This window comes from Mytilus edulis, chromosome 6 (assembly GCF_963676685.1).
Source record: "Mytilus edulis chromosome 6, xbMytEdul2.2, whole genome shotgun sequence".
Taxonomy (NCBI): domain Eukaryota; kingdom Metazoa; phylum Mollusca; class Bivalvia; order Mytilida; family Mytilidae; genus Mytilus; species Mytilus edulis.
The window spans coordinates 464,077-536,165 of record NC_092349.1 but is presented as its reverse complement, the minus strand read 5'-3'; the positions used below and the strand labels follow the sequence as shown (position 1 = coordinate 536,165).

The window sequence follows — 72,089 nt, the reverse complement described above, 5'->3', positions numbered from 1 at the left end:
ACAAAAAAACAGCCATACTCACTCCAAGATACATGTTTTACCAACGTTTGATCGTGCGAAACAGTCCCATTTCAACAGAAAAGCTAAAGAATTCAATGAGGAAATACAGAAATATTGTGAAAATCAATCAGATGTTGAATTCATTTTAAACAATGACATAATTGGTACTAATACATCTATTTTTCAAGATGATGGAATTCACTTTAACCAATTAGGCAAAAAATACCTCGTCAGGATATTGAAAACACATTTAAACCCAGTATTTGGACTCAAACCTTATAATGAATATAAGACTTCTAATTCAACAAATAAAACACCAAACAGAAACTACAGACAGAACCACTCCTATGGTCGACAAGACAACGACAATCAGTCTTACCGGCAAAACTACATGTATAATGAGAACCAAAACCCCTATGACTATTATAGTCAACAATATCATAACGCTAACAATGGGAGATCCAACCAAAGTGAGATGAACCAACTTCTCAGTAGACTTATTGAACTTGCACGATAATTCAGTTATAAATCATTAAAGAGAAACAAGCATATAGTACAGTACATTTAGTTCTAAGTTATACTTTGATTATGACCAATTGGAATTATAAGCATTTATTCTAGTTGTTATTATTTTTATTTTTGTACAAAAATCACAATAGTATGTTTTATATTATTTAAGTTGCTTGAAAATGTCATTAATAACATATACATGTATATTGCATTATACACTTTTTAAAAGTCTATGGTTACTATATAGTATAAGCAGTATTACACACATATTGCTAACAATGTTTATGATACATGAAATTAGCATACATTTCAAGAAACAAAAATTTAGAATTTCTACCCTTGTTCGATGTTTGAGTCTCATTTTGGTGTTTCAAGTTAAAGTAAAAGAAACTTAGGAATTTATATATAATTTTGATAACTGAAAGAAAAAGACAAATATACATTACACAGATCAATGATTTTACAAATATATATGTCCCTGCACTGCATATATATGTTTTATTAACCAAAAGATCTTTAAAGTAATAATAATTGAGTTATTTCCCTTTCCCCATGTCCTTTGTAAATAAATAAAATTAACGGTACTAATTTTCTTGCACCAGATGCGCATTTCGACAATACATGTCTCTTCAGTGAAATAGATAGATTTTTGACTTGCTATATGAAAATTGCCTTCTGGAATATTCATGGTTTAAATGAAGATAAATTCCAGGATGATTTGTTTATTGAAAATGTTTGTAAATATGATATAGTTTGTTTTGCAGAAACAATGTTGAGAGAGTCTCCAGGAAATCTTCCAGGTTTTACATCTCCCTATATAGTTAAGCCTATTAAGGCAAAAAAGGGGGAGACCATCAGGTGGCATGCTTATATTTATAAAAGCCAAATTTAAAAATGTTATTTCTGAAATAAAAACAGAACAACTTCTCAATATGGTTGAAAAATGGATGGAACTTTTCTCAATTTGGAGAAAAACATTTTTCTTTGTTTTACTTACATCAAACCTTATATTAATAAGGATATTTCTGAACTGACATTCACAAAAATGGAAAATGATATTTCTTTTTTCCTATCGAAAGGTGAGGTGATTTTAACGCACGCACAGGAGGGTTAAATGATTTTATTCAAAATGATGGTGTTAATGACAATTTTACAGACTGTCCAGTACCGGAAGATTATACAACTGATTTACCCTTAGAAAGAAATCAATTAGATCAAAAAAACAATCTACATGGGAATTTACTAGTAAATATCTGTAAGTCCTCTCAAATGAGAATTGTGAATGGAAGATTCCTTGGTGACAGAATTTATTTTATACCATCAATAACTTTATGGTAAAACCACCTACTGATCTATCAGATCATTGTTTAATAGCGTTGAATATTTTTAATTTTAAAAATTCTAAAGAAATAGATAAGGAAGAACTATGGTCCCTTCCTGGTACATTTAAATGGGCGGATCAGAGTAAGGACATTTATATTGATGCTTTATTAGAAGAAAAGAGTGTAGAACACATTCTATCTTTAAACAAACTAATTGATGATAGTAATTTTAATGATATTGACTTCTTAGTGACCAAAACTAATGAAATCTATTTAGAAGCTGCAAAAAAATCAGTTTCTTTTAAAGCAAATTAAAAAAATCCAAATAAGGCAAAACCTAAAAAAGTATGGATGTCAAATGATTGCTTACTCCTTAGAAAAGAAGTGCGTTCCCTTGGAAATAGATTAGCTAAAGCCCCTAATAATAATGCATTAAGATTGACTTATTGCAACTGTAAAAGAGAGTACAATAAATTGAAAAATAAATTAAAAAAGGATTTTTTTCTTTCCTTGATAAAACAAATAAATGAGATAAACCCAAAAAACACCAAAGAATTTTGGGGAAGCATTAATAATTACAAAAAAAAAGAATAATAATTGTGAGCCTGCTATTTCTGCCAAAGAATGGGAGATTCATTATAAAAATTTGCTTGCTTCAAGTAATAATGATAAAACTGATACAAATCAAAATATAGAGAAAAAAAATCACAACTTTTCTAATACATCCCTTAATGTCCCTATTACATGTAAAGAAATCAAAGACTGCATTAAGAAGTTAAAAAAGGGAAAATCTGGAGGTTCTGATTTGATAATTAATGAATTTCTAAAGGTGGGGTCAAACACTCTAGTTTTACTTCTGACAAAACTTTTTAATAAGATACTTAACTCAGAAAAATTCCCCAAAATTTGGAACATTTCTCTATTGACATCAATTTATAAATCTGGTGACCCATCTGATTGTGGGAACTATAGAGGTATAAGCATAACAAGCTGTCTTGGTAAAGTCTTTACATCCATTTTACAAAAACGACTTAGTGATTTTCTTGAAACACATAATTTATTATCTTCAAATCAAGGTGGTTTTAGAAAAAATTACAGAACTGTAGATCATGTCTTTATTTTAAAAACAATAATAAACAAATATTTGTTTAAATGTAAAAAGAAACTATATGTGTGTTTTGTAGATTTTAAAAAGGCTTTTGACAGTGTCTGGAGATCAGCTCTGTTCTTAAAATTACAAAATAAAGGAATACAAGGCAAATTTTATAATATACTGCATGACATGTACTCTAATACCTTATATTCATGTAAATATCAAAATATGTTTACCAAGCCTTTTCTTGCTAATCAGGGAGTCAAACAAGGTGACAGTTTAAGTCCAACTTTATTTAATATATTTGTTGATGACATAGGAAAATACTTAGATACAAACTTAACTAGTGCAGTTAATTTAAATGGTAAAAAAGTGAACCATTTATTGTATGCTGATGATTTATTGTTGATATCAGAATCTGCAGATGGTCTCCAGAACTCTCTTGATTCTTTACAAAAATATAGTACTGAATGGAAACTGGACGTGAACCATAAGAAAACAAAAATTATAATTTTCTCTAAAATTAAAGTAAATAAAGAAAACTTTTACTTTTATTACAGTTCCAATGCAATTGAAATTGTTGATTGTTATAAATACTTAGGAGTTGATTTTCATAGCTCTGGAACATTTATACAGGCAGTGTCAAGCCTCTCAGATAAAGCTAAAAAAGCATATTTTGCATTGAAGTCAAAACTACCATATAGTGAAAATTTGTCTGTTAAGACTTGGCTCCAGCTTTTTAATTCAATGATAACTCCTATTTTAACTTATGGATCAGAAGTATGGATATCAGAATTCAAACCAAATTTTGAGGCATTAGACAAAAGTAAATTAGAAAAAACACAAAACTCCATATTTAAAGACATACTTGGGGTTCATGGAAAGTCTTCCAATCTAGCAGTGCGGTGTGAATTGGGCACTTTACCCATTAGCATTAAATGTTATCAACTTATGTATAAATATTATGAGCGTCTCAGTGATATTGGTGAACGGTCTGGTGGTCCGCATGAAATTCTCAAGGCTGCTTTTGAAGTGGACAAAACTCTCACAAATAGAGAAAATTCATGGTCTTATAAACTATCTGAATTAATGAAATATATTGGAATACCCTTTAACAAGCATTGTAATAGTAATTTCAAACAGAAACTAGAAGATTTCTACAAAAATAAAATTATATTTGAACTTTCTAAGATAAAAGATGGAAACTGTGGTAAACTTTTATTTTTTAGTAAAATTTATACTAAATTTAAACAACAAGAATATTTAAATTTTAATATTCCTAAATACCTTAGAAAAAAACTCACTAAATTAAGAATTAGTGCACACTCATTAGCAATAGAAACTGGGAGGTATGCAAGACCAAAAATACCATCTAATGAGAGATTTTGTAAATTTTGCACAGGAAAAATTGAAAATGAGATTCATTTCTTGATTGAATGTCCGCAATATAACAAAATTAGATCTAACATGTCTAAATATAAAATTAATGATATTAATTCAAATAATTTGAATGAAAATTTTACCAAAATGTTAAATACTATGACTGAAAAGGAATTAAAATCTATTTGTATGTATATTGAAGAAGCTCTTGATTTGAGAGACCACCATACCGTTTCACCAGATAATAATCTTTTACATTAGTTTGTGCATATGCATATATATATATATAAATCTTATATTGTGTGTTTTAAGTAAATATATAAAAATCTAGAATAATACTGAAATATAAGTTTATGGTATCAATATCAGTTTATAATGTATTTGTATACATAGAATTGGCTCATGACTTGTTACATGAATCTTTATTTCATTTATGTGTTGTTTTAATATTATAATTGTCTGTATTTGGATCACGCCTCTATTGTGCTCTTTCCAATAAAATATTGAATTGAATTTTTAAAAAGTGGTTAATTTTCAAACCAGAAATGTTACATTCCAACATCGTTAATATATTGAAGGCTCTGTATCAAATAGTTTGTGAATAATAAACAGCGCATTATGAAAGTGAATAAAACTGACATAAGAATGGCCACTTAAAGTACAACAGTCATATTCTATCATTGAGTTAAGTCAGAATAATCGTAAAAAAACTAATCATGTTCATAACAGCGGTGTCAAATTAAATGTTGGAAAAAAAGGTCAAAATTATCTTAATGTGTACATTCTCATTAGAGCTACAACTAACAAAATCATTTGCAATCGAATATTATCGAGCAAGCCGTTGAGTTTAAGCACGTATTCTTCAAAGAACAATTATTATGGACCAAATTGTCGATCAGGTTTTCTAGGTGCCCTGTTGTTATGAACCTAAAAATACGTACTTAATTCCTTGTAAACGATACAATAAGCTCAACCAAAATGTGACATGGAACATCCCAGTACACATCAGGTTATGATGTAGTTATTATATTGATGCGACTACACTCAGAGAGGTGACCACATACACAACGTCGGTGTCCGTCCATAGAAGACGTGAATTATGAACGCTAGAAAAGATGGAGTAGCTAGTTTTAATGTATTTTCAAGATTTTCGTGAACAGTATCAGTGTCATACATCAAAGTATAGTAGCTATTAAATATAACTAATGTAATTGTCAGGGTTATAGTCTTTGCAATTTGCAAAAATTCAATTGTATATACCGACTTGGTGGAAAGGGCCACGGTTTCCATGGGTGTTGCTAAATAGCGGAAACGTAAAACGGAACGGAAACGTAAAGAAACTTGTATATTGTTAGACAGAGTTAATGGGGAAAATAAAGTACTATAAAAATCATTAGATCTTGTCTTGCTGGTAATTTTTGCTATTAAAAGTTGTATCTATTTACCATATATTCCAATATAACAGGCGAACATGCAAGTGAGAAAATTCGTCACATATGGTTGATAACTCCTGTAAGAAGTCATTGACTGTTTTTACCGTGAATAGACATTAAGTAGAACATTCTAATAAAATTTAGATTGAAAACAGGGAGTATGTCAAAAAGACAACAACCCGACCAAAGAGCAGAAAACATCCGAAGGCCACCAATGGGTCTTCGAGAAAATCCCGCAACCGGAGGTGGTATCAGCTGGCCCCTAAATAAAAGTGTGTACTAGTTCAATGAAAATGGGCGTCACACTAACTCCAAAACATATAAATGAGATTAAATTAAAAAAATATACAAGACTAACAAAGGCAAGAGGTTCCTGACTTGGGACAGGTGCAAAAATGCGGCGGGGTTAAACATGTTTTGTGAGATCCAAAGTCTCCCCCTATACCTCTAGCCTATTTAGAATAAAGAATCACATATGAAGCATACACACAGTAAAACTCATTTTAAATTAGATACACCAATGGCAATCGTTGCAAAGTTTAACCAAAACTATCAGGCGACTCCCTAAAAGACATATGTTCAATAACATTTGGCCCAGTAGTTTCAGAGACTGAGAAATTTTGTAAAAGTTAACAAAGACGAAATCGGACGACGATCGCAAAGTGTCGAGAAAAGCTCACTTAGCAGGGCCAGGTCAGATAAAAAAGAACTCTCGCAAAGTATATCACTAAAGACTAAAGCAGGTCTTAGTGCCAGTAGAAAACGACAATGACAGAGCAAAAAAAATTTAATGAACATTTCACTATAATTGTATCACTAAAAAGACATCAACTAAATGTGTACCACTAAATTAACCGTTACATCCAAAATGGAAAGACATAATAACTTATAAGTATATATGTGCTAGAACAAAATTAGAATATGGATTCAATACATAAAAAGTATGAGGGCCAGAAGAAATAGGCCATAGAATGTAAAAAAAAAAAATAGACCTAAAAATATAAAATGAATTAGCAGCTATTATATTATTATTCACCAATTTTTCAACAATCATCAATACCAGCTTGATACCTGATGAATGGACAACAGGAGACATTTGTGCATTTCCGCATTCTCTGCAAGATGCTGCAGTATATAGTATAGTCCAACATAATGTGTTACCGTCTAGATTATTATAATAGCATCAATGCTTTACGTCTTAGATGCATGATTCTTTTATTAGTTGTTAGTGGCTGAAATAGCTGTCAGTTAAATGCGAGTACTCTCAGATTTGAACCTAGTGTCTTTTTAGTGTTATTGGGATGTAAAAGTACCCAGCCACGTCCACTTGTGTCTTTGTTCATCTGAGGAGTTACGACTTTTCAAGGAATTTTATAGTAAGTTCGTTCTTATGTTGTTATGTTATACCACTGTCCCAGGTTAGGGGAGGGTTGGGATCTTGTTAACATGTTTAATCCCGCCACATTCTGTATGTATGTGCCTGTACCAAGTCAGGAGCCAGTAATTCAGTGGTTGTTTGTTTATGCGTTACATATTTGTTTTTCGTTCATTTTTTTGTACATAAATAAGGCCGTTAGTTTTCTCGTTTGAATTGTTTTACATTGTCATTTCGGGCCTTTCATAGCTGACTATGCAAAATTAAAAGGAATTGAATTTTCAGAGAAGTAAGCGGCATGATATTTGAAGCAGCGTAGACAACTTGATTTTGAAAACCTTAGGACATGACTACGACTAACTTGGTAAGGGCACTGTGCATATCGTATATATCCATGTAGGCTACTAATTGTTCGCCACTTTTTGCACACCAATTTCGTATTTATTGATTTAAATTCTAGGAGACATAATGCTTTACCTATGTAAATACCAAACAGCATACTTCAGTATTGCAAGGATTTACTATACAAATCCTTGAGTATTGTAAAAGGGTGAGAAAAGATTTGTATAGTGAGAGATTTTGTCAATTTTTTTCATAAAAATAAAGTATATACAAGTTTCTATTCTAGTAACCTGGTTTCCATATCGGATTTTGTCAATACACCATTGTCCTATTAGTTTTCTTTTAAGTTTTCTTTCAGTTATACAAGAAAAGATACAACGAAAATCACCAATGCAGAACAACGCAACAAGATACACCACAACACTAATCTTGATTCAAGGCAATTAAAATACAAGAAAAAATGATGCAAAGGATTTCCACAAAAGTTTATTACTTGACATCCTATTTATAGTATCGAGGCCGATTTGAATCTTTTTTTTTTTAGGCCTTTAGAGAATTTTTTGTTTTGTTTGGTTGCTATTTTATTGAAATTGATAAAAAATTAAAAAGTCGAACAGACTATCCTGAATTGCACGAACGACGTACGCATGACTTTATCAAATATTTCAAAAACATAGTCTCATGATCTCCTGGTAGTTATGTCATATTTTATGCTTTAAAATTTTTATTTTATTCATAAATTCATTCCTCTGGTTTTTTTTTCGTGTGAACATATGTAATACTATATAAAACATGCCATTATGTAGATAAAAAAAACCAAAAGAAAAGATGTTGATTCTTTCTGTTTCCGTTCCGTTTTTTGTTTCCGCCGTTTAGCAACACCCGGTTTCCATAGTTTTGAACAAGACATTTATTAACATTTAAACTTGAAATAAAACTTTTTCAACGTTGAAATCGAATACACAACGTCTTTTTCAAGTCTACATAATATGTTATTGTAAAAATGGTAAATCTGAGGTGTACAATAAATTTTAAACAGAGTGAATTATGGCGTTCCTTACTCTAACACAAACATACAGTATTGGTGTCATGAACAATGACACACTATGTTTGTGTCTGTTGTTATGAACGATTATTTTTGTAATTATTTTTATATTATTTTGAGCAATAAATGATAAATTAGTTATATTTTCAAGAAATCTTATCTTGTCTTTAAAAGAGCAGTTATTGAAATTGCTAGAAATTTGCGACTTTCATTTGAATTTTGGGTAAAACAAATATGTTTATACCCATAATAACGACGGAAATTAAGTCTTAAAATATTGTTATGTACGTTTTAAAATTGTCTGTAATCGTGGTTTTATTAACAGAATGTAACTTTTTTTTTTAGTCCTTAAGCTTTAATATGGTATTGTTTAATTCAATAACTTCACCTATAAAGCGATTGAAATGTTAGCTTATTCACACAGTGAACATAATGATAGATTTCAGAGCAATATTTCTATTCATAACGGTGTCCAAAAATTTTATGTCTTTTATTCATTACTGCACGCAACAATTATTACAAAGTGGATATTAGTGTGTTAAGCTTGTTTTTGTAAACACTATACACACCAATTATTCTATTAAATCTTACCTGATATCGGTATTTTGAAGTAGGAAAGGACACTGGTTGTGAAAAAAGACTCCTTGACACACTGAAAAAAGTACTGCAGTCAAATGTTTCTTGAGGAGGGAGACACCAAACTTGAGGAATATGAAATTTCAGAACTCGGCGCTGCATTGTTGAGTTTCTATGGCGGTGCTCGTAAAGCTAACGGTAGATTGTTCAAGAATTCTGCAATTCAGAATGTTAAAAATGGACTAAGAAGGAACCTAGCACATAAAAAAAGAAATATTTACATCAACAAGGCCAATGAATTCACCAAGAGCAATTAACATTCGAAGCAGTTAATATTGATTTAAAATAAAACGCAAGGGCAAAAGTTGACCGTTATCTTGATATTTCTGAGGTTGATTTGCAGAAACTTAACAGTGGTGATACTCCAGTTTTCGACGTCAATACGTGTTATGGTCTCCAGCTCAAACTTTGGTTTGAGTTGATGCGTTTTCTGTGTAGAAGAAGTCAGTAGAATTTACGAGCAATGACCAAAGACACTTTTCGAATTTTTCATCTTGTTGATTATATTTTTATATATAAGAAGATATGGTATGTCCAATGAGACAACTTTTCACTAGAAACCAAACGAAATAGTAGTTAATAACTAAAGTCACTGAACGACCTTCAACATTGATCAAAAACCATACTGCATAATAATCCTTGCTTGGTAAATATATTTTGTATTTACAAAATGTATAAATCTATGACTAAAATTAAAACAAATAAAACAAATATGCTGATATGATTTGGCATGTACTTAATTATCCATAAATATAAAGATTTTGTTTTGAAGTTTGGTTATAAGAAAACTTATTTCAAGCGAGATAGCACATCCTCATTTTACGGAAATGTTGTTTACCGTGCCTAGAAATTAAGAAACAATCATGGTAAACTTATCGATTCTTTCAATAAACTTTTTCTAGAAGGTTACCAATTCAACACTGTAGTTGGATCATTAAATATTGTTTTTACTGGTTGTGAAATGGGGGTTGGTTTTACAATTCTTTCATATTCAACTCACTTTGTATTGTATCTAGCTGCTAAATTACCGTATTAGCCATATTTGGCTATGAAGTAACCGGGGCTGCCGGTCTTCTGACGTCAGACTAAAAAGTTTGCGTTGGTTCTGCACAGAAACTGAACATCACCTTTTTATGTTGATATTTTTAATTATCGTCCTTTCTTACGCCTATATCACTTTGCTCTGTCGCTCAGTAATTCTCGTATCAAGACTTCAAAACGAGACCAGGCATTATCAGCGACGTCACAATGTGAGAGGAGAAGTTATCAGCGACGTCACAATGCGAGAGGAGACGTTATCAAGCTTGCTTTCGTTAAGCGTAAAACTGTCTGAGGGAGAAGGAAAAAGACCTTTAATAGAACGATAAACAGATACTCGGGTTTTCTACGTATAGATATCGTAAAAAATCAGCCGCTCGACACAATGTGAAACCTTTTAGCTCGTTCGCTACGCTCACTCGCCTCAAAGGTTCACATTGTGGCTCGCGGCTGATATTTTACGATATCAATGTGTAGAAAACCCGATAATCTATACTAATACTACTTTTAAAACTATTTATATGTCTCATTTCGCTATTCTTATGTATGGGAATTACTCTTCATCCGTGATGATTTGCTTTGTCGTAAATTCTGTGAAATCGAGGGTTCGGTAAATCATCAACTCGTTGCACCCAGCGAATTGCGTAAGGAAATGCTCCAGTTGCACAACAATCGGACTGTTGGTCACTTACGACGGGGAAAATAAAGTTAGGTCGTAGTTTCATTGGCCATATATGATAAGCGATATAAGTCGATGGTGTCAGAATTGTCCCTTTGCGCGAAACAGAAGGTGGACCATGGAAATAGAAGTATCCCATGCACCGTTACATTGTAACGCGTCTCGAGTGTTTTGCTATTTATATTATGGAGCCGTTGCCACAAACAGACAATGACAATGCATATATAAATAATAATGATAATCGATTGTTTTAGTTAATGAAAAGAGGCATATGCTTTGAAAAATCATACAACGCAAGCGCTGGCAAAAAAATAGTTACCGAATTCATTTGTACATTAGGGGCTTCGACAAGAACACATACTGACCAAGGAAGAGAATTTGAGTCTGGGCTGTTTTCGGAAATTTGTAATTTCCTATTGTTGGATAAGTCGCGTACTACTCCGTATATACCGCAATAGGACGGTATGGTAGAAAAATATAACCATAATGCCCATAATATGTTGGCTATGTATGTGGATGAAAATCACACGAGGTCGCTTAATACGTTTGTACATTTTTTTTACCATGGAAATTTTTCGTAGGAAATTTTGGTAATGTGCAGACGTATAGGATAATTTAGCTGCCTTTTGTAATGGTAGGAGAATAAAGTCGGGTTAGGCGTCAACCTTGATTTTAATATCTTGAAAGCTGGTGAACGCTTCTTATACCAATGGAGCTGTCACCTTAGATATTTAAATAATGATATATAGAATTAAAATTTGGTACAAATCGTAGGAATTAAGACTAGTAAAACTTTCATACATATTATACAAAATATTTTAAGTACTACTCTTATTCACAGCATGAAACATCCGGATGTCTAAGAATACAATGAGGAAGAAATTGAAACAGATTTCGGAATTCACAAAGAACATCGAATTTTCTATTAACCTGGGGGACGATTGTGGAGCTACGCCCTTTGAAAAAAGGGACAAAATATCAGAGACATTGGGAAGAAAAACACACCATGATGTGTGTGAAATATGATTGCTTAGTAGCCGGTTGTCCAACTTCCTGCCGTAGAAAACATGACATACAATTATGTTCTTTTTCACGGGTTCAACCGAACATAAAGCATTTCTTTTCTATACAAGGCTTAATAACACAAAACACAAATATACTATGGGATGTAGGTTTGCAGCATCCAGTCTTTTAATAAAACATTCGGAACATAATAACATGTGGAAAAAAAATTTAGAATGGCAGGTGTTACGCCAAAAAACGGTCCTTATCACATTCTCTTGCCTAGAAGTATGATCAACAGCCTGAACAATCTACAAAATATAATTACAAAAATTAGAAACAATTCGCAACTACATTTAAATGAATGAAAAGAGAAATTGATTAAATACTGTAACTTTGGACAGTATACATGTGCATCTATTGAATTGTACAATTCTATAAGAATAATCTTAATATACATGTGAAAGACAGTACCTATAGAACAACAAGTGGTTTTTTTTTTTTAAACAAAAACAAAATAAAAGTCAAACAGACCTTAACAGCAATTGAATTAAACGTGTAGACTGATTGAATGCAAACCGTCGAATGATTTAATTCCCGCTTAGGTATGCACGGGTGAATCTACGCATAACGGTATTCGTTAAGCCTTATAACGAAAAGAAATTTATTTATGTTCTTTTTCACGGGTTCAACCGAACATAAAGCATTTCTTTTCTATACAAGGCTTAATAACACAAAACACAAATATACTATGGGATGTAGGTTTGCAGCATCCAGTCGAGACAAAAGGCGAAAGAGTGTATATTAGATGCTAAGGTATAAGAAACAGACTGTATTTCACCTATCCGTCTTTAGAATTTCGGCTCGCCAACGGCCATTAACTTTGAAAAGCATATCTGAAACACCGTTGTTTGCGGTCTTCGTAAACTATACAAACTAAATTGTTTTTGTCTAACCCTATTGCACCTAAAGCTTCTCTGGCTATAGTATAAGATGAAGGCTTATATATTTTACTCAATACTAAGGTATCTTTTGGGGGCTGCAAAGAACAAAAATGTACTCCGAAGAATTAATCTTAAGATTGCTAATTAAGTCACAATAATATTTAAAAAAAAAAAAATTAACAGGATAAGTTGGTATATCCGTATTTGCAATCATAACTATACTACCTTGTCTATAAATATCGGTCTTGCCATTGTGAACTATGATTTCAACGTGTGTTTTATGAAAATTGATATCACTCATTATTATAAGCAAGAGTTCTTTGTATCTAAAAAATCAAGCATGCATAAGCCAATTATAACATACAAAGTAACCTACAATAGGACAGGTTAGAATTATCATGATACAGGTTAAATAGGAAGTTAAATTCTTTCTTTTGTATGGTTTTCGCCTATCCTTCAAGTACAGAAAATCACAACCAGGTCCGTGATACAAGCGGCCAGGTCCGCATATTAAACACATTTACAATGTACAATCTACTGTTACAATACCAAAAAACAAAAATCGGCAAGGTCCACATAAAGAAATTTTTACTCAAAATTAATTAATTCATTTTAGCATCAAGTTTCAATACAACATGGAAAGATATGCAATATCCTATCCTTCAAGGACAGAAAATCCCAGCCAGGTCCGCATATAAAACATATGTACACTGTACAATCTAAAGTTACAATATGAAAAAACAAAAAAGTGGCAAGGTACGCATAAAGAAAGTTTTACTCAAAATTCATTCATTCATTTTAGCATCAAGTTTCAATACAAGACATGGAAAGATATGCAATGTCCTATCCTTCAAGGACAGAAAATCACGACCAGGTCCGTGATAAAAGCGGCAAGGTCCGCATATAAAACATAATTATGTATACTGTACAATCTACAGTTACAATATAAAAAAAACAAAAAAGCAGCAAGGTCCTCACAAAGATATTTTTATTAAAAATTCATTCATTCATTTTAGCATCAAGTTTCAATACAAGACATGGAAAGATATGCAAAATCCTATCCTTCAAGGACAGAACATCACGGCCAGGTCCGTGATAAAAGCGGCCAGGTCCGCATATTAAACATATGTAAACTGTACAATCTACAGTTACAATATCAAAAATCAAAAAGCGGCAAGGTCCGCATAAAGAATTTTTTCTCGAAATTTATTCATTCACTTTAGCATCAAGTTTCAATACAAGCACATTTGAAATAAACCTATAATCGTTTAAAACCGAATTCTCAGCACATCCCCTGTTCAAAAAAAAATTTAGAAGGGGTTTTATACTCAACAAAGTCTTGCACTAAACCAACAAACTTGCCGGTGTCAACAGACTCCAGTATCGGCCAGAAAACTGTCGATTTCAGGCAAGGGATACCCAATGTACCGTTAGCTTTACATAATTGAATATGTTTTACAGTGTAAGCTATTAAAGATACATGTGACAAGAGCAAATTATTATCGATTGACCAGTCAAACGTGAATGCATCAATTATAAAAATATACCTTTTGTTAAAGGATCAAAAAGCTTTGAATTATACCTTGGGAGTTAAGCATTGTCACTATTAGCAAACCGATATAAGCTAAAAGGTCCCAATATTTTATTAAAATAATGGAAAATTCTGTCCGACAACGACCAATCGTCAAAATCAAATATTTTCCTATACTGATCCGCGGTAGTATTCAAAGTTCTTGGTATCCACTCAATTTTCAAACACATCGAATTTTTTGTACAAACATAAAAAATCTCCATAGCTAGATTGGGCAAATCCAGTTTCATACTGCCAACTACGAATATTTTATCTACGTTTTGGTAATCGGTGAGTAGTTTGAAATTTATTTTAAAATGATCAGGAAAGCTTTCCAAGTCAAAATCACTGCCTTTAATTCTCGCCAAGTTGACCTTGAGATTTTAGTGAAGAATGCCAAAATTCTAACTCTTTAATAGACACAAGATCTAACTTAACTCTAGAGTCCCATCGATCATTTACTAAATGGTGTGTCTTGTCAAAATTCTACATATATTACTTAATGCGGGTAATAATGCAATGATTTTACCAATATCCGCTGCAAATTTCCTTGCAGTCGTATAACAAGGATTTATAAGTGTCACTTTTCTATGAAAACACAAGAAACTTTTGTGATTCAACATGCATATCTATATCATGAAGGTACCCCGATGATGTCTTGAATCAAACCTCGTATTTAAATTTAAATAACATTTCGTATTGATGTACGTGTCTGGGGTCAAGAATCAACACCGATAAAGTATTAACAACAAAAGGGGGAGTGCTAACTTCCTTAGCGACTCCCGTAAATACCAAAAATACAGAAGTAGGTGCATCGGTAATTTTCCAAAAAAAAAAAAGCCAGATTCAAGTATATTCTCTTCTATTCTATTCTATAGGTAAAACTAATTTTTTGAACTCGGCCATGCAATAAAAGTTTCTCTTTCCAAAATTGTAGGCTATTATACAATCGACCTTTTACATTATAAAGTTGTATTAACTCATTGTCATACTCATATGTGTCTAAACATAAATTAAAGTCAATCAAAGATAATACCTCATTTGGAACTGCTGGTGTTGTTAGACCGCTTATTTCTGGACAATTAGACGACCAATGTCCTGTGGAAAACAACGAGAAAGCATCAGCTGTAGGGATGCTAGTAGGATTGTCATCTTCACTCCTATAATGACTTCTTGCAGGTGCACATTCAGGAGAACTTTGGACTTCCTCGTCAGACATGAAGTAGAAAAAAGTCAAACAGACCTTAACAGCAATTGAATTAAACGTGTAGACTGATTGAATGCAAACCGTCGAATGATTTAATTCCCGCTTAGGTATGCACGGGTGAATCTACGCATAACGGTATTCGTTAAGCCTTATAACGAAAAGAAATTTATATCCATTTAATTCGCCAATTCAAATGAAATTAATACAGTCCTCTATGGAGAAATGCAAAAAGACACAAGTTGACAACAAAGGGTTTATTGACCCTGTTTTTTCATAGTGTGGAGATAACTAATTCTTCTGGGTCACTAAGGAGATCTGATTCATCTAACCCAAACTCGGCCCAAGGAGTACCTTCACCTTCAGACAATGCTTCTCATGAAATGCCTTCACTTACAGTCAATCTACATGTGTGTTCATTATTTATATATGTATCGGGCATATTAGTTGAAAAAGTTGATTGACTGTATTTTGATTTTAATTTGAATTGAATATGTAACACAAAATTTCGAAACTGATTCACGAAATTTAGAAATCCAGGCTTATAATTTTGGAAGTGAGGTTTTCGTAAATATTAAGTACCAGAGTTAAACCATTATTAATGACTTGTTAAGTTTACTTGCATGCTTTTGTGTTGTATGTATTTTTTTCGTTTTTCGTTAGGCTAATGTCGTCCCGACAGTCTAAATGTGTATTTTAAATTGTATTGCATATTCAGATGCTCCTCGTGGTAAGGTGCTGGTAACACTGATTCACATTCACATATATATATATAAAGAATAAAAAAAAAACTGTAATTAAAAAAAAAGAAGATGTGGTATGACTGCCAATGAGACAACTCTCCACCACAAACCAAAATGACAAATTGACAACTATAGGTCATCGTACGGCCTGCAACAATGAGCAGAGCCCATGCCGCATAGTCAGCTATAAAAGGCCCAGAACTGACAATGTAAAACAATTTAAACGAGAAAACTAACGGCCTTATTTATATAAAAAAAAATGAACGAAACAAATATGTCAGACTTAAACAAACGACAACCACTTAATGAAAGGCTCCCGTCTTCGGATAGGCACATACATGCATAATGTGGCGGGGTTAAACATGTTAGCGGGACCCCAACCCTCCCCTAACATGGGAAAGTGGTATAACAGTACAACATGAGAACAAACTATAAAAATCAGTTGAAAAAGGCTTACTGCATCAGATGGACAAAAATACAAGTGGACGTGGCCGGGTACTTGTACATCCCAACAACAAAAAAGACACTAGGAACAGATCTGAGAGTACTCCCAACTAATAAAAAATTCATGCATCTAAGACTAAATTATCAATCCGTACACATCCAACATCAAATGAATTTAGTGTAAAAACGTCATAAACAATCCGAGAAAAAACATGACCTTGTGCAATGCCCAGATACAAAACAAGTATTGTTGACTTTACAGTGACTGTAGTTTGTTTGAGATTATTCCTGCTGCAATTTGACAAATATAATGGTTTATTTATTTTTTATTTAGTGGACCATTATTAATTTAGTTATCCAGATGCATCTTCCTCTACAAATACAGACACTGGAGGGATTAGTCTGCACAATCCTAGCAAAGTATATACACTAATGATCCAGTGAGCTGGTTTTTCATGGCATCAGATGCTTGTTATTTATTCACACCTGGCCAATCACTAGTAGACGCTTTTTTCAACACTTTGATTCTGTTTATTTTGTTCGTTTGTCATTCATCCACCTGTTTACATTGCACCTTTGTATCTCCTTTTCTAAACAGATTAGTCAATTTCAGCCAAACTTTGTAATGATTACACTTAGAAGACATTGAGTAAGAAAGTATTGATTATAAAATATCTAAATATTGTGATTTCCCATGTGAGCAATTCAGGCTTCTAGTAGTTTATAGTTATATAAGACGATTTTCATGCCCTTATCAAATCAGGGTTGTTGAGCTCAAATACGATTACGTTAATTCATTTATCTTTTTTCAGATAATGGAAGGGGTGAATACAATTAAAAGTTTTGCCACCAAAGCAAAAAGGGTGTCACTGCAAATAGTGGGCATGCTTTTTAAAGTAAAGAAAAATGGAAAAGTTTCTGAATACCATAATGCATACTGTCAGACTTTCCCAGGTTAGGGGGAGAGTTGGGATCCCGCTAACATGTTTAACCCCGCAATATTATTTGTGTATGTGCCTGTCCCAAGTCAGGAGCCTGAAATTCAGTGGTTGTCGTTTGTTTATGTGTTACATATTTGTTTTTCGTTCATTTTTTTTTACATACAATACAATACAATATAATACAATATTTTTATTGTCAATCAAGGACGCCCTTAAAGAGCAGTATAATTACAAACAATGTATTACAATGATTATTATTAAGTAAGGCCGTTAGTTTTCTCGTTTGAATTGTTTTACATTGTCTTATCGGGGCCTTTTATAGCTGACTATGCGGTATGGGTTTGGTCATTGTTGAAGGCCGTACGGTGACCTATAGTTGTTAATATCTGTGTCATGTTGGTCTTTTGTGGATAGTTGTCTTATTTGCAATCATACCACATCTTCTTTTTTATATTTGATGGATGATCTACTTCACAATTTAACTTATACTCAGGAACAGTCAAAGGAGGCGCAACAGAAAATTAAGAGTTTGAGGAAACCTAAGTTTACGGGGGGAAATTTCAGACAAGACGTGACCAATACATGTATGAGGCACAAGATGAATGTAAAAAGTTGAAAGGGGACCTTGATTCTAGCCAATAAGTTATTTACGACATTTCGTTCGATGAAGACGGACGATTTAAAAGATTCAGCTGTACAACCACCATCCAATACAGACTCACAATAATTGATTGTCCCAAACTTTTTATACTTATTCAATTGCAAAATGTAAATCTGCTGTTTTTAATGAAGCATCCTTATCTTTTTTTCTTGTATACTGTTTGGACAGAATTCTTTTGTTAACATTTAGATTCTTGAGAAAAAGAGAAAAATTCAGGTCACGATTTGTTTGCGACCACTTCTGCTACAGGTAATCCTATGGAGCTTCCTGCCAACTTATGCATGTAGACATATCAAAAATAAACCGATACTTCTATGGGTTGTTTCACAAAAGAGAAAATACAAAGGTTCTATTAATTAGACACCAACACATTTCACAACGAAACAATTTCAAGAAGGAAAATACAAAAATGTTCTAATTGTTCGCAAACAATCCCCATTGAAACCAGCTGCAGCATCAACAGCACACACATGTCAAGGAAATTCACTTTTAAATGCTGCTGTATCCTTGAAAGGAAGCATCAAAAGTCACATGGTTATTTGGCATTAAGTGGAGTTACCTCAATACAGGGTTTCCATCTTCTCTACATTAACAAGGACAAGATATCTCAATTGACAAGAATGTCAAAATTGAGATATCACGACTTAAAAAAAAAGTAAAATCACAAAAATACTGAACTCCGAGGAAAATTCAAAACGGAAAGTCCCTTATCATATTGCAAAATCAAATGATAAAACACATCAAACGAATGGACAACAACTGTCCTGAATTGGTACAGGCATAGTCCTATAACATATGACCTCGGGGGCATTATTTACTATTTCTATTTGCTGTTCTGATAAAAAAAAATTACTATCAATGTGCCACCCGAGGTCATATCGCGAAAGGCAAAATTCGCGTAGCAAAAAAAATTAAAAAAGGAAAATATCAGTATAAAAACGTTAAAAATTGAATAAGAATGCGAAGACATATGTTATAGGACTAGTACAGGCATTCTAAAATGTAGAAAATGGTGGATTGAACCTGGTTTTATAGCGCTAAGCTTCTCACTTGTATAACAGTAGCATCAAATTCCGTTATTTTTACAACGATGCGTGAAAAAGACAATCATAATCGGTAAAATAGTCAAAATATGGTTAGAGCAGTCATCACTGTGTTACATTCTCAAAACAAACAAAAATTTACCAAAATGCATCGATCAAATTAAAAACACATTCATTATTTCGTGTTTTTGGCGGCAGAAAAAGTAAACCTCACGTAGGAAGAATTTTGTCGTTCAATGTATATTCAAAACAATTATTATTTTAAATGCATATGGGGAATGGTGCAGAGTTAATAAATGAAAAAAATATATTAGAATTATTTTCAGAAACAAACCGAGAACTAAAATTATCAAGAAGTTCTTTAGATTTTTTAAGAATCCATTTAAGGTTAATATTACTACGCGAGAAAAATCATTTTGTCGTTCAAAGTTTTATCATAATAATAGAACATTAACATATAAATGACTTATAATTGAACAATAACATAATGGCGGGATCTGTAAAAGTACAGTCACGTTATCAGAACCAAAGAAACACAAAAAGTCGTATATACTAAACACATAAGCAAAAATTAAAGATAATACAAACACATTGACGGGATGTATAAGTACCGAGCCACGTCTGTGGATATCACATAACACAGACCAACAATTAATATTAATAATTGAACAAAGACAAATGCAAGAACAACATATCACCCAGTTAAGATGATAAACAACGGCAGTACACAGAATCTATACATCAAGAACATCATGTCCTATTAGTGAAGTTGATACGGAATATTTATCAACAAGGTCTTGGTACCTTCCGATGATTTTTTTTAGAAAAAAAACCCAGGTTCATCAACTTTCTGCTCAGACACTGGTGACGTTTTCAAAGTCTTAGTAGGAGGGGGAAATGTATATCCAATATGCAGGTGAAGTTGGTACATTGCTACTAAGTTGGGGGAATTTATAATTTCAAAATTAAAATCGTCGCGTTTGTCATAGAAATGAGGCACAGATTGTTTACTATCAATTGCCACTTGCAAAGCCAAAACTTACTATCATAATGCAACATTTGCAAGATCATTACACAAACACATAGATGATTATAGTAATGATAACTATTCTTTACATTAGAAATCATATAAAATATAAGGTTTTAAAAAGATCAACTATAACATACACAATTGAAGTTTGTAATATTAAATTTGTCTGGCGTCTGTTTACCAGCAATCTCTAAAAATTGTATTGCATAAGATTTAAGTTTTTAATTACACTTAAACACTGGTTACAAGATAACAACAACGCCTATCTTTACATTTAAATCTAGTAAGTCCTTCCTCAATAGTTATTGTCGGCAAACTTTCAAGTGTTCTTTACTTTTCTTCAGTCAAATGTTTTGTCGGTCACTACTTTACCTTAGGCAAACTGTCTATAGTTCTGCGGATGGATTCTTTGTAGTCGTATAAAGGTTTGTAACCAAACATCATTTTTGCCTTCTCATATGTTACATAAAAAGTTGTATTGACAAAATTAATTACATTAGGGGATAACTGAAAATTTATCTTTTTAAACGGACTTATTATAAGTAAGCAAAAATATATGAAATGGAGAACAGCACACACAAACCGATGTGACACAAACCATGACGAAGTACCAATAGTTTCGCCTATGTACGGTTTTCGATGTTCTATATGTGTCTGTTGTGGTGAATCATCAACTGCAAAATAGTACTGTCCGCCAAGCTTTTCATTGTTTAGCAATGACTGATACGCTCTGACAAACATCATAGCAACATTTCCAACATAACTGTATTGTAGTTTTGCCTCCATGGCTCCCATTACACGATAGTATATTCCATTCCGCACTGATCTGTTACGAGATATTGTATTGGTTGGATCAAGTTCGCCGTACATCCCGGGAGGTAAAATACCAATAGTTCGTAGAACTTTACCTAAAAGACAAGAAAGTAAACAGTGTTAAAAATCATACCAATACAAACAAACAAACAAATATTTTATTTGCCAATCATGGCGCCCAAAATGAGCGGAATAATTACAGTATAAATTCAAACATAATGTATAGATATAGAAAATTAAAAATCAACATCGTCCCCTGGACTAAATTTATGATGCTGCTGAATACTTCGAGGTTAGAGAGGCATGGTCTAGCACCATCCATGCATACATTTAGTTGACATACCATCCAAAGACTCTTGTGGGCGGTGAAGATGGTGAAAAAAAATAAGTGTTCCGAATACTAATCAAAATAAAAAATTGAAAAAAATCTTAATGTCGTTACAAAACTGGTTGAAGACGGGTTCATAAAAGAGAAAAAAGATGAAAAGGGTAACTCATGAGTATAAACACCCCCTATAAGTATGCTGACTTATTACTTTCCTTGGTTTATTTTTTAATCGATAACGCTATAGTTACCAATGTTTATGTTCCAGACCGTACGCGTACGGTCTGGACCGTATGCGTACTTTTTCAAAATACTCATACGGTCGTATGCGTACGGTCTGACTATTATTAAAAAGTTGGTCAAGTTTATTAGATACAAATGCATATAGCAGATCAACATAACTTAACTATCAAATTAATATAAAAAAGTTCAATTGTATTTGAAACTAAAACTTTATATTCTAACTTGTTTTTAATTCACGCTAATTAAATATGCTAATCTCTTGTATTAAGCATGTCGATCAGTAGTACATTAATTGTATTATGAACGCTGAAATTGAAGATATCGGAAGTAAACATAAAGTGGGAGTTCAATTGTTTTAAAATATTTAGCAACTTTACCAAAAAAAAAAACAAATGCAAAAGAACCTGCATGAACTGCATACATGAAATTGCTAAAAATATTACGTTACTTGAATTGTGTCACCTTGGGCGAGAGTACCAAAATAGGATTCATATATACAATTAAACAAATACCTAATTTCAATTGTTCGTTTGTTCATTTTATCTATCTAATTGTAACAAATTATCAATAACAATTTGTAAAACTGAAAATAAAGATTGTTTCAATTTAACCCATATGATCAAATAACATGTATTGTCAGATCGTACTGGACCGTACGCGTATGGTCGGACCGTATGAGTATACGTATACGGTCCGGACCGTACGCGTACGGTCCAAATACTCATATGGTCTGGAACATTTACACTATCAACTCACTGAACAACAAATTCTAATCGATAAAATAATTCATTGACCAAAAATATAATAACTATTTATAATTAATTTAAAAAAAATCATGAAGCGCCTTTACTATGGAAGTTTTTAATGTATAATAAGGCAATTCTTAATTTTTATTTATCTTTAATAAAAGTATAAAATATATTTTTGGTATTGTTTGAAAATATTTTTTTCGTATTTCTATTTTTATTATAATCAGAATTGTCTGGTTGTATGTCATTTGTGAAATGCAACGCCAGTTTCCTGATGAGGTAAAAAATCTAATGTTAGGATATTACCTTATTCCAAAAATTGTAGGCAAATAAACACCGGGATTAATTGCTCCTTTTCCAAGCATTTCCGGACGTTACTAACATGGAAGAGTTAACATGTGAACTTGAAAGGTGAGTAAGAAAGACAGTAGCAATGCAGGAACCCTCCAGACAGCAGTCTGCCAGTCACATCAGTCTGTTGTGAGATATCGTTTTCAAGTTTAAGGCGTTTGAAAACCTGGGAACGGGCTACAATGGGCGGTGACAGGCTTTGTGGGCTTGTCATGTTCCATGAGGATAGGAATGATACAGTTGAAAAAAACGTGTGTTGAAGCTTTTCGATAGTACAGGTCACAGGAGATTCGGAAAGTTTTGGTTGACCAACAGAGATTCACTGTTATAAACTTGTCTTGATACTTAATAGGCTAGCTAATATAAAAAAAACGCATTTCTATTATATTTTTTTTTGTTTTTTATTATAAATACATTGACCTCTCCCATAGTAATACTGAAATAATCTTCTCCCTCTTCAGGCACCCGAACCCCCCTTAAACAAAAACTTCGCTCGGCTCAAATCTGTGTCGCCTCGATCCGCTGGGTGATTTACCTCAGTTGATTTGGACATGTGCTACGGCTTAATTCAGCTTAATCATACATGTATACCGTATAAATAGATTCTAATTAACACCTGCCCCGTGTGTGAATAGGTAGTGACATTTACATTCGACTGGAAATAGCTATGTATTCATAGAATAAGAATGTGTTTAATGCGATGTGATGGAAGCTTTTGTGACCATGTATGCATACCCTAGTCGACCTATTGGGATTTTTTTTGTGATATGTATAGTTAAGTGGTATCTTTAATATTTAATATGCAAATGTTAATTTTTTGTAACAAAATTATGGCTTTTGATTTCCTAATTTTCTAAGCCGCGTGCTATCCTTTTGATTTTCGATTAATCTTCTGATACGGATAGTTAGTTGTCCCCCGTTTACAAGGTTAATTTTTTTGACATATGTATAATTCATTTCTATAACACATTGTATAATTTGATTCTTTGTACTAACCATATACTACTCACCATTTCTCAAGCTTGACCCATTTTCATTTATAACGATTTCTAGAGCTTTTCGTTTTGTTTCTCCGTAATGTCCATGTGCACATTTCTTTGGAAAAGTCACAGATGTTTCTGTTCCGTTCCGAACAGCGTCGTACCCATAAAATGATCCCAAAGTACCGCAGTATATCAAGTATTGTACGTCGTGTTCTTTGCACGCTTTAATTATATTTTGTGTACCTGCAGAACACAAAAAGTAATTTATATAAGACAACCACCTGATTATTACTAGACTTTGGAAATACAATTGAATATACTGTAGGATTAAACTAAGAAATACTTGTTTTTTTTTTAAATGGATCAGTTGAGAACCTGAATAACGGGAGTTCAGAGATCAACATATAAATATTGTTAACAGAACAACTATTTAAGAGCTTTAAATTGTGTATGCATAGTAAATTATGTCTTGTTTATTGTAGAAGATATAGCGAATATAGTTGTTTTGTTATATTGCTGTTTAAGACGTTTATATAATAGCCTAGTAGACGAATTTAAATCTATTGTTTTTATAACCATGTATAAGCTGAGTTCACTAGTAATACAAGAACTTATTCATTTTTAAAAAATTTCGAATCCGGGTCTTGAAGATACATTTTCTATCCAGACACCTGTGAACGTGTCCTCTTTATTTATTCCATACACATTAGAATCTTATTAAATGTATACCTTTTACATTAACATCATACATAGATTTAACGTCCGGGAGTAGGGAAACATCTATTTTTGACGCTAGGTGGAAGACAGCATCGACCCCTTTACAAGCTCGTGTGACTAATTCTACATCCTGTATGTCTCCAATGATTGACGTTATAGTATTATCACAGTTGTATTCTGAAACAAACAAACCAGACAATATAAAGAAGAAGACGTGGTATGATTTCAAAAGACAACTCTCTACAGGAGACCAATTGATACAGAAATTTTAAACTGTAGGTCACTTTACGGCCTTTAACGATTACAGTGCATAGTCAGCCATCACGGGTTGGTTGACCGTACATTATGAAATAACCGTTTCACAGAAGATATCCGCGCATATGTTGCTTACGTCGTAACTAAAATCCCCTTCCCTCTTCATGAATGTGACCTAATGAATTAGACTATTTACCGGGTGTGTAAACTGAGCAACACGACGGGTGCCACATAAGGAGCAGGATCTACTTACCTATCCGGAGCACCTGAGATCACCCCTAGTGGATTGGGTTCGTGTTACTTAGTCTTTAGTTTGTGTCATGTGTACTCCTATTTGTCTGTTTATCTTTCTCATGTTTAGCCATAGCGTTGTAAGCTTATTTTAGATCTATGAGTTTGACTGTCCCTCTTCAATAAAAGGTCAGAAATGACAAATGTAAAACTATTCAAACGTCGAGAAAACTAACTGCCTAACCCAAGTACAAAATAATGAACGAAAATCAAATATGAAACAAAACAACAAACACCAACACCTAAATACAGATATCTTGACTAGGGACAGACACATACAGAATATGGGTTAGATTTGTTTGAAGGCACCAACTGTTCACCTAAGTTAAGACAGTGGTGCAACAGTGTATCATAAGAACTCTAAAAGTCATCAAAAAGTCTCAACTCATCAGACCTACATCTAACAAAAACAAAGTGAAGATGGCCGGGTACTTGTAAATCCCAACAACAAAAAGACACTAAGTATACGGATCTGAGAATACTAGCAGTTACTGACAGCTAGTTCAACGCAAATAACAATAACAAACAAAAAATAAAATTTGTAATTACATTTACTGTAAGAAAACAACCGCCGGAGTAACGCAAGGTAATGGTTTTACTTTTGTCGATATGTTCGCGCCGGTACCGCAGCATCATCGGGACAATAAAACAGCCTGTTTATGCTTTTTAAATCATTTATGATCAATTTAAGTGATGAGTTGGCTTTTTCGGTGGAGCTTTACGTGACGCTCGTAAAAGCAAGTACGACGTGCGCTTTCATGATGTTTGGAAATAAAGTCGAGCATGCCCTTATATATCAGTTAAGGTTAATGTTATTGACTCTGGTTTGTCCGGTTGGTTATCACAAAACGACTTCCAGATTCTCATCCCTTGCCTTAATGTTTCTGACAATATTAGCATAGTACGCTCCGTTTACGGAAAAGAACCATGGAGACATTTCTTTGTAGGGTGCGTTGGTGACTTGTTGCAAATCTAACTGTATGTCCCTTTCAAATATTTTCCGTGGTATTCCAAATTTCCCGTCCTTCACTAGTCAAACCCTAGAAAACGACCTGCGTTTTGTATTTACTGTCATTTTACTAGTCCTGAACATGAAAAAACATATGCCGCTAAACGTAAAAATAACAGCAATGAAAATCATTATATTCCAGTGTTTCTTATAATAGACGATGATATTAAAGTTCGAAAAGTGTTTCTACGTTTGAATTTATTTTATGGACCACCCCAACCCATCATCCCCCCCTCTTTTTGATGGTGTTTTAACGCCACTTTTTGGCTATTTCGTGGTGGCCAGTTTTTATTGGTGGAGGAAGTCGGAGTGCACGTAGAAAACCACCGACCTTCGATAGGAAAACTGACAATCTTAGTCAATTAGGATTGGAGTCGAGTGCACTCGCATCAGCGGGGTTCGATTTCACAACCCCAGGGTTGACTGGCTAGTAAATTAAGGAGTCGAAATTTAAAAAGTGAACTATTAAACATCATTGTAGTAAGTAAATCATTAAGGTATGTCGCTGGCCGACTTCGGTTATCATTCGTACCTTTCTAAAATGTCATGACGTTTTTAAAGATCGCATAGAATCTCATGAAGGCCAGCGATAATGTTTTTTCTTCTGACCAATGTCGATGCCATTTTATTAATAGTTTACCTAATTTTCTTTCAAAAGGAACGAAATCTAGAATCCGTATTTCCTTTATGTTCTCTCCATACAGTTGTAAATGTTTGACTACATGTTGACCTAGAAAACCACATCCTCCTGTTACTAATACCGTGTGCATTTTCAAAAATCTGTAAAACCAAATTAAAAATAAAATACAAAAAGGAAAAAGTTCTTTAAAGTCATATGAAACGAGTGAGTGGTGAAAGAAAATGTTTATCCAATTCTTTTACCAATGCATGTATGTATCATAAACTTAGTCCTCTGTGCATGATTTTCTCATTTTTGACTAATATAACGTATAATCGTCATTTTTTTTTCTCTCTGTCTGTTATGATTAAAGAAATATGGCTGCGCATTAAATGCCGTGTTTTGAAGCCGAAGTTTACCGATTGTCAGCTTATAGTAATAATTAGATTAGATGTATGTATACGTTATTCTGATTGGCTAACTGCACATCACGTGTTATTTCTTAAGCAATTGCATTACTCAATAAAACTTTTCATTCATGATAACACAAGGTCTCACAATAAAGTGCACATGTGAATTAAATTTAAAAAAATGATAAAATTCGTGTTTTCATGATTCTAGCTAAAAAAAATGTAATTATAAGTATTGAATGCTTCCCTGCTTCATACAAAATGTACTTTGGTCAAGGCTTTTACACCCCAATGAAGTTACAAAAAGAAGCATTCAATTCTTAAGGTTTATGTACCCTTCTGTAGCCATTTTTGTACGAGTTTTTCAAACCTCAATTGTATCAAAACTAAAGATATAATGAATAATAGAGATATATTTGTAGGCCATTTAGTACATGTTCCAAGGGGAAACTTGATGCAAAGCATTATTTTTTACTGTTCCATTGCATTTAATAGAAAAAGAGGACTTTGTGGCAAATAAATCAAGATTTTTATAGAAAATCCACAGCCTTTATCCTTGTACTCTCATATTTGGCAATTTGATGACTGATAGATATAGGATTATTGCATGCAGTGCTAGCATTGATTTCCTTAAAACAAGTTTATATAAATATGGCCAAAATCAAGTACACCTTTTAGGGTACGCTCGACTTTAGTGACTCAGCACGAGGTGTTTTGGAATTTACAGGTTACTTAGAACTTTTTGTAAAAAATAAATACTAGCACATCATAGAAAATCAAGTGAGTAATTTATGTTTCAAATTTTATAACAAAATTGGAATATGTACAAAATGGCCTATCTCTATTATTCATAATATCTGTAGTTTTGATACAATTGAAGTTTGAAAAGTTCGTACAAAAATGGCTACAGAAGGGTACATGAACCTTAAAACAAATAAAAAAAAAGCATGAATATTGAGCACGTGTTTAACATGTACAATCACAGAATTGTTTATTTTAATGACAGATCCATGCGTATTGCGACCACCGGATTTTTACGACTGAGGGTTACGCTCAGGTACGGAATATGTCGGCAAATTGTTTCCTTGAAGGAAGCAATTGAAAATAAAATGTTCTTCTAAATGTGGACAAATTAAAAAAATTTCCTCAGAAAAAAAAAATGTACATAAGTTGTATAATGAAAACTATCCATTTAGTTATAAAAAAACATATGCATATTTTTTTTTAATTTGAGGTTTCTTATGACTCTAAATAAGAAATGTATGACTTGTGTAAATCAATATAATTGATAAATATTTGATGCATGAAATATTTGTCACTGAACATAGGAAACAACCAATGGAGTTTAGCTTCGGAGATGACATATACATATACCCACACACGATCCTCAAAAAACAGTAACGTTATATCCGGTGTCTCATGTAGAGGTTATGTTACAATGTGAATTTCCGACTAGATAAAACTCAGTGCAATAACCCCTTGAGGGGCTAAATATCACCTTTCACCAAACTCAACCATTAGTTCCAATGACACTCCAAACCTCCCGCCCCTAATACCGCTCATATAATTTTGTATAATCTCCTTTTAGATTAACTGAGAATTTGTTCTCGTCCTCACTATGCATGTGATATTTATAACTAATCTTTACACACACAGCATTAGGTCGTGTGATCAAAGATGCAAAGTGTTTATTTATAATAATTTAAAAATGTACCAGAACCCGTTAGAAACATACATATGACAGCAACAGTAAGTCGGCGTACCAGCTGAACCTATCAAACGAATAAAGTATATATTACTTGATAACTGCTTCTCATTGATGAAGTAGCAAACCTAGTGTTGCGTCATTCTTGTCTCAGTACATTACATTAGTTAGTCACTGCACATGCCATTATTTAGTCGCAGCATGTGACTTAGTCGCAGGCCATGACTTTACTTAGTCCCAGGCCATGAATTTACTTACTCCCAGGCCATGACTTTACTTAGTCCCAGGCCATGACTTTACTTTGTAGCAGGACATGACTTACTTAGTCGCAGGCCATGACTTTACTTGCTTGAATTTAAAAGGTATTACTATAGTCAGGTGTTTAAAGTTTGTATTCGTAATGATTATTTCATTTTTGCATTTGAAAAAAACCTTAGGCTTATAGTTGTGTATATTCAGCTTTTTTTGGGCATTGGTTTTGATTTTGTCAATTGATTAATTCTCTAAATACCGCGGTTGTATTTTTTTTTTATTTTTAAAAATATTTTTCAAACCTTTATTGAAATTGATTTTAAATTTCCACAGATTTTAATTTGTGAACATAATAAAACAAAATATAGTGAAACAAAACAATATAGGTTAATTGACTCATGCAAGTGTAACATTTAAACTAAAATATTACATAGAACCTATATACTTATAGTCTCGTTTCGCCTCGAGTATGGGTCGTTGGTTCGAAACACGTCCGGGTCAAAATAAAGTCTGATCTGTAGGGTTGTGTAACACGAGTCTAACTGAATGGCCCCTTGTTATCCAAACTGTTTTTATATTTTATATTCAAGTGCCAAATAATAAACGAAGTTACATTTTCCCTGGTCACAGGAATTTTATTTCAAAGTCCTCAATAATACCCGAAACCACTTTTCTCTATGTCGCAGAAGATGTCCGGATGCTTGGGTGCCATGTTTTCCTGTGTATTGATTTCTACTGATATAACACGATCAGACCAACCTCCTTATATTGCTCTAGTACAAACCAGGGTTTATATATTAAACGTATTATTTTCTAGCCCCGAATATGCTTAATTTGCCACTGGTCAGCCATCTATTTATCCATCTCAGTACTACAGACATATTTATTGTATATACTAAAAGGCGTCTCCATTTACTCTTTGAGGGGTCGTCGATTGCGCTTTGTAAGGCTCCTTTAGTTTTTAGTGAAAGAAGAAGTTCCAGCGATAGTCTTTGCATAGCCTGCCTCTCTGTTCTATTAAAATTTGTCCTCGGCCTTAATATACATGGACCAATTTCTACAGGGAGTAAAATTTTTATAACTCCATTAATAAATTTTACTTCTGTGTCTTAATTTATTTGGCATAGTAACATTTATGATACACTTACCTTCAACCATGAATACATGTACCTGTTCAAGGGTTGGATGCATACACACAGTATTTACATACAGAAATACACACGGTATTTACAAACATAGATACACACGGTATTAACAAACATAGATACACACCGTGTAATAAAGAAATATTGTTATCATATCAATAGACATGAAATGTTATTATACAATGGTTATGTGTAATTGTCCTTTTAAATTCGTCTGTTTAGTTGATTGTGTTATCACAATTTTGTGATATTTAAATGTACAGTAGGTATAGCGTTCGAAAAGGAGCGTAATTTCAAGTGATTTGATACGGTTTTTTTTTCAGTCAGATTTTATTTGATGTAAAATGTAAACAAACCGCATCCATTTTGCATAAAACGTAAAATCAATATGAAAGGCAGTTTAGTATAAATTGTGATATAAATGTGATATAAATGTACCATAATCAATATATTATATAGGTAAAATAAACCCATTTTAAGCATTAATTCAGTTTATATGTCCGTTGTGTTTTAAAAAAACAACCAGTAAAGGTTTTTCGATTTCATAATTGCATACATGAAATATTTGCAACTAGAAAAATGAACAAACTTTGCGTTATAATAGAATTGCACACTGGTTCCTATTTATGACACTGTAGCTAAGTGTACAAATAACAAAGTAGTATCATCCATACAAACTTCATGTAACCCCGAAGTACATTTTAGCTTCTAGATGTAAAGTTCAGAGCTCAATAGGTTTAATGTAAGGCCCGGCTTGCTTCAAACCATGATCTTCACCAAAACAAGAAATGCACTAGGTATCAAAATAGTCTTCCGTTCGGATTTGTTTTTATGTATAAACTTACGGTAGTATTTGATATATAAACAGAAATTAATAAAATAATATTTATACGGAATTAGATGCACAGTATAGTCTTGACATGGTGGCTGTCCAATGATATGAATTATTGATAAGAGTAGGTGTCAATGAATACTTATTTTCTTAATCTTCATGTACACAGTCGATCAATTCTAGAGTCTATAGCATAATTCATTTAATATTGATATAAAAAAAAATGTAAGAAAACGGTATTTATTGAATATTGCATGAATGAAATATTTGCCACTAGACGAATGGTAATTAACTTGAGATTATTTAATGCGGCCTGTTGATTAAACATGCAAATGATACATGTGAAAGTCTGTTTAAATAGATTTAAAAATATATTACTTATCAAATTTGAATTAATACATTATTCAATATTATTAACATGGTCTCTTTTTTTTTTTTTGCATCGTGTAATTAGAATACATAACCATTCTTCTCAAAAGTTAGCCATTGAAAGACGTCTTATGGGTTGAGTTCGAGGATGAGATCTGAGCAATTAATATATCGGTCTTCTACATCAAATCACGAATTTTACTATTCAAATCTTTGCAATAGTTGAAAAACAAAACAAATTCGAAAACATCCACAATATTGATCAAGATATCAAGCATTTTCTTCATACACAATATCCGATTTTAATCCTATTGAAATATGAATTGATAACACAAAAATGTCATACTTCATACTTAAACACAAGTTATAAAGACAAAACGGCTTCTTATTAAACTGGTTTTACAAACACACTGCATCATACACATGTACATGTATAAGTCTCCATGGGTAGCAGCAGCTCGTCAGTATGTGATTCGATTCTGGTAGGATTTATAACATACTTGTCCATGTTGGTTAACTAACAAACTACTTAGAAACTTGGGTTTCAACTCCTGAGGCATCGTTGACCTTGGATAAATTTTGAATTTTATAAATTAAGAACTTGTTTTTCACGTAGTTCCTAATTATCGGCATGTTTTTCGAACATTTTCATTTGATTGACCGTGATGACAGTATTAAATCCAGGATACGTGCTCACATTGTGAGTCTTCATAATGAAGTTAAATACAGAAAAGCCGGAGGCACGGCATTTATAAAGTGTGCTATTCATTTACTTTCACTGGAACATACAACTGCTGGTTAAATGGAAAACCCAAAGATGTCATCAGTCATTAGTTCAAATAGGCACTATAATGTTTGAAACATATAAAAATAAGGAGGTGTGGTATGATAGTCAATGAGACAACTAGCCACCCCAAGTTGAAATTAAGTGGATGTTAGCAATTTATGGTATCCGTGCGGCCTTCAACAATGATATATAACCCATACCGTATAGTCTGCTAAAACGAGTCCCTACAAATGAGAAAATCAACGGCTTAATTTATGACAAAATTTTCGAAACCAAAGTATGACAGGCATGAACCAACTGCATGCTCCTGACTTAGGAAAGACACATGAAGAATGTGTCGGGGTTAAATATGTGTGTGAACACTCAACACTTCCCTAACCTGAGACAAGGGTGTAACAGCACAGCAAAAGTACAAACTAGTAAAATCAGTCGAAATTGTTATAACAGACGTGGCAGGGTACTTATACATCCCTTACAACAACAACCAAAAACACAAAGTACAGGTCTAAGAGTTACGGATTACGGATAGCTAGTTTAAACCAATAACAATTAATAAAATAAATCATGTGTTGATATTTTTCTTGTTTGGGAATTTGGGAATACAGTATAAATTATGATGTCCCTGTTAGTCTTTTAACTCTTCAAGTTTATTCGTGTTTACATCTCTGACATAGATGCGTTTTTAATGACAGGTGAACGGCTGTAAATACGGTTTGGACGCATGACATTTGAAAAAAGTGATAAAGAAGCATCTTATACATACAAATGTATATGTGCTAAATATATATTAAAGATTCACTTTTATACAAAAGGAAACAAGACTGCTAAACGTGTGCGATGGAGAGATCTTTTAAACTAATCATTTCTCAATTCCGAGAAATATTCACATTCAGGAGGTTGAAACAGACAGAAAAAGGATGACCTGGTATATCAATTTTCATATTGATTTTTCTTCTGGTATTTGCAATTGAACTTTGTTTTTCTATTATGCAGTCTAATAAAAGATGCGTAACGAATGTTACTGAACACGGTGCGCTTTTTGACAATTAATGTCTCTTCGGTGTTCCTCGAAACTTAAATATTTGAAAATTCCAAATGTAATTTTAAATAACAAAAGAAACCAAAAGCCACACATTTGAGATATAAGGTCCTAATTTTAAATAAATAACAAATTTTTTTAACGGCTTATATTACTAAAACAGTACAATATCCGTTTAAAAAACATTATTATTCTGAAGTATAATTATTCGTTCTTATTGCAAGGGAAATAATCAGTATAGTATTCCAAATAACACGTAACAAAAGGAAATGCATAATCTATATTATGGACGATAACGTTGTTCTCTCTTTATTTATATGTGCTATACTTTTTCTTACGCTGGCTATATATGTTAATCATACAGAAAGATTGGCATTGCAGTTAAAAGATGATGTTAGAAAATCACTTGTTGATGCAGGACATGATTTTCATGGCCAAGTTGAAAGATTATCAGGTAATTTTATTGTCACTTATGGGTTATTATTGTCAATGTAATTTTTTTTTAAAACCGTGATATTCAAATAACAGAAATTCGGGTCAATCATTTTAATATTAATGCATTTATTTTCTTGCCTTGGGTGTATGCAGATTTGTTCGCGCCGACAGTGGTGTTATTTTGGTAGCTTGTATAAATCAAAAGTATACAATATTTTGGCATTTAATATTTAATAAAAGTGAAGTAGTTAATACATATTTGTGGTGTATAAGAACTAAAAGTGTATTTTAAAATATGTATGCATCAATGTATTTACGTGTCATGACCGTACATGCAAAAAATAAAATGTTGACAAAAAATCCCAGTAATACTGATGAGATGGGATAGTAAAGTGGGCCGTGTATCTTATAAGATGTAACGATTAAAAAAGAAAAACATAATAGAACCAGTGCATATTGATGTTAAAATCGAATATAAAAGACATCTGTCACTGTGTATATGATATAACGTATAACATGTATAAAGAAAAAATCTATTTTTGACTAATAGATACCATTAAATTGTATATCATTCACAATATAACTATTTCTAGAAAATACTATCATAAGTACAAGTACTTTATGTAATGTAAAATATATAAAAAGTATGAAATATGAAGAACCATTTACTCTTTCATGTAAATGTTTGTTGGCATTGGATGTGAGTTCACATTTATGAACTAGACAAAAACAAAATATACATCCGAATTGTCATCTTGGGTCAAAGCATAAACTCCAGGAGAAGGTCTGACAGTAAACTCTATGTTGATGGTTGCGTCCTTTAAACTGTTTATGAGTATAGCATTTCACTGTGTTTTTCATTCATTTATTATATTTATGAAGTAATTAACAATGACATAAAACCCACTTGGTAAACTTTCTAATCTTAACCAAATGGACAAGCGAGCAAAAAAAATTACTGGCACTTCCCGTTGAGCTTTTTTTGGTACACAATTTCCAAAATATGGATAGAGTTGGTCGACCTTTAATCAATTTATTGTCATTCTGTAAATATTTTGTTGAATAGAAGATCTAATTCAGTTATCTATGGCATGATATTCTCTTAACTAATAAAATATTTACAGATTGACAACAAATAAATGAGAAGTCGACATACCTAAACAATATTTTGTAGCAGAAAAGCTCAACAGAAACTGCCAGTAAACTTGCTTAACCATTTAGTTGAACATTGATGGTTTACCAAGCTTATCGACAGATTGAAGATCCATCAAAGTGCATATGTATATAACAATAGTATTTAGTTTTCTTTTAATTTACTGATAACAAAATCAATATTAATACTAATAAAAACATTATCCAATGGTCTAATTATAGTGTTGAATCGGTAACCTGTTTGAATAAGTTTATTTGAAGGATGATCGATAAGTTTACCAGGATTGTTACATGTGGAGTAGGATCTGCTTACCCTTCCGGAGCACCTGAGATCACCCCTAGTTTTTGGTGGGGTTCGTGTTGTTTATTCTTTAGTTTTCTATGTTGTGTCATGTGAACTATCGTTTTTCTGTTTGTCTTTTTCATTTTTAGCCATGGCGTTGTCAGTTTGTTTTGGATTTATGAGTTTGATTGTCCCTTTGGTATCTTTCGTCCCTCTCTTCTTTTACTAAGTTTCCGGACACGGTAAACAATATTTCTGTAAAACTGAGGGTGTGCTATCCCGTTTGAAATAAACTTCAAAACCAGATCTTTATAAATATGGAAGAATTTAGGAAAGGTTTTAAGTAATTTGTGGTATAAAAATCCCTGAATTAATAATTTACCAGTAAAACATAAATTTTCTTCTTTAAAATCAAGAACATGCCAATAGACACGGGCTTATCGAACGAGTTGTACAATATAAACACCGTAAGATGGCGTCAAAGGAACATCGTCATCTAAAAGTGGGAACATAAACAATAGGGAACGAAAAATTTCCTTTTTGTCGTAAATTTTAGTGTGGAGTTTCCCGTGTAAAACCAAAACATTTAAATCTAGGAAAGGACAGTTATTACCGTTTACATTTGATTTATTTAAAGTAGTTCCTGTGGGTAAATTTCAGTTATATATTAAGAAAATTCTTGATTATTTAACGAAAAAGTTTCATCAAGATAACGTTAGATAAGTGTAGTTGAATTAATCAAGTAGGTCAACTTAGACGGGCCTTTACTGAGTTTGGTCATAATCTCTGATTCATAACGGAACAAAACAAGTCTGCTAATTTAGGGGCGCAACTGGTGCCCAAATGAATACTAAGTCTTTAAGTTTATCTTGAAAATGATAAATCCCGAGGAAGAGTGAAAACATCAGTGAATATAAAGATTTCAAGACCGCAACAGTTACATGAAATGGAAGCTGTGGACAATTTCATCTATGCTCAATCTAAAATACTTAAAGTTGCATAGTAAATCCCTGCTGTAAAGGTTTTAATTAGATTTTGATGTACAACTTGTGATTTATTTACAATTTATGAAGTTATAGGCGTCTTTTGTAAAGAAACATAATCAGACAAAAATATACTGCCTCCTACCGTTGATGTTTAGAATAAAGATACAGGATTTAATTATTTTTTTTTATTATACAGGAATTGACCAATTGAAAACAGAATTAGAAAACAAACAGAGAGTATTAGATGAGTATTTAAAACAAAATGTATCCAAGGAAAGTTTGAAGCTGAAAGCATTTGAGGAAAATTTACACCATATTGTTATTTCTCTTCGTAAGTCTATGACACACGATAATTAGCTGTAGACTTATAATTAACGTCTTATCTCACGTTGGATATAACCTTTCTCCAGATGTCCACAATGTTACTTTCAATCAAAACAATTGTATTTGCTAAGATGTTTTGGATAGAGAATCTCAACGAAAACAATGTCAATATGGAACTGGGAAATATGAAGCAAATGTTAACTTAAGTTAGAAGTAAGAAAATCCCTATCGGTTTTCGAAGAGATATTCAAGTAATAAAGTCAACATTAAAAAACTTGTATTGACAGCTGTTTGTTCTCCAATTAAAAAAAGTTATCATTATTTAAATAACACATAGGTGAGAGGGTGAACGAGCAGATTAGTACCCCGAGAAAACATTGTCAACCGCGGCGAAGGGTACCAATCTGCTCTATCACCCTCTCAGATATGTGTTATTTAATTTATTATACTGAATATCCCATCATTATTGTCTTTTTTTATAATTCTTTATTTGGTATTTCTTCATCTCATACAATATCTATATGCATTTTTTTTTTATAAAGAAGAATACAATACAAGTTATTGTCTTTTACAAATGAATTTTATCTAAAAACATTTTCTATGTAATCACGTACATTTGTACTTAACAACGTAACGGGTATTAGAAAAATCAACAGAAGTGAAGTAAATAGACAATAATGATGCATTGATTTGACATATCAACGATAAAAGTATTCGTGCGAAACGGGGAAAAAAGATCGGCTATCTAGAAAAAAATTATTTTCAATTGTTATTATAGTATTGTTGTTATTTATTTGATTTAAATTTCTTGGGAAAAACCCCCTTTTAAAAGGCCTCATATCTGGCGGAGAAATATAAATCACAATGAACATGATGAAATGCACATCACATGTGAAATAAATCGATGGTGAACGAAATCGTTTTAGTATGGAATAGAATATCAACAATAAGCATTACACATAATGGTTTATAGGTTTAAAAAAAAGTATATGAACAAGTGAAATATGTTTTTCCAACAATTGTAAAAGAAATGAGTTTGAGTCGTTCCACCCTTCTTTGTATACTAGTAATACATTGGAAACAAGGACATGTTGAAGAGTTCGTCATGAATATTTTAATATAGTTCTGGCTCTACTTTTCTAAATTTTCATGAGGAAAAGTGAAACCAGGCTAGTGACTGTATATGACATAGATATATACAGTCAACGCATTTGGACTGCTGAAATAGAATGAGTGCAGTATAATATGTTTTATTTTTTTATTTGGAAGTCAGATAATAGAATCCGAGCCAAAACGTAAAACTTTAGGCATTGTCTTTAATAACTTTACGTTAATTCAATTCATTGTCCTTTAAATTACCTATTTTTGATTGGTCTACCCGAGAGGGTAAAATTTAAAAAAAAATGTCACCCGCTCAGCCATGTGATAGAGTAAATTAACACCCTCGTATTAGCTAATCAAAATATGGCATTTTAACGTGAAGTATAATAAATTATGTTATTACTTTCTTTCTAAGGAAAACCAATCGATTGTACTGACATTGATGTAATCTATGGAAGTGGTATCTATACTATATATCCAGTAGGCCTTGATAGCTTAAGAGTTTGTTGTGATCTAGAATACAACAATACAATAAGAGGATGGACAGTATGTTAACTATGATATTTTCTGACATTTGACATGGTTTCTTGTAAATAACTATTTTGTTAACAAGATTTACCATCATTTACTTATCGATCGAACGCTCAAACTTGAACATTTGAAACCCATCAATGAATAAATACATAGAAACGTTAAGAATTATATAATTATATATATAAAAAAAGAGAAACATAAACACTAACCAGTATTTTTTTCAGAATAATTTCCTAGTTTCTCAGCGGAAATTTCAAGGTATATATCTCATGTAAGTTTTGTAATCATGCAGATCAATTTTGAAGATATCAACTGGAACTTTATATGATTATTAATTCCATTAATATCAGCTCGCTCTAGGTTTCGTTAAGACAACAATTATAACATGACTTGTATAAAAGGCTAAGCCTTGGAAGAAGTATTTCCATGAGTTTAATACAAATGACCTCTAGATTTATAAGGTAACAATAACGTCGAACGATCGGTGAATATTTGAATCTGCTTATGTACTCCAACTTAATTTTCAGGTTTTCCAACACAGAGAAACGGGAGAGGAGGACTTTAATCGCGGGTGGATTGACTACGAATATGGATTTGGAAATTTGCTAAAGGAATTCTGGTTAGGTTTGTTTTCTTCCAACATCTTCATATTGTATTACAGACAGTAGATTCAAAGAGTTCATAAAACCACAAAGGTCAAAACATAAGTCAAAAACCGGACATGGAATAGGAGCTTTTCACGAGGGAGATAATTTCCTTAACTTCAAATAATTTCAAAATTTTGCAGCAGCAGATTTCAATGACACAAAATAATACCAATCTAAATTATTGTACCCATGTGAGTTTTGAAGTCAAATAAATGTCTTTAAACGCGAAAGTCCATCTAATCGGTAATTTTCTTTTTTGTCATAGCGGTTTTTATTATTTTTATTCCAAACTTCTTTTAGGAAACAGTAAACTTCATGCACTTACAGAACAAGGAAGATATGAATTGGTAATATTGACAGAAGACTTTTACAATAACAAAACGTTTTCAAGATATGACTTTTTTAAAATAGGCGATAGAACATCAAAATACAAACTGTCTGTTTGAGAATATAGCGGAACTGCTGGTAAGATTACCTTGTTTCTTGATAGTAAGAAAAATATCTTTTGCAAATATCGAATTAATATGTTTTGTAGTATGCATAAAGCTCAAACTCGAATGTAGAAATCATAAAAAAAACTGCCACTTTACGAAACTCGATGGACGTTGCAAATTATACAGAATTACCCTAAAAAGAAACAACGGTAAATGGGTAATAGGTAACCGACAAATCACGTGTTGTAAGATGCCTAAGGTAAACCTGATCGTTTCATAATTGTTTTCACTATAAGTCGAAATTGCGTTTTTTTCAATTCAAATTCAACATATCTATAGATTGACCAACCACATAAGGTAAAGATAACACTGCGCATTACGTGCACTATTCTTATATGGCTATCATTATGGCAAACAAATCTTATAGCAATCATTTAAAAGCGTGTTTTTGTTTTTCCTGATTTATAGCGTTGCAAGATTTTTTCTTATTCAGGTAATACATTAGAAGACAATAATGTTCCATTTTCAACAAAGGATCAGAAAAATGATAACTCCCAAGCACTTCACTGTGCAAGTTCGATGAAAGGAGCGTGGTGGTTTACCGAATCAAACTGTTTTGAAAGCCTTAATGCACAGTATGTGAAAAATGTCTCACAAATAAACGATTGGAATAACCATGTAAGCATGTTATTTAAAGAAACAACAATGATAATACGCAGAGTTATATAATATTTCCTTTAATTAAATTGTTCTTATGTTATTTACATTATAATTTCATTCGTTTAAACGGGCAGTGCATTAGAATGAAATTAATTTCTCCTGGGTGTTTCATCATACGTAGCATAGAGGGCGTAATGTTTTCCCGCTTCAAAATTATTATCGCGGTATTTTATTGCCTATGTACTCATTCAGCACGACATCGTCAATCTGAGCAGTCGAATTTTCTTGGTAAATTTTAATTATGGTTAAAGTTTATTAAGCTTTATATTTGCAGAGTTTTTTGTTTGATACTGATGTTTGAATTATATATTATATGTGTAGATATATATGTATGAATTGTGTTTATTTCTTACTTAATATAGAGCATCGGCGTTGTCGTGCGACTATCCACTTTACAAAGTCTTTGGTATTTATTATAGCCTTTTATGGCGTGTATATACAGAGTGTTTATGTATACTTGGATATTTGGTACAAATATTGTTTATACTTGGATATTTGGTACAAGTATTGATTATACTTGGTTGTTTGGTGCAATTATTAGTTTTATGTCTACATTGATGGGGGTTTATACCAGGAGAATACGTCCTTCCTAGACAAAAAAAAAGGCAACAGTATATAGACAACTGTGACCTAAACTTGACGTTAGTTTGTTTAATCTACTCGATTTCATTTCTCGTATTTGGTTTAAAACCAACATATATAAAGTAAGGAGGAAAATTTTTCGTTGCAAATCAATTATGTTGTTTTTCAAAATGTATGTTATACCTAAAAAAAAATATACCGTATTAGAAAATGAGATCAGTAAGTTTGCAAGACAAGGACACATATTTTAATGGGGGACATGAATGTAATGACTGGAAAATGTCCTGATTTTATTAAAGGTTGCATTTCTGTAAATATTGACAATGCAATTTCCCATAGGAACTCCTTTTACGGCTAAAACTGTATCACTTTTACCAAGAAGTTTTGAAAAAAAATCTTATCCTAGAATTGAAAGTTCATATGCGCTTTATTTATTTTTCAAATGTCAAAATATAGGGCTGTGCGGCATATTTTCAATGTTTATAGGCCCGGAACATTTAAGAGTTTAAACTAACACAAATTTTCTCAACTACCCCTACCTGGAATGAAGGGTTCCCACAGATTTCAATGTAAACAATTTGCAGATGTATATTTACTTGTAACATTTATGTCTCTATGAGATGGAACACAGAGAGCATAACTTGGAACCAGTAGTCAACAAAATTGATTTTCTATGAATATTCTAGATTTCCCCAAAAGAGGCTTGGTTTGAGAAACAGCTGTATTTACAAAGTGCAACCTATGCAAACATTTATTCAAATAGAAAACTCTCTAAAATCAGTTTTATAGCATTAATAATTATAGCCTTAAAGAAATCACTGTGTATACTCCAAGTTTTTTTTACTGAACATTTTAAAAGAATTTGAAAACAAGACTTTAATTATTGCCAGCTTACCCTATTTGCATATTTTCTGATATAAAATGCCTAGAACCTGTTTAAACCTGTTTTGATAATAGTATATTGTATTTATTTAACATATCAGAATACTATATAAATGTTATGTTTAGCAGTCAATCATTACAACATTCAAGATTATATAAAGTATCCAATCCTGCCTCTGTCTCAGGTCCACATCTAACTGTATGCCTATTTGTCAAGTAAAGTTCACATTTTTGCCTCAAATGGTCAATTTAGAATTATTGTCACAACAGTATCATCTGTTACCACATATCTGATACAATTTACCTAATAAATATACTAGAAGCGTATAAATAAAGCCATATTTGCAATAGTTGTATGTATGCAGATACATATGTACCAGTCTGAGATATAAATTCACTTAAAATGATTTTTGCATAACTTTCAAGTATAGTTATTATTTTCTATACCAAGAACTTCAACTCATAAAATCATAGCATTTACAAGTTAAATTATTTGTTTTATGACCCAGGGGGTAGGCAATTTTCTATGTTTTTTCCCCTAGGGCCTCAAATTTCCTAAATTATTCTGCTTTTTCTAGCAATTTGGGATATTTAGTACATATTCAGGATAGAACACACAATTGCAAGTTTTGTTGAGATATTTTTGTATTTCTAGCTTGTATTTTTTATGCCGCGGTGGCAAAAAAAGCAGATTTAGGTGTTACAGCTTACTTTTGGTTTATCGACAGAACACAAACAACCCCATAAATAATATTCGGGAAGGATCGATGAGTTTCAAGGACTGCGAAGAGTAAATATAAGCACTTCTTAACAATTTAACTTACATATATGCAAATATTATGGATCAATTTTGTATTCAGGACTTTAGGTAAACTATGCATACTGTAAACTGTGAATTTATGTGAGTCATCATATGTAAGGCCCAGGATTCTATCAATCTTTATGAAATATCTATAAAACTTCATAGTTGAGTTTATTTCTTTAACATCTGTGAGATAAAGCAAATTTGATTAAATTCTGAATGTTCTCTTTTTCCACCCAATATAGGTTGAATTTCTGTAAATATTGATAATATTTTTAACGTCTAAAACTGTTCCACTTTTACTAAGAAGTTTGGAAAATAATCTTATCCTAGAATTGAAAGTTCATATGCACTACAATTTTTTTCAAAGGTCAAAATATAGGGCTGTGCGGCATATTTTTAATGTTGATATGCCCTCTGGACATTTCAGAGTTTAAACTAACATACTAACTGATATACATATGAATATTTACTGGTAACATTTCCAACTTATGTCTATATGAAATGGAACACAGAGAGCATAACTGGGAACCAGTATGCAAACGCAATTAATTTTATATGAATATTCTAGATCTCCCCAAAAGAGGCGTGGTGTAAGAAACAGCTGTATTTACAAAGTGCAACCTATAGGAGATTCTTGTCAAATAAAAAGTTTTGAAGCTGACAATCCAATACCAGATTAGTATAAAGTGGACACTGACATATCTAGGAACAATCAAGATGATATTACAAATGCACAAGGTTAATCCTTATAAGAATTGTGTATTTCCTTTTAAAAAGGTTACGCATATTGAATGGCAGATATATTGTGGACAGATATATTAAATGAAGTGATTACGAAGCATATTTAGGTCCAAGTAAACCCCACATTTGTTAGTACAAAAACAGCTTGCAAATATTGAAAAGGACATTACATCTTACAAAGAAACAGATGCTCTGATAAAATACTCTGAAATAAAAAAAAATGTTATAGGTAAGCTTAAAATATCAAAAGATCCTGGGCCAGATACCATTATTAATGATATAGTAAAATTTAGTAAAACTGTATCCATCTAAAGTATTGTTAAACTGTTTAATAGTCTCAGAGGAGAAGATTTTAGTAAGATTACAAATATTGTCAAAAATTTACTATAACGGACAATTACTCCTAAAGGGGTCAATTGACAGTTATGGTAATGATGACTTATTAGTAGGTCTTACTTTGATGAACATTATTGCTTTTTACAGTTTATCTCTGTCTCAATAATATTCAAGATATTAACCAAAAACTGCCAAATTTCTTTAAAAACACCAATTCAGGAGCAGAAACCCAACAACCGGTTTTCCTATTTGTCTAAAAATTGCATGGCAGATATCTTGACCTGAAGATCTTAAAATGAAAAAAAAACTTAAAAGTTAGGTTGCAAGGTTGCTATGATGTTAGCATCTAACTCGACCTAAATTTGTTTATTTTGTATAAAATCAAAATGCAAGTACATCGTCATAGGTGCAGTTTAAAATTATAAATTTTGACTCAAGTGTAGTAAATGTATGGATAAACATATGGCTGAAAATAATGAAGAAAGACAGGCGTTTTGACGAGATGATTTCTACTTCGCTGTATTGATTTCATTTATTAACTGAACTAATTAATTTGTACTTTGTTGGAAAAAAAACCAATGAAACGAGTCAAAAGAACAGTCTTAAACTTTATAATAAAGAAATGAAGATATCAATATCCGTCCAGATTGAACAGTCCATGGAAAAACTACACGGAAATGTAAACGCGAACACTAACACTAGGGGGGATGTCAGGTACCCAGGAAGGATAAGCATTTTTTTGAAAAACAGCCATTTCTAAATGATTTCAGAGAAGACGTCAACATCAAAGGTGTTGTAGTAGATAGTATATTTGAAAAAGAACAGAAACAATAACGTGTTTGTCGTTAAATAAAATAGAAGCAACACCATAGATCCGACAACAGGAAGGTCAAACGTCAAACGCCGTTGGGGGGAGGTGCATGAATACCAAGTCCCTTTTAAAGGCATACGACCAAAAGAAAGATATATACACGAAGCAAGAAGAAAAATAAAGGGAAAACTAAAGAACAATAACAAGACCAACTCTATTGTCGTCTTGTTTGTCATAGATTCTGGTATTGGGTTAACCGCTAGGTAGACATGAAAATTCATTAAATATTATTATCATATACCTGCAATCTAGCTATTTCTGGGATACCACTTATTTTGCAGCACACATTTGGGTGAAGAGGCTACAATACATATTTCGAGAATATCAAGCGCTTTGAATCTTTTGAAATACTAAGGCTTTTCTATCTCAGGCATAGATCACCTTAGCTGCATTTGGCAAAACTTTTAGGAATTGTGGTTCTCAATGCTCTTCAACTTCGTACTTTATTTGGCCTTTTCAACTTTTTTGGATTCGAGCGTCACTGGTGAGTCTTTTGTAGACGAAACGCGCGTCTGGCGTATATACTAAATTTAGTCCTGGTATCTATGATGAGTTTATTTATCTGTTTGAAAAATATTTAAATCCGTATTTTTTATGACACAGCGTATACAAAGTGTACACGTTTAAATATAGCACTATTGTGGATGCATGTATTTGGTATTTATTTCCCATGTTTCAATTAATATGTAAAATATTTGGTCGCAAGAAGACTACCAATAATAATTTAGCCTTATATGATGATTTTTCTTCTTTATTTAACTATTCAAAAAGATATAATCTAGAATAAAAGCAGTTTTATCATTAATGAATAAATCATGTTTATTATCAGTAAAAATGATGTCAGATGTTAAATGTCGACTTATACCATTGATTAAGATTATTATCAGCATTTAGCATAAGCATAAGGGAGATTATAAATAAGATTATGAATAAAGGAAGTAAAATGAATTAATCACCATGATCGATAAACTGTTGTTGTTTCTCAATGCTTTAATTGTTCTTATGATGGCTATATATTTAAATCATACAGAACGGTTGATATTGCAGTTCAAAGAAGATATAGGAAAATTATTGGTTGATAAGCGGGATCGAAAGGAACTAGTGTCTGGAGGTATTTTTGTTTTTAAACTCAATGTCGAATGCGAAATATTATTGTAATTTAAATGCGTTCTGATTTTAATAATCTTTCGTTTAAAACTAAAATTTGGGAAATTTTTCTAAACAATTGTATTACTGTTGATAAATTATATATATATATACAACATGTACAAATTATGTGTGTATACAAAACATTGATGATAACCAATTAGATTTTAGTTTGACTAAAAACGATCATTTTAGTTTAAGCAGTCGTTGAACCATGAAAAATGAGTTCAAGGACAATGGGCATCTTCGTAGCAACAGACATATATACAATGTATATAAACAATACAAGGTATGAAACCTCCAGGTCTTGTACATTTACCTTCTGAAATGCAAAGCCTTATACTAAACGATACTCCGCCGCCTTTATATAGTTAGTGTATTTCGGTTTCTGCCACTTTCGTCGCAGGCAAGATAATAATGGAAAGTAAGTACCGTAAGATAATATTAGGAAAAATTAAAGTGGACTTTATGATATTAATTCACTAATCTTAATAAAATTCCAGTAATATACTAATAACATACAATCATTCAAAATTGTTTGATCTTAGCAAATCAAATGAAGATATCTAATTGCAATTAGTGGCTAATTGATTTTTTAAATTATGAATGTTTGTTAAGATAAACGACGGTTTAAACTTTTTGGAATTCGGCTTTGAAAGCATGTGGAATTTCCTAACGTCGGGAAATATCAGTTTTTCTACGTTGTTTGCTTCACTGGAGAAAAAAACCTGTGAACTTTTGCCTTCCCTTAGCGTTCAACGTCGTCGTCCGTCTGTCTTAAACTTTTTTTGTTTTTAAATATGCCCCTTTAAAACAAAAAATGGGTCAATTTTTTTTTATCCCAGGCAGATAACCTTAGCCGTATTTGGCACAACGTTTTGGAATTTGTCATCCAATGCTCTTCAATTTGATACTTATGGCTTTCTAATCATTTGATCTGAGCGTCACTGATAAGACTTATGTAGACGGAACACGAGTCTGGCGTATCAAATGATAATCCTGATAATTTTGATTTTATTTACACCAACTGGTCGATTCCACTGCTGGAGCACGTTACTTCCTCTAAGGATATCACCAGCTCAGTAATCGGCACATCTGTGTTGACATGGATATCAATTATATGGTCATTTTCATAATTTACTATTTGCAAAAGTATGAATTATTCGAAATACTAAGGATTTGATTATCCCAGTCATAGATTACCGTAGCCGTATTTTGCACAACGTTTTGGAATGTTTCGTCCTCAATGCTCTTCAACTTTATACGTGTTTGGTTTTCTAATTATTTGATCTGAGCGTAACTGATGAGTCTTATGTAGACGAAACGCGCGTCAAATTATAAGCCTGGTACCTTTGATAACTATTTCAATACTTCATTTAAATATCATTGGGGTTAACTAGTTCACTCCAAGAATTTGATCCATGAAAAAGATGAAACTCAAACTGGGGTGAACTGGTAGGGGTGATCCGGCTCAGATCACCCCTGTTAGAACAAAGGAGCTGGGATGTAATTGCAATTTATGTATGGATTGTATAAACGCTTAACTTATATTTCATCAAAACAGTTCAAATCTGTATTAAGACTTTGTATTAATGTTGCATGACAAAACGATAACGAAAGTAGGTCTGGTTTCAAAAAATATCCGAATAAACTCAGACCAAACGTACGTTAAAATCGATTGATAAAAGACATCTGTCTCATATGATCTAACGACTAGTGATGTTTTCAAAATTACAATATTGGTTTATATTTAGACAGATACTAGAACGTGAATTAATATTTTTGAATGAGATCTATAGAACATGCTAAAGGTCGAGCTCTTCAATGGTTTCGTGTGCAATAAACTAAAATTTTGTTTTGACATTGGTCATACACACACAGAGAGACAAGTCACCAGTATGCTGCAGTTTATTGTTGACAACATATAAGTTAAATTTAGAGGTAGAATTGTTTTTTTTTTTAAATTGCCGGCATTCCTATGGGGAACTACGCGCATCTCCTTACTGACCTCTTCTTATTTTCATATGAGTCGGAGTACCTTTAGACACTTGTCGAACACTAAAATATCAGAGAAGCCAGATAATCAAATTTTACATTTAGATATATTGATGATGTTTTACCCTTAACTTCATATCTATAGTTTGGTAATATCCATTTGACGTGGCTCGGTACTTATACATCCCGTAATTTTGTCTAAGTGCTATATGGTAAATTTTTGTATTCTTGCCTTTCGTTTTTACTAGTTTAGCTTTGTTTATTTGCCTTTTTTATTTGATTTTTTGTTGTTTTTGTTTGTTTTCAGACAAACTTGTATTTGTTTGTTTTTATGGTGATTTAGATTACATATATATAACACAATGTTGATTGATGTACCCTAATGTTCACATTTTTATTTTTGTAATTTTACCTTTGACAAGGAATTTAAATAAATGGTACCAACTAAAATTTTAAGTATTCAGAAATATATTTGTTATTATATTTGTTATTAAAATGAAGGTCGAGGTAGACTTGATTTCCTTATAATTAAACACAAATAACATAAAGGATTAGACATTAAAATAAATTTCAAATTTAATATTTGCTTTTAACTTAAAAAACTATAAAATGCAAGATATGTATTTGTAGCGGGGTTGCTTCCCCTTAGTACAGATAGAACATATAAAACCAGTCTTAATCAACTGAGCAAGGGAATCGATTACTTGGCTCAGTGGGTTAACGCACTGAATGTCACGCAGGCGACGGGTTCGAATCCCGGTGTTGACGATATACATTTGTAGAGTCGATATTTGCTCTCTGGTTACATTTGGCGCCCGATTAAAAAATCCACGATGGTTATCTGTAGTATAGTCAGGGTTTGTGTTGTTAAGAGTCATATATAAAGATATGATGACTCTTGTGGTGGGGGAGAGTGTAGCGGGGTTGCTTCGCCTTAGTACAGTTGGAACATGATAAAATCGATTATATGCCCTAGTGGGTTAACGCACTGACTGTCACGCAGGCGACCGGGTTTCGAATCCCGATGGTGACGATATAAATTTGTAGAGTCGATACATGCTCTCGGCCTGTTATACATTGATTAATTAGGAATATGACTGCATTTTCGTGACGTGAAAAGAATATATAATATTTCTATCGATACATGACTAATTTCCAAAATGTTTTGGCAATGATAAACAACAGACAAACAGACAAATAATAGTACACAAAACACAATATAGAAAACTAAATAATAAGCAACACGGACTCGTAAAAAAAACTGGAAGTGATCTCATGTGCTCCGGAAGATTAAGAAGATAATCTGATGCGTGTTACGATTTTTTTTTTAAACATTTGTCATGAATTAGCTAAATGGTGTTGCAACGAATATGTTCATTAAACTCTGGTCGTTAAAACTTAAGTGACTTATACTTATTGGTTGATGTGTGCAAAATTCACTCACAAAAAGCCGTTTTCATCAATTGAATTACAGAAGTTGAAAAAGTAAAGACAGAAATGGAGGAAAAACAGACAAGAATCGAAAAGCTTTTGGAAACAGAAGCAACAGGTGAATAACTTATCAGGCTATCCATTCTCTTTGTAATGTATATATTTATACTTAAATGTTAATTTTATTACCACGAATGACACAAATTAATGCTGCTGCTATGGTAATTTTTACTTGCTAAACGAACCTGTTCTAGCTAACATTACATATAATCAACATGTTAATATGGGATAACACAGAATACTGCTGACTGATACCGTGGCGTGTATATTGTTATTATCTTCATTTGATTAACTGGTTCGATCAACAAACAAGAATGTGTCCATAGTCCACTAGCACTATCATTTTCTATGTTCAGTGTACCGTTAATTCGTGGTCGGAACTCTAATTTGGCATTTACATTAAAAAGATAATATCATCATGATCATAGGGAACATATACAATAAGTTTAAAGTTGATTGGACTTCAACTTTCTTCTAAAACTATCTTGACTAAAAATTTAACCTGAAGCGGGACAGACAGACGAACGAACGGCCGCACAGACAAGAAGACATAATGTCCCTCTTCTATCGTACATGTAGGTGGAGCATACAAATCATACAAATCATTCGTATACAGGTGTAAACGATGATTAAAAATAAATTTAATCTATAATATGAAATCAAATAGACCTAGACGAATTCAATTGCATGTTGTATCGAATTGGAGATAAAGGATACTACAGATTCAGTTAAGTCGGCTTCATATCTTGACTTACATCTAGAAATTGACAATGAGGGTCGGTTGAAAACAAAACGTTACGACAAAAGAGATGATTTCAGCTTTCCAATTGTGAACTTTCCATTTCTAAGTAGCAACATTCCAGCAGCACCTTCATACGGGGTATATATCTCCCAATTGATAAGATATTCCCGTGCTTGCATTTCCTATCATGATTTTCTTGATAGAGGGTTACTGCTCACAAGGAAGCTATTAAACTAAGAGTTCCAAATGGTGAAGTTGAAATCATCCCTTCGTTAATTTTACGGACGTCATCACGAGTTGGTTGACCGTTATGGAATAACCGTTTCACAAATGATATCGGATATGTTCTTTACGTCGTAACTACAATCCCCTTCCCTTTCATGAATGTGACCTACCGAATTAGACTTTTACCGGATTTGTAATCACATAAGCAAGACGACGGGTGCCACATGTGGAGCAGGATCTGCTTACCCTTCCGGAGCACCTGAGATCACCCCTAGTTTTTGGTGGGGTTCGTGATGTTTATTCTTTAGTTTTCTATGTTGTGTCATGTGTACTATTGTTTTCTGTTTGTCTTTTTCATTTTTAGCTAGGGCGTTGTCAGTTAGTTTTAGATTTATGAGTTTGACTGTCCCTTTGGTATCTTTCGTCCCTCTTTTGTATCGCTCATATTAATATGAAATCAAATAGACCTAGACGAATTCAATTGAATGTTGTATCGCTCATATGCCCATTGGAGTTCTACGGAGATCAACTTAATAGTTAATTAGATGGCGTGTACACTAAAATACACAAGAAACGAAGCTACATATATATCGAGCCCATGCCCTGTAAATTATTTATTTAAGACTTTTAATGATTTGGATAAATGTGTTACATTGTTATAAATCAAATATGAGAACTTTTGTCAAATCGGTTAGCATGAATTTGTTGACATTTTTACTAACAATGTCTGTGTATAGTGTTCACATATTGTTGTCAATATCATGGAATTGTATGCGACTGCCATATAAGTGATAGGTTGTGCTTGCTATAATAGCATGAGTAAACCACCATTTTCTACATAGGAACATTTGTTTACCAAGTAAGGAAGATGACAATTGTTATACATTATTTTGATGTGTTTGTGAGCTTTTATTTTACCATTTGATAAGGGATTTTCCGTTTTAAATTTTCTTCTGAATTATATCTATATATTTTTTTGTTTTATTTTGTCAGGAAATTTAGATAATTGGTACTAACAAAAGTTTTAAGTATTCAGAAGTATATTTTTTTTAAATGAAGGTCGTTGGTAGACTTATTTCCCGGAATATTTGTTTTAACTTTACAAAACATAATACAAGATATGTATTGATAAAGAGTTGGACTATGACTTCAATTTTCATCAATTGTATTTTAGAAATTGTAAAACTAAAAACAGAAATGGAGGCAAAACAGACAAGAATCGAAAAGCTTTTGGATACAGTAGCAACAGGTGAATAACTCATTGTTCGACATGTTCAATCTATTCTCTTTGTAATGTATATAGATACCTTTGTAATTTATATAAACACCTTTGTAATTTATATAGATACCTTTGTAATTTATATAGATATCTTTGTAATGTATATAGATATACTGAAATGTTAATTTATATTACCATAGGTATAGGAAGATGTGGTATGAGTGTCAATGAAACAACTCTCCATCCAAATAACAATTTTTAAAAGTAAATAATTATAGGTCAAGGTACGGCCTTCAACACGGAGCCTTGACTCACACCAAACAACAAACTATAAAGAGCCCAAAAATTACAAGTGTAAAACCATTCAAATGGGAAAACCAACAAACAAAACTTATCTATATAAAAAAATGAGAAACATGTATAAATTACATAAACAAACGACAACTACTGTACATCATATTCTAATTAACAAAAAATCAAACAAGATAATTTTTGACCAAAAATAAAGTATAACGAACTCACGATTTATTAACCCAGCTCTACAATTCTACATGAAGTCATTGTACGTATTCTGTTTTTTCAGGGTTAGGGTTAGGGTTTAGGGTTTAGGGTTAGGGTTAGGCATGTTTTAACAGGGCCGGATCCATGATTTTTTATGTAATGGTAAGACTGATAGACGTAATCCCATAGAACTGATTGTTTACATGTATATATACCAGGCGATTTTTTTTGTTTTAACTTTTTTAGGCTATTTTCTGCTTCATCAAATGCCCCGTTAAAACAGAATACGTACAATGACTTCATGTAGAATTGTAGAGCTGGGTTAATACATCTATAGTATTTTCTTTTTTAACAAGAAACATGCAAACTTAAATAAAAAAAAACCAACAAAGACCATGTTAGGAAACTAATTATATACGTGTCTATAGATATGAATAAAAATCACGTAGACATAATTATTTTATAATTCTTATTAACAAAATAACTGTTAAATTAAGGTGACATAACACTTTTTGTGAAATCTTTATGAAAACAAAGTTTTTAAAGTACGTTGCTTGCATTATGAAAATAAGGAGATGTGGTATTATTGCAAATAGAACAACTCGCCACAAAAATTCTAATAAATTGGATGTAAGCAATTATTTATAACAGTACGGTCTTCAACGATGAGAATAATCCTATAGCGCATGGTCGGCTATAAAAGGTCCCCACAAGACATGTTTATGTGAAATAATTCAATTGAGAAAACTTACGGCCAAATTTATATAATAATTCTTTGTTTGCGAAACAAATAAAAAACGGTTTTGATTATAGCAAATACATAGACAAAACTAACATATTTAGGGAAACTCGACAATAATAGTATACACGTTATAAATAGTTATTGTTCTCCTTTCCTCAGTTCTAATTTCTTTACTCTTTAATACGAAACAACTGTTTTTATATTATTTGGTGTTGATTAATTTAGTATAATAAAAAGTAAAGTCACAAATATACTGAATTACGAGGAAAATTCAAAACGGAAATTCCCTAATCAAATGCCAAAATCAAAAGCTCAAACACATCAAATGAATGGATAATAACGGTCATATTGCTGATATGGTACAGGCATTTTACTATACATTACCTTGGCGGAGTATGATTTAAACCAGAAATCAGAAGCAGATATGATTAACAGACTATTAGTGGTTTATAAAACCTACAAATATCAGCCTCCAAAAAAGGTTGATCTGCCTGTTTTTATAGTATGCTAAGATTTACCATTTTAATACCAATAAGATTTGGTTTCATAAGAATGGGCGAATAGCAAATAAGATGCAGTGAAAAAGGACGCATTTCTGGCACAAGCGGTTTGGTCCCGAAACAAATTCTACTCGAAGACAATTTTGCAACATTTCCATTGATATAATGTGGATAAAACTTTGCAAGTTAGTATCTTTCCACACAATGCTTCTTCCATTTTGAACGTTGTATGCATTTTTAACAAGACCGTGTGCTAAAAATTGTTAATTTTGCGACATTCAATGTTGAAACCTTCCTCGAAGTTTGCAAAATATGTAGGCTGTCTGAAATTAGAGTGATTTTGAATACACAAATGATTGAACTTTTTTTTCTTAAAACACACAAACTTCAAAGATAAATCGTGAGTTCGTTATACTTTATTTTTGGTCAAAAATTGTCTTGTTTGATTTTTTTTTAATTAGTATAAATGAATTCGTATCGGATTATTTTATTTTTTAGTGTGGAACATCCTCTTTTTCAACCAATCGAATAAGTTTAGCATTAAAGGTACCGATGTCACTTTTTGAGATACGCTTTTTGACAACTAATGTCTCTTCATATAAACTAATTAAGAATGAAACTGAAATCAGGAAAAAGACTTCACTCTTATTCCATATAATAATGCCATGAAAGAAAGCAAAACACAGATAATTGCAAATTTAAAAAAAAAAGGATTACAAGTACTGGAGGAAGTCGAAATCTAGAATTTGCTGATTACTTGAAAAGTTATTAATCTTGTCTTTGTAGGACAAACCTTAAGTTTTATTAACATATATGTAATTACTCTTAATACCAGCACAACAATGTTTTTGTTCTTCTCTGGCTTAGATTCGAACTCATGATATTGGGATATCGAGACTAGATCGCCTCCACTGTGTCCAACGCTTTTGTCTAGACCACTCGACCACCTAGACTGAATCGTGAAGTACACTCCTTGAGCATAAACGTATTTTCATGTATATCTAAAGAGTAATAAAGAGGATCATATAAGACGATCGTTTACTGTACTTTATATTACAATAACTAAAATGTATGAATTTTGAAGAAACATTGTTCTCCGTTGAATGATACACACGAAACATAATTTATGTTTTTGTAACTGTTAGCAATTAGCTATAAATAAAAAATGAAAATAATGTTTAAACTGTATGCAATCGAATTAGGTTCAAATTGAAAAAAAATTGAAAGAAAACAGTTTGAGTTGAGGACAACACGAGTTGGATTATCTTTATTCCATGTTGTAGTCGATGGCCCTGTTTCTCTTTTTGGTGACTGACGTATGTAAAAAAATATGTTTATTATTTCGACCTTGGTGTTGACGGATACCTTTATCTAATTTACATTTGTCACAATTAGTATAAGGGAGATAACTAGTAAGAACTTGGCCATGAAACGTATATAAAATAAATAAATAAAACATATCAACAGGATCGACAGACTTGTTTTACTTCTTCATTCGTTGATTGTTTTTATGATGGCTATATATGTTAATCATACGGAACGATTGGTATTGCAGTTAAAAGGGTATTTAAGGAAGTCATTACTATTAGTAAATACGCAGGGCAGAATGGAACGAGTGCCTGAAGGTATTTTTAATTAAATATGCAAATTCTAGGTCGCAGATGACATAAATGTTAATACACTTTTTATTTGAATATTTTGTTTTCATTTAATGTATCATTCGTATAAAAATAAAATGCGAGCTGACATTTCTGAATAATTTTGTTCCTATAAATTAGAAAAATAAAACGCATGCTCAAAACAGAATAAACCCAAACATAGAAATACTAACTTCAAAATGAAAAACACAAATCAATATTATCAATGAGACATAACACGACACTTTTAGTTTAATGCAATTCTATCGTAATTCTTTGTAACGTAGATAGGAGTTACAATAAAGAGAGAGAAAAATGTCTTCTATCGATTATTGATCATGTTGAAATGTTAAGCGGCAGATGTTTGTGAAATTGATCTATTAAAATCTATAATTTGTATAAGATATTTATATTAATTAGTTTTTCAATTACGAAACGAAATGTTATTTGACGGGTTGCGTTGTTTTGATCGTGTTCACATTGATCTAAAATCGGTGTTGTGTAAGTGTAACTCACACGTAAACTAAAAATTACGTTCCCATTGATAAATTTCATTGTTTACATGTAGTGTAAAACATGTTTTATGTACATGCAGTCGATACTCGATGTTGGCCTTGTGTAGATTAAGTATACACAAAACTAGGCATTTAAAACATTAGTTTCACCGTGTATATTTAAGGAAGAAACAGTTTTTGAATAAAATTGATATTTATAACAATTATTAATAAAGTTCTTTACAGAAATATTTGTCTAAACTTGATATATTTATTTGGGTTTTTTTTTTAAACTTAACGAAGCTTTATTAAGCCCTTATCAAGACTCAAAGCAGCATCATTGCCGAACACATAATTCATTTGAAAATTAAGGTATTTCCAAATCGACTTGACTTGCACAGAAATGTTTGCCACTGGTCTTTACTCAAACAACAATTCACTCATAAATGCATTATTTAAAAAGTGTGAGGTAACTGTATTGTTTGTCTAGTACATGTATCTCGGATCCGTTAGATTACCCTTAAAACTAAAAGAAGAACATTACCCCCTTCCTTTGCCAAATACTCCTTGGAGAAGAAATAACATTTGAAACAAACATTAAAGATAGGAATATAGTGATCCCTAATATATCATTCCTTCTTCTCCTTCAATCTCTGTACCGATGTAATGCATTGGCTTTATGAGAATAGAAATATATATTCTTCGCCTGTAAGCACGCTGCTGCAGCCTACGTTTTCTAATGCTTAATCTTTATTATTTTTAACCTATTGCAAATCATCAAAATGGCTTTCATAAAGAAGCAATAACTTAACTTAAAAAAAGGGGTGGGGGGTATTTTGTTAATTTATCTGAGCCAGAAATTTTTCCGTGCAAACGTTTTATTCCGGTTTCTTTTCGATGCTGGTAATCAATTTTTTTTTACATTAAACACTATAATGTATTGGGAAACTCTTGATTTAGAATATTTTTGAATCATCTGTAGGACCCCCCTTTTTTTTTTATCCAATTAGGGTTCGGAATATTTCAATCGATACCCCTTCCTCCTCCCCCCCCCTCCCCGATTTGAAGTCAAATGGTCGTTCCCTTTCTGCTAGAAAAGTTGTCCGTAAACTTTGCATTCGGTTCTACGTAAAGAAAATTTAAATGACATAGAGTTTACAAGTGTGAACAAATCTTATGTACAGGTAATTAAACAAGGTGTATAGATGTGAACAAATTTAACGGCCTAAGTGTTGTAACATGAACACCATTCACGTTCCAACAGTTCAAATCCATATTTGCTCTATGTACTTTAGCTCTATTTTTTTATTACACGTGTTGTTATTTGATTCTAAATGTCATTAATAACTACTACATAGTACATGTTTTGTCTTCTTCAATCGGAACTGTGACTGATGAGTTTTTGTTTGCATACTTATTTCGTCAATGCTGAAGATTTCTTCTATTGATTAAATTGACATTACATAATAATGATTTTGCTCGCGTTATTAATGCGTGCACAATGAGTGGGTAATTATTGTCAAACATTTGATTTTTTTAAAGAAGCAATTAAAATGTTTTAAATATAAATATTATATGTAGCTTTTTATTCAACAATATCAAAGCTGTACGTTGACGTATTCTGTTACTCCGTCAAATGCTCATTAGTTTCATGCAAGCACAAATCACTTCTTTATGTCCCGACTCCTTCTTATAATATTGGAACTGCTTTATGGCTAAGTTCCTGAACAAGATAAAGATGTGAGCGAAAATTTCTTCTGTGTGAAGATAATCTGGAACATGTTTTTATAATTTATAGCACCAGAAGCATTGCATGTGAAAATTTGTCCACATGCGTCTCTTTTGACTAATCTGGATATAGAGGGTTAGTGTCTACCTTTAAACTATCAAGGGATTTGCTCCAGAATGAACTTGAAATAAGATTTACAACCGTTTAATTTGTGTTTTAACACAGATTTGAAGGCAGAGGCGGATTTAGGGGGGGGAGAAAAAAAATGGTTGCTTATATAGGGAATCACTGAAGCGTAACGAAATTGGGCCCCCTCTTAGGCAGTCAGTGGGCCCCACTTATGAAAATTTCTGGATCCGCCACTGGAAAGCATGAGATATTTATAACCCGGAAGATTTGGACAAATGTGTAATAAAAATTAAACAATTTCAGACATAATATATTAAGTTCTATAGTGACAATTTGTTCATCCGTCTCCACCTTTAAATTTTCTTTGTGTTTAATTAATTCCACTGTTAATTATATGTTTGTCGTAATGAAAACCACCTTGACGCTAAAATATGTATCCGTTGGACACTGATCCTTTTCTATGGATACTGGTTTTTTTTATATATATATATACCTTTGTATGTTATTTTGAGGTCTTAGGTCTGGTTCTGACCTTGCAAATAGGATTTAAAGTATTGTTATTCCGTCTTTGAATTACTATACCCGGAAAAAAGGGTTATATATTCATGAGGCCGTTTAATAGCATAAATGGCAGTTAATAAAACCAGATAAAAGTTAAAAAGTCATGTCAACATGATTAATACACGGGGATCACAGTAGTGCAGTCGAAAAACGAAAATGCAATGTGAAATAAACTATTGTGTTGCTCTTTTTAAAACTGCTTAATGTACATGTACTTTTTGTCGTTAACAAAATAATGTAGAAGAAAAAACATTTTTTCTTTAGAAAAACCAATCGACTGTACTGATATTCATGTAAGCCAAAGAAGTGGTATATATACTATATATCCAAGGAGCATTGGACGCATAAACGTCTACTGTGACCTTGACACCGACAATAGTGGAGGAGGCTGGACAGTAAGTAAACTATGACACAACGACCTGTTTGTTTTGTTTCTTGTAAACATCTAAACCTGAAAAAATAACACTATAAAATGTATACTTTATGAAACACATAACAATAACAAACGTAAATTGAACAATACATGCTTCCTTCAGGTTTTAACGTTAATATACATTACAATTTATATTTACATTCACAGTGTACAAATAATAGTAAAGAGTTTTCATGTTAACTGAACAATATGAAAAAACTTCTTAATTAGTAAGAATATATGAAAAGGGGGAGGGGCCTTGTACCAACAGACAAAGTGAAGGGTCACTCATATCGTACTATTTAGTTTGGTAATCAAAGTGTCGTAATCAAAGTGTCGTAATCAAAGTAATCAATAATTTTGTTTTCAAATTAATAACTATAAGATCTTCATTTGGCATCTACCATATGAATTTTGAATGGTGATCTAAAGATTTAAAAATAAGTAAATTTATGTTTTATTATATCACAAACAAAGAGATATATTGCAGTTTTGTTGTGTGTGCGTGTTATTAGTATCATATATAGCCTCGTTACTAAAGTAATAGCCATCGAAAAGTTTAGGAAGATGATCGTTACTCCAAAACAAGATATTATTAACTTTTGAACAACTGACTGGAAAGATAATGATGAATGATCGTAACTTTTGAATATGTCAATGAAAAAAGTAAATGATTTTTTTGACAAACATCTATGGCTACCGGAATATTTGATAAAAAAAAACAATTGTGTCATGATTAAAACAAACTCGATAGTGCAATATCATTTTTTCACCACCATAGTTCAACTGGAGGTCAAAACTTGGTATACATTTACTCCATCATATCCTGATTTATATCTGCCCCCTTCCAAGGGTGACTGCGAGACAGAAATATGGTTACTCTTGGTCTTCTTTCGGACGGCAGTAAAACCTTTGCCGAACTAGGGCGCCCGGATTTGTTGTGCAGAAGGTATAAATACGCAGGATCGTCCAGTCAGAATGGAGACGTTAAATCCGATGCCTTGTGTTTATACCCTTTGCAAGATCTATTTGAGGGGTCCATAGGTGACCTTTTGCAAGGACAATTTGTCCTTCCCAACATAGCCCCATTTTCCAGTGGCAGTCCAAATTTTTCTACCTTCATCCCGGACAACCACAAATACAGTACCTTTATATTGTATATATATTGTAAATTCTTCTTCAACATGGATGAACTATTTGAAACTGGACTTTGAGCAACCAACACTCAATCTTTTATCTGCTGTCATCAAAAATGCGTATTCGGATTTTGTTTGACATTTGCTGTTATGATGATTTGATAATCATTTTGAACAAGATAAGTATATACTCCCCGTGTGCAAGACTACGATTCCTTGTGAGAAATTTGGGTTTTCTTTATGTTATTTTTAGTTTTATTAGCTCTTCAAGGTTTCTAATAGACTTTATTTCAAACATTTTGGCACGACCATCAGTAGACATTAGTGATGTTGATTGCCAAAATTCGCATTTTGTGCAAGACAACTGGTATCGTTTATGTAATTTCTATCACTGGTTTGATTCTTCTGCTGTTGGACTGTTAGTTTTCGAGTGTATCACAATCCATGTAGCCAGTATGTCATAACTGGTATACAAAAACGGATATTGTTTAATTGAAATTTGCTGTTACAAAATATTGATTTGTTTTTAAATTGAGGAATCCCAAAGGCAAATTTTTATTTCTTAATATCGAGGTTGTCTAAATTTAAGTCTTTTTTAGAATTATAAGCTCTTCAATGTTTGTTTAAGTTTTGGATTTTCAAAATATTTTGGCTTCGACCATCACTGAAGAGACATAATATTAGTTTTCGAAATACACATCTGGTGCATGATGATTGGTTCTGTTAATTTTATCACTACCACCTGGTTGATATCTCTGTTAATGAACTGTAAGTCAGAGAGTGTATCACAAGACCAGTTGATAGACTTTATCTACAAATTAAATAGTAATGTAGATAGTCTAAGATAACCAATAATTGACCAATTTTGTTCGCACCATAACATTTGAAACACGATTTATATATAGTCGGCGTCCCAATTAAACTTACGGTCATCTTTGATAAGTTACTGTTGTCGTATCCAAATAACGACTATCTGATAGTCCAGGTACGATTATCTTATGATTCATATCAAACACATTTCACGGTTATCTTCATTATGTTTCTGGTGGTATTATTTTGGCCAAATATGATATGAATATTATACACACAAAAAGATAACCTTACTAATCAACATGGCGGCTGAGTAACTCTTGTGAATAACATGATTACACAGATAAATTGACAGAAAACAATGATACCTTATTCGTTTACCTCCGCTATATTGGGATCGTGGTAACTGCAGTTAAGCAACGATTTCACTTTAAAAATAACTGCTAAATATTATTTTAGTTGTCGTATTGTAAGATCATGAAGATGTTGAAGCGAAAATTGAATTGGTAAGGCTGTTGCCTGATATAATTTTTACAAAATGAATTATATTGGAAAAATCAATTTCCAAACATGATATTTTAATGACTTCAGGGGGTAGACTTGGGTATTGGAGACAACTCTCACAAATGTATTAGAAGTTATTTGTGCATTTAACCTAGCAGTAATTAAAACAGTGATCAAGCATTTAGTGTGTGCAAGTTTGTATTTGACCCACCGAATTAGACTGTTTACCGGATTTGTTATAACCTGAGCAACACGACGGGTGCCAGATATGGAGCAAGATCTGCTTACCCTTCCTGAGCACCTGAGATCACCCCCAGTTTTTGGTGAGGTTCGTGTTGCTTATTCCTCAGTTTTCCAAGTTGTGTCATGTTTACTTTTGTTTGACTGTTTGTCTTTTTCATTTTTAGCCATGGCGTTGTCAGTTTATTTTCGATTTATGAGTTTGACGATCATCTGGTATCTTTCGCCCCTCTTGTGTATTTAGTTATTAAAATGTTACAAACGCATCTTAGAAAATTGTACAATGTTCACTCCAATATAAGCATTAAATTAATTAAAATGAAAATAATGTACAAAATATGATCTGAAAATCCCTCAGTACATGTGATGCTAACAGTCAGTGATCATTAGCCCAAAGATGGTACTAGATACTGTCACAACATTAATAAAGCATCTGCCGACAGGGACATTTTGAAGTCTCAGGGTGGGAAACCAACATTTTGTAGTATAAAATTGTAAATTCGTCCCAAGGATACTGAATGTTGCTGCGTTTTCTTATTAACTTGACTACAGTTATTATAGGGGTCATTCAATTGCACTTATGCACACAGAACTTTTGTATATAGAGACTGCAAAAGATTGTTGAATAAGAAAAAGATTTGTTTAAAAACATTATTAATGGAAGATTTGAAAATTTTAAACGCTTAAATTAATACATGTAACAGTTTGTGATTTTAAAGGTTTATAAACAATAATTGCTTCAGCATTTATTTTGCAGGAATTAAACCATTATATGTTTTTTATATGTTTTTTTTCTGGAAAAGTTTAAATAAAACATGTGTTATATGAGCTTGCCAGAATTTTCGACTTATTCAATCATTTTTAACGAGTAATTTACATTCAGGCTACCAATAATACCACGAAATTCCGATTTTCTTTAACAACTTTAAAATATGTTTCTACTACGCATTTGAACAGTTGATGGTATTTTAATGTATTTTAATGTTAACATGTGCAATACACACATTAATATATGCCTACTAGTGTCTTTGACCTTTTTTTTCTTTTCTTTTTTTTTTTCTAAAGTAACCCAAAACTGGTCGTATTCAATTTAACATTAACAAAAGGAATCAGTACACTTAAACAGAACTTTGACAGATGATGCATTGACCTCTACCCTTTCAAGTTTGTAAAAATAAGAAGGATAACAAGGCTTGTTTAATTTTTATTTACTTTGACCCTTTAATTGACAAAAATATAATAAAATCATCAAAGAAAAAAATTTACCAGAAAAATTTCATTAGATATATAGCAGTTTAACAAACACTTCCTTTGATCATTGAGGAGCTTAGTATTTTTTCAATAATAGAACGTGATTAAAACGTTCAGCTGAATTTTACAGAGTTATATTCCTGCAGCGTTACAATCACTAACAGTTATATTACAAATTGTGTCACTACATTAAAATCATCAAACTGTATTTGCTATTTAACATGGTTCAATTGTCTTTAAAATTATAATTTCGTTCGTTATTCCACCTTTAATAACTATCCTTTTATTTGCATATATCGGGAGGAACTTTTAAACAGAAGAACTCACATCACTTCAAACATGATTTTCATTCTAGATGATCCCAACTAATTTCGTGGTTTTGTCTCTATATACGATTTCATGGGGATTTAATTTCAAGGTTTTGATTAAATTGGAAGGAATATTATTTTTAGGTTAAATTTTCGTGGTGGTTTTAATTTCGTGGATATGTTCTTTCCACGAAATAAACGAAATTAAATCCTCTATGAATATTTGAACGAAAAATGAATTTAAAAAAAAAAACATAATTTTTCTATTTTTTTTAATATAAAATCGCTATAAGGTATATATAAAATGCTGCACCATTGTCGTATCCCTACGAAGCTGTAAGATTCATTTGGCCTACATGAACGATAGCGTTATAATGGGTTGTGTATAGTACCATTTTCAATTAATTCAAGGTTTTTCAACGCAGAGAAAGTGGCGAAGAGGACTTCAATCGTGGATGGATTGATTATGAAAATGGCTTTGGAAATTTACGAAAAGAATTTTGGCTAGGTTTGTACTACTAGTATTTTATTAATCATGTCCATTCCTTAAAATCTTCACAGGATAAAAGCGGAAAATGTCAGTCAATGTGTATTAATATAACTTGTACAATGTCGGATTTAAAACAAATTGCACCACAATCTGAAATAGTTTAAAATGTTGTTTATTTGTTTTAGGTAACAGTTACATTAATATCATTACAGCCCAAGGTAGATATGAATTAATGGTAATGATTGAAGACTTTAAAAATAGCAAAGCATTTGCAAGATACAGCTCATTCAAAATAAGCGATGGATTTTCGAATTACAAACTGTCTATTGGAGAATATAGCGGAACAGCTGGTAAGTGAAATATGTTTTAGAGATTTAATGACCATACTAAAATACGTAGATGTGGTATGATTGCCAATGAGACAACTATCCATAAAAGTCCTAATGCAGTGGATGTAGCAATAAAGTCAACCGTACGACCTTCATTACTGAGAGACAAAACAAGCCGATTAGTCGACTACAAAAGGCTCCAACATGAAAAATACAAAACAATTCAACTGACTAAAAAACTAATAACCTAATTTAAAACAGAAAAAAATACGAAAAACAATATGACTGACATGAACCAACGACAACCAAACGGAACTACAGTCACGTATAGAATGGAGAGCGGTTAACAATGTTTGATTGCGCAAATCTCCCTAACATGCGACAGTAGTGTAACAGTACAACATATGGACAAACTATTAATTTACTGACAGCTAGTTCAGAGTTAATAGCAATTAATGAAAAAAAGCATGTATATAAGACTTCAATACCAATCAGTAAATATCTAGCGTACAATGAATTTAGTGTCAGACGTCATTTACAGTCAGATAACAACCTTACATCCTGTCAACCTATGAAGATGCAGTTTATGAGTTGCATTGACGAAACAAATCTCAGCTAGGTCATAACGCATACGAAATTTTTGTCTGCTGAATTCAGCATTGAGGGGATATTCTTTTTATGTCTTAAATCGAACAGTTTCTTATACATGTTTACATGTTAAGTTTTAACTGAAACTATTAAAGATTTTTATTTTATTTGCTTGCATATACTAGCAATTGATATATTGATGTACCATATTATTTCAATTTGAAAAAGAGGGATGAAAGATACCAGAGGTAGATTCAAACTCAGAGATAGCAAATAAACTGACAACGCCATGGCCATAAATAAAAAGACAAACATACAAATAATAGTACAGAAGACACAACATAGAAAACTTAAGACGAAGCAACACGAACCCCACCAAAAACTTGGGGTGATCTCAGGTGTTCCGGAAGGGTAAACAGATTCTGCTCAACATGTGGCACCCGTCGTGTTGCTTATGTTATTAAAAATCCGGTAAATAGTCTAATTCGGTAGGTCACATTCGTGAAAAGGGAAGGGTATTGTAGTTACGATATAAGGAACATATCCGATATCATCTGTGAAACGGTTATTCCATAACGTTCAACTAACTCGTGGTGGCGTCCGTAAAATTTACGAAGGGATGATTTCAACTTCAGCATTTGAAACTCTTGGTTTAATAGCTTCCTTGTGAGTAGCAATCCTCTATCAAGGAAATCATGATATCACAATTGGGAAGCTGGAATCATCTCCTTTGTCGTTAAGTTTTGTTTTCAACTGACCCTCATTGTCAATTTCTAGATGTAAGTCAAGATATGAGGCAGACTTAGCTGTATCTGTAGTATCCTTTATCTCTAGTTCGATGGGATAGATTCGTTCAACATAGTCACCAAATTTTGTATTATTTAGTGAGAGAACATAATCTATATAGCGGAACGTAAAGTTAAAGGATATTGCTACTTTCTTATCTTTCTTCATCAGAAGTTCCTGTATGAAGTCAGCCTCATAATAATAAAGAAACAAGTCGGCAAGAAGAGGGGTACAATTGGTTCCCATTGGAATGCCGACAGTCTGTTGAAAAACACGTCCTCAAAACGTAACAAATATGTTATCAATCAAGAAATCAAGCATCTTGATAATGTCAGTTTTAGAGAATTTTTTGTTTGAATCAGAGTGATTCTTTACAAAGACAAGATACTTGTATCTACGTTCGCCATTCTTTTTAATGAAACAAAGTAATACCAACACTTTCAATTTGTCTTTTAGTTCCAGACATGCCTCTTCTAATTTTTGTCGAGCCTACAACTTTTGTTGCAGAAAGCTCGAAATAGGGATAGTGATCCGGCGGCGGCGGCGGCGGCGTTAGCTAACTTCTTAAAAGGTTTATATTTTAAAAGGTGAAAGACTTGGATGCTTCATACTTTGTATATAGATGCCTCATGTTACGAAGTTTCCGTCAGTCACATGTCCAATGTCCTTGACCTCATTTTCATGGTTCAGTGAAAAAAAAGTTCAAAATTTTTGTAATGTTGAATTCTCTCTTATTATAAGTAATAGGATAACTATATTTGGTATGTGCGTACCTTGCAAGGTCCTCATGCACGTCAGACAGTTTGCACTTGACCTCGACCTCATCTCATGGATCAGTGCACAAGGTTAATATCTCAGATACTATAAGTAATAGGGCTAGTATATTTGGTGTATGGAAGGACTGGAAGGTGTACATGTCCAACTGGCATGTGTCATCTGACCTTGACCTCATTTTCATGGTTCAGTTGTTATAGTTAAGTTTTTGTGTTTTGGTCTGTTTTTCTCATACTTTATGCAATAGGTCTACTATATTTGTTGTATGGAATGTTTGTAAGGTGAACATGTCTAGCGGGCAGATGTCATCTGACCTTGACCTCATTTTCATGGTTCATGGTCAAAGTTAAGTTTTTAAGTTTTGGTCTTTTTATCTAATATTATATGCCAAAGGTCAACTATATTTGGTGTATGGAAATATATTATGATCTATATGTCAGTCCGGCAGGTTTTATTTGACCATGACCTCAATTGCACGGTTCATTGCACAGTGCTAAGTTTTTGTGTTTTGGTCTATTTTTTTAAAACTATAAGTAATAGGTCAACTATATTTGTTGTATGGAAGCTTTGTTAGCTGTATATGTCTGCCTGGCATGGTTCATCTGACCTTGACCTCATTTTCATGGTTCATTGGTATTTGATTAGCTATCTTGGTTAATGTTACGTTTATGTGACAGTTGTAATCAAGCTTAGCTTTATACTTAGGACTATCAACATAATATCAATGATTAGTAAAGAAGGCGAGACATTTCAGTATGTGCACTCTTGTATTTAAATGCACAAAGAATGAGGTTATGTGTTTTATGTGGCTATTTTACATAAATGGTCATTAATTCAATTAATAAATTAATAAGTGAAGTTAGTTGGTATCTATACTATTAAACGATAAAACCTTATTTGTTGTGTCATAAAGTAATCATCATGCCTCTGTGTCCTATAGGTACCATGCATAAAGTCGCATTTGTCATCCATTCTTATGATTATTCAGATGGAGTTATTTAGGGAGAAAAACGAAAAAAAGGCGTCCGGATATTTTTTTCAGTCATAACTTTTAGTCATAGATAAGACTTCTGGTTATAAACTTGATTTTCATATCATGAAAATCAAGTTTATAACCAGAAGTCTTATCTATGACTAAAAGTCGGTATAAGTACTCGGAGAGAGAACATTTACTTTCGCGTTTATCTACATGTATACTAGGATTATACTACTATAATATATAGAGACTCTCTATACAATTATATGTCTGGATTGATCGCCGTGGAGAAGAAACATGGAATTGGTAGTTAATAGCAAATACACTTTATTTATAGTATACGTATGTTCATAGTTTACAGAAGGCTTCAAACCACAATTAATTCCCTTTGTTCGTGGTCTTAGAATATAGTTCCCATTTATTTTATGGTCATGCTTCCTAAGTATTATGTCTACTGTTTTCTTTGAAATGTTTACTATCTAAGGGGTCATATCAGTTGCATATATATTGTAATAAGTAAAACATGTGGAAAAACAATAGTGTTGAAATGGATTTGGCCAAATTGAAAGTAAGGTAGAAATTAGCCTTAGTCATTTATTCAAGATTCAAATCCTACCATTGGCATGTTATAGGGCTCTCAAAGAAAAAGCACTGATGGATTGTCCTAAAAGCATATTGTATTAAAATAATAATGGTCTATAAGGAGTAACATTTATTTCATGTTTGAAGCGGTGCAAATTTTTTAATTTAATTTGACTTTTACAAAATAATGCATTGTAGCAAAGGGGAGAATAATTGTGGTACGTGGCCAAAAACGCGAAAATATTGGAATTTAACGGTAAGAAAACAATTAACGGACTTTGGAAAAAAGGGAGAGGGATTTTGATACCTTTTCTGAAATCCCCCAGACATAAATTCTTTTACATAAATTCATCCTACAACAGTTTACAAGCTGTGAAGGCCTACGATTTCTCTGGTGTGTTGTAGTTATAATATATCATTTTAGGTTTTAAAGGAAGTAGAAAAAAATCTTGTTTTCAAATTTAAAATACTATTTTTTTAATTGTGCTAAGGTAAAAAAATATTCGTTTTCTTTTATTGATCTCACAATGACTATTGATACCAGAAAAAGATCTTATTTAATAATTGGTGTTTTTGATTCGGTATCCTATAAGAGTAAAGAATGGATACGTTTACACATATCGTATCTAAATTTGAAGGATCGATATACAACTTCACCGTATAAATTATGATTTTCCTTTCGACAATTTTACCTAAATAGAAATCGTTACAAATGGCAGAAACATACTGCATTGAAATAAGCTAGGCTGCTTTATTTGTTCCTAAAATCTAATGGTTTCCCGACAAAAGTTGATAAAAATTGATAAAAAATGGTTACAGTTTTGGAAGGGTCATTAGAAATGTAAAATGGTTTATTGAATGATACAGTATACTTTTAAAACGAAAAAATACAACAAATTAGCTGGAACGGTTAAAGTAGGAATAAGACAACATAGTGAAAGTAACTCCAATAAAGAGTGACCCAAAAACATAGTACAGTACTGGCAAGATATTGTCATAACACATCAGAATATTAATATAGTTAATGGAGAGTAATTGTTTTCAAAATACCAAACAGACAATCGAAAATGATAAGTCGATGAAAAAACCTAAAAAGGGTAAATAAAAATGTGAGAAAACATGAAGAAACAATATGTTGAATTAATTTTAGAAACTTGTGCATGAGAGAAATTTAGAAATTTATAGTAGTTTTGTACAAGATTCTTAAAACAACGATGACAAGCTTAAATTGAAATTGAATGACATCTTAATGAAAAAAATTCTCTTGTATACGATTGTCATATTTACATGTTTTGGAACATTAATTCAAAAGCTAGGCTTTTTTATTATACGCTTCTTATAGTAGTTAATTTCTGTGTAATTTTGTATCGTTTTAAGAGTTGTCTCATTGGCAATCATACCGCATCTTCTCTTGTATATTCTTATCTGTCTTATACAGGGAATAGTTTACAGAAAAACAATAATGAGCCATTTTCAACAAATGATAAACACAATGTTGAATTCATGGACATGGAATGTGCACAAAACGAAGAAGGTCCGTGGTGGTTTCGTGCAGAACACGAGTGTACACAATCAAACCTAAATGGGAAGTATCTAAAAGAAAGTTCAAATATGTATGGTGGCATTTACTGGTATGACTGGCAGAACTCGTATACAGTGACACTTAAAAAGACAACCATGATCATACGTAGAACTCTGTAAAACCTAAACAGATAGCAGAACTTAACATTATTTCACATATTATTTCCGATCATATATCATATATGTATAACAGTCTTAAACTTATTGTAGATACATGATATCATAACTAATAAATATACTTGTTGGTCGTTTATATTAACAGTCACCGAGGGGAAAACAATTACTGGCATGATATTTATAGTAATGTTAAATATAATATGTGTTTTCAGTCGTGTATTACCTTCACTGGTGATCCAATGGATGATTTGTCGTTGAGTTGTCACTTATTTAAAAGTACTTTCTGTGACTGCATTTTACAATCATCTACGACAAATAATTTAGCTAATCTGCCATTCAACTCAATCTTCATGCCTCATATGATACTGACGCGAAAATTTAACACTAGGCCACCTAAAGCTGACGTTTTAGATCAGTCTAGGTAGTCTAGTGGTCTAAGTAAGTTTCTACTAGTGTGCACTATTAATATATTAATACCGAAATTACAGATCATACATTACCATTTTTGTATTCTCAGAAGTCACTAACTTGTGCGTATTGTAACAAAAATGGTCACCTGATGGCTGATTGTTTACGACTCTAGAAGAAATATGACAGACAGAGACAAGAAGCTCTAGTCCAGTGCGTGTACAACACCCCTTGTTACCTATAAGTTGAAATGTCCTGCGCCTGCGTTTCAGGTTTGTAAGTGCAGTTTTTGTGATTACATGGAAGATTATAAAGCCTTTCTATCTCATTGGTATGTTTCTATTGTTGATAATACTACTCCTCATCCTTTTAAGATTTTACGGGACACTGGAGCTTCTCAGTATTTATTGTTGGAAGGTGTGTAGGCTTTGTCCGAGGAGACTTGGTGCCTCCGTTTTGTTACAAGGTGTCGAGTTAGGTTATATGGATGTTCCTCTACATCGTATTAATTTGAAGTCAGATTCAATTACTGGATCAGCTAGTGTGTGTGCACGTCTAAACCTCTTTGTTGAGGGTGTGTCATTATTGCTTTGAAATGATCTAGCTAGGAACAAAGTGATTGCTGAATCAAATATTATCAGTGAACTGGTGGTAGATGATGATGAACTGTATCCAGCTTGTGTTGTTACTAGGGCGATGACAAAAAAACAACAAAATAAGGATTTACAAGAAGACAAGTTTAACCACAAGGACCTATCTGACACTTTTCTGGCCAACAATAAAGGTTCCGGTAGCTCAGAAAAGGCAATTGTAAGACGATATAGTACTAACAAGAATGTAATTATGCCAGGAACAGAGAAGTGAACAGCCATTCAGTAGACAATGGTAAGTTTGTGGAAGAGCAAACAATAAAGATCCTGATGTTCTTCAGCTCCGCAAGAGGGCTCAACCACAAGAGTAGCAGACAAAAGGAGGAATAAAGAGTGGTATACCAAGTGGTTTGTGCCTAAAGTCTATAAATGTAGGCAAACATTAGTGGTCTTGGGCATTACACCCTCTTGATTCTTGGTTTCAGGTCTTAAGATCTTGCAGCATTTCTACTAGCCCAGACTTAGAAATGATGTCATAGAATACTGCAAATCATGTCACATATGCAAGATTGTTGGTAGGCCTAACCAGAAAATACAACCAGCATCACTTCTACCAAATCCAACCTTTGAAGAACCTTTATGCAGAGTAATGATTGATTGCGTTGGACCTTTACCGAAAAAACAAGACTAGAAATACATATTTATTGACGATCATGTGTACATCCACTCTCTTTCTACATGCTATTCTGTTAAGGAATATCAAGACACCAACTATTATCAAATCTCTTATCTAATATCACTTTAGTGGGGATTCCTTAGTCTATACAATCCGACCAGGGTTCAAATTTCATGTCAAGTTTATTTTAGCAAGTCGTTTACCAGTTAGAGATTGCTCAGTATAGGTCAAGTGCTTATCATCAAGGATCAAGGTATCCTAGAACGTTTTCATCAACCGTTAAAGAACATGCGACTGGGATGATGGTGATCACTTTTTATTTTTGCGGTCCAAGAGGCTGTTCAAGAATTGGTTGGTTTTAGTCCCTTTGAGTTGGTGTTTGGTCATAATGTAAGAGGACCTTTGAAATTGGTTAATCAAAATGGCTTACTGAACACACTGACTTGCATCTTTCAGTTTATGTATCTAAATTTAAAGAAAAAGTGTATACTGCTTGTCAAACTGCTCAGAGAAATTTAAAAACTGTTAAGAATGAGATGAAAATATAAAAGATGCCAGGGACAGAGTTTTTGAGTATGGTGATAAATAAACTCATCAAAAACCAGGTTTACAGGGTACTTGCATTTTTGCCAGTCCCTGGACATCCTTTGCAGGATAAAAACTGTGGTCCTTATACAATAGAGAGTGAAATCAGTGATTTGAATTATATTGTAAAAATTCCAGGTCGGCAAAATAGAGTGTGTCATATATATGAAGCAATATTTTTAGCGTACTAATGAAGGTGAGAGTAATCTAGTTACCACTTTAGACATTGTTTAATTGGTGAACAATCATGACAAACCAGATATAATTGAACCACCTTTAGATTCTAAGACTGGAATAAACTTTTAGATTGAAAAATTCAGAAATGCTGTCAAATTTAAACTCAAAATGTGCTCATCTAAATTTTGATCGAATAGAAAAATTGAAAACTTTGTTAAAAAATTCCTTTCCTTATGTGCCAAACAAAAGCACAGCTTGTTGTCATGATGTTGATGTAGGTGATGCTTCTTCAATTAAACAACAATTATGAGACAAAAAAATGAATATATGCCTGACAATATATAATTTAACCGAGTCACAGTGAATGAAGCTGTCCGTGTCTCCTTGTGCCAAAACCAGATAAAACCTTTCGTTTCGTAACTGATTTCAGAAAAGTAAAGTCAATTTCAAAAGCCTATCCGATTCTATTGATAGACAACTGCATTCAAGTTGATAAAATTAAACAATCAAAATGTGAGCAAATTTTAATTATTAAAAAGTTACTGACAGATAGAGAGCTCGTGAAATATTAGCTTTTGTCACATCAGATGCCTTATAACAATATGCTGTCATGCCATTTGGTATAAAAGTGTTCTAGCTACATTTCAAAGAATTATCAATAATGATAGAAAAGATTTATATTGTTTTTATGCCTATATCGATGATCTTATTGTATGTAGTGCTAGCTTGGGGGAGCATTTAACACATTTGTATGATACTTTGGTAGATTGTCACAATTAAATTTGACTGTTAATTTTGATAAAAGTAAATTTTGTCAGGCCACTGTTGATAATTTATGGCATAAAGTTGGCGAAGGTCAAGTGAAACATATTCTGACTAAAGTGGATACAATTGCCAAATGTCCTACTCCTACGAATTAAAAACAACTTATCATATATAAAGGCATAATTGGATTTTACAGAATTTTTTTCGAATTTTGCTACTGTTCTATAACCATTGACTCATCTTTTACGTCACGATACTAAATTCATCTGGAGTGATAACTCAAAATTATTTTGAAAATGGCCATTCACCATAAATTAACAGTCCAGTTCTGATCACTCCAGACTATAGAAAAGAATTCAAATTTGCTGTTGATGCAAGTGTTGTAGGAGTTGGATCCGTTTTATACCAAGAAACTGATGATAATGTTGAGAAACCTATATCATATTTATCTATCTATAGACATTAGCTGAACATAGAAATATAATTCAACTGTTGTGTTTTACACTGTTGTCTTCACTTCAGCATATTTATGTATATTTAAATCCCACGGTGTATCCTATTCTTGTTAATTCTGATTATAACCCTCTGACCTTCATATATAAAATGAGAAATAAGAACCAGAAGTAGACTAGGTGGAGTTTATTGTTATTTAATATTTATAGTTGTTTACAAAATAGTGTTGTAACTGTGCAGTGTAGGAATCCCTGGAACAATCATAGATACTGATGGAA

The 72,089-nt window shown here is 32.4% G+C and overlaps 2 protein-coding genes and 1 long non-coding RNA gene across 5 annotated transcripts; 2 read left to right on the top strand and 1 right to left on the bottom strand.

Moving 5' to 3' along the window:
• Positions 1–20,642: 20,642 nt before the first annotated feature.
• Positions 20,643–30,447, bottom strand: LOC139526883 (3 beta-hydroxysteroid dehydrogenase type 7-like). 2 transcript variants are annotated; one of them, XM_071322026.1, is made up of 5 exons: positions 30,306–30,447; positions 26,812–26,951; positions 24,629–24,793; positions 23,927–24,142; positions 20,643–21,343 (listed from the first exon to the last, which is right to left on the bottom strand). In XM_071322026.1, the coding sequence occupies exons 2-5, from the start codon at positions 26,939–26,941 to the stop codon at positions 20,799–20,801; spliced, it is 1,056 nt and encodes a 351-aa protein (XP_071178127.1). In that variant the 5' UTR covers positions 26,942–26,951; positions 30,306–30,447; the 3' UTR covers positions 20,643–20,798. The 2 variants fall into 2 exon arrangements, with proteins under 2 accessions (XP_071178127.1, XP_071178128.1); XM_071322027.1 differs by lacking the exon at positions 26,812–26,951 and having other exon boundaries at positions 30,306–30,431.
• Positions 30,448–36,385: 5,938 nt separating this feature from the next.
• LOC139525922 (uncharacterized) lies at positions 36,386–40,502 on the top strand. Its single transcript, XR_011665045.1, has 5 exons — positions 36,386–36,516; positions 38,026–38,156; positions 38,672–38,768; positions 39,092–39,256; positions 39,719–40,502. It is a non-coding gene; the product is annotated as an uncharacterized lncRNA (long non-coding RNA).
• An 8,244-nt stretch (positions 40,503–48,746) lies between these two features.
• LOC139526884 (fibrinogen-like protein 1) lies at positions 48,747–68,287 on the top strand. 2 transcript variants are annotated; one of them, XM_071322029.1, is made up of 6 exons: positions 48,747–48,852; positions 50,936–51,010; positions 57,538–57,668; positions 62,346–62,442; positions 62,610–62,774; positions 67,898–68,287. In XM_071322029.1, the coding sequence occupies exons 1-6, from the start codon at positions 48,801–48,803 to the stop codon at positions 68,158–68,160; spliced, it is 783 nt and encodes a 260-aa protein (XP_071178130.1). In that variant the 5' UTR covers positions 48,747–48,800; the 3' UTR covers positions 68,161–68,287. The 2 variants fall into 2 exon arrangements, with proteins under 2 accessions (XP_071178130.1, XP_071178131.1); XM_071322030.1 differs by lacking the exons at positions 48,747–48,852; positions 50,936–51,010 and adding an exon at positions 54,211–54,348.
• The last annotated feature ends 3,802 nt before the right edge of the window (positions 68,288–72,089 follow it).

Bases quoted from the DNA above. Each gene is read 5' to 3' on its own strand.
- LOC139526883 (XM_071322026.1), bottom strand. From the start codon at position 26,941: ATGCACACGGTATTAGTAACAGGAGGATGTGGTTTTCTAGGTCAACAT. The intron at 24,143-24,628 runs GTATACATTTAA...TGTGTTCTGCAG, and splicing joins GTATGATGTTAATGTAAAAG to GTACACAAAATATAATTAAA. The intron at 21,344-23,926 runs GTGAGTAGTATA...CTTGTCTTTTAG, and splicing joins TGGGTCAAGCTTGAGAAATG to GTAAAGTTCTACGAACTATT.
- LOC139526884 (XM_071322029.1), top strand. From the start codon at position 48,801: ATGGAGGAAAAACAGACAAGAATCGAAAAGCTTTTGGAAACAGAAGCA. The intron at 57,669-62,345 runs GTAAGTAAACTA...AATTAATTCAAG, and splicing joins ATAGTGGAGGAGGCTGGACA to GTTTTTCAACGCAGAGAAAG. The intron at 62,443-62,609 runs GTTTGTACTACT...TATTTGTTTTAG, and splicing joins ACGAAAAGAATTTTGGCTAG to GTAACAGTTACATTAATATC.